At 37.2% G+C, this 72089-nt stretch overlaps 2 protein-coding genes across 4 annotated transcripts; one reads left to right on the forward strand and one right to left on the reverse strand.

Annotated features, from left to right (window-relative positions):
* The first annotated feature begins 23246 nt into the window (after nucleotides 1-23246).
* Nucleotides 23247-52800, forward strand: LOC145119935 (uncharacterized). Of its 2 annotated transcripts, none has more exons than XR_013714051.1 (7): nucleotides 23247-24232; nucleotides 24379-24525; nucleotides 24810-24919; nucleotides 49568-49913; nucleotides 50036-50216; nucleotides 51429-51529; nucleotides 52238-52367. XR_013714051.1 is itself a non-coding variant. In XM_079055703.1 (7 exons), exons 1-7 carry the CDS (start codon nucleotides 23324-23326, stop codon nucleotides 52689-52691), a joined length of 2256 nt encoding a protein of 751 aa, XP_078911829.1. In that variant the 5' UTR covers nucleotides 23255-23323; the 3' UTR covers nucleotides 52692-52800. The 2 variants fall into 2 exon arrangements, 1 of the variants encoding a protein (XP_078911829.1); XM_079055703.1 differs by having other exon boundaries at nucleotides 23255-24232; nucleotides 50036-50224; nucleotides 52238-52800.
* A 946-nt stretch (nucleotides 52801-53746) lies between these two features.
* LOC145120778 (Myb/SANT-like DNA-binding domain protein) lies at nucleotides 53747-59086 on the reverse strand. 2 transcript variants are annotated; one of them, XM_079056571.1, is made up of 8 exons: nucleotides 58960-59086; nucleotides 58043-58408; nucleotides 57806-57956; nucleotides 57281-57621; nucleotides 57064-57193; nucleotides 56568-56878; nucleotides 56342-56468; nucleotides 53747-54738 (listed from the first exon to the last, which is right to left on the reverse strand). In XM_079056571.1, the coding sequence occupies exons 2-8, from the start codon at nucleotides 58373-58375 to the stop codon at nucleotides 54332-54334; spliced, it is 1800 nt and encodes a 599-aa protein (XP_078912697.1). In that variant the 5' UTR covers nucleotides 58376-58408; nucleotides 58960-59086; the 3' UTR covers nucleotides 53747-54331. The 2 variants fall into 2 exon arrangements, with proteins under 2 accessions (XP_078912697.1, XP_078912698.1); XM_079056572.1 differs by lacking the exon at nucleotides 58960-59086 and adding an exon at nucleotides 58753-58928.
* Between the last annotated feature and the right edge of the window lie 13003 nt (nucleotides 59087-72089).

Consider the following 72089-nt stretch of genomic DNA (forward strand, 5'->3'; position numbering starts at 1 on the left):
AGCGATCTCCTGGGGAGTTGCAGTGGTCTCATCAATCTCCTTAAGCTCCTTGTCAAGGACATATTCTTTGTCCTCGTAGCGGGTAATCATCCTGATGTTTCTGATCCATTCATTGAAGTTGGATCCATCAAAAATGACTTTACCACACAAGTTCATAAGGGTAAAGGAGCCATTAGGATTAGAGCCAGAAGCAGCATTGTTTGAAGACATCTGAAAGAAGAGAACAAGATGAGTTTAGATATTAAGAGAGTCCTTAATAAAACACCCAAATGAAATATTAAGGCTAGGATCCAATCACAATATATTATAACTTAGAAGAGGTATGCCGTAATCCAAGCTATAACATATTTGAAAGGTAGGTGAATGACGATTCACCAATTTCCACCATGAAAAACGAAATATAGATATTAGGTTTTTAATTGGTTCTTAGAAATTCCTAGATTCTTTTGAGATTCAATGAATTTTTTTTTTCAAAGGCATGTTTCAATCTTGAGTGTGCCCTCCAAGTTTTGTGACTGGGATACCGAGGATCACAAAACGAGGTGTGAAGTAACCATGCAAATCACTTGGTACGCTTAAAGTTTATCACTCAATCGATGTGCCGGTAAACCACACACGCTCCACCGATACTATGATAAACCTTAAGTCACCCTTTACCTACCTTGTTAAGTCCAAGTTAGTGTGCCGGTTAACCACACACGCTCCACCAACGACTTAAACAAAGTGTAAAGTGTAATTTCATGGATTAGCACCTTATTCACAATTTCTTAAAGTAACTAAGATTGGGAATTTAATAAAAGCATTTAGTTACTTTATAATATTCATCATACTTGTAATGAGAATTTTTAAGTCCTTGTCTTACCCGTTCGGCTAACGACCCTCCACCGATCAAGGAAGCGGTGGGTGAGAGTGGACACCCATTAAGTTGCCATTTTATAGGCAACAACCTTATACCCCCCTTATAGACCGGCTTCGTGAATGAGGCGTACTAGCGGTAAGACGACTTGATCTTATACATATATATTAGTAACTTATAATATTATAAAGTATAAGGGTTGAATTTTAACTTTTTAAAATTCTAAGGGTTGGAACTAAAGTTTTAATCAAGACTTTACTTGTTCCAAAACTTAAGGGCAAGTTTTGTAAACTTCAAAAACTTTTTCATTTATTATAACTTATGAATTAATTGAGTAATAAAAATAAAGACTCTTCATTTTTATAACTCTTGTGTTCTTTTAATGGCTTTAATAAAAGTGAGACTTTTGGTTTTCCATAACTTGAGAACAAGTTATGGACTCCATTAAAACACATTATGATCATGAATTAAACTACCATGAAGGTTACAAACAATTCTTATGATCATCTAATCTTCATAAGTTCAAGAACATGAATATGAACACTTTCAAGAATCAAAAATTACACTTAAAAAAACTTGTAATTTTAATAATTGCCATTGTAAATGGATTAGCATAAACATTACACCATCTAAAACAAGCTTTAAAACATCAAAACAGTTTAGGGTAATGTTTCTAGTCCATTTCCAGCAACAAAAGTGCAAACTTTCATACGAGCAGAAAACAGAAAAACTATTTTTTTTCAAGCTGTTTGCACACAAAAAAAACAACAAACAAACCTAGGCTCTGATACCACTGATGGGTTTTGAGCATTCTAACACTTCCTAAGTGTACATGCAACCCTAATAACCTTGGATCTATGTTTGTCTAATTATCATGCAAAGTTGAATTCCAAGGTTATATTCCTATCTAGCATACATGGGGAACAAATTTTAACTTGCATGAAAGATAGAATAACTTACCTTGTTGTTGCTTATTATCCTTGAAACCTTGTGAGCCTAGCACCCCAAGTGTGATGCCTCAAATGCTTCACACAACACCAAATGCTTTTGGAGTAAACTTTTGAGAGAATATTACACTTGCAAAATCGGCTCTAGCCCTCTTGATTCTTGTGTGCAACCGATTTTGGTGGAGCATGGGTTCTTTATATAGTGTTGACACATCTAGGGTTACACCATGTAAACCCTAATGTGTCATGACTCTTCATTTCCATGACCCATGGGTTTGTAACTCTCATGGAGCATCCTATGGGTTTAACCCAACTTGATAATCCATGGAGCCTCTTAGCTCACTATACAAGTTATGCATAATTTACATAATCAACCCATATATTTAATTAGTTATCTTTTGATCACTTAATTAATTCTAAATTAATTCTTGATCAAACTAATTAAATAATATTATTAATATATTAGAACTTATAATATATTAATAATCCACAAGTGTTATTTCTCTCATTTAGTCTATCCAAATGCATGGTGCCATGCAACCCAAATGGACCATGCCGGGTCGGGTCAAGTACGTACCAGAAATAGTTATGGACTTAGACACCTTATCCAACAGTCTCCCACTTGGATAAGTCTAATAACTATAACTGCAATACTTCAGGAACCGATCGGCAATCGTAGCTCTTTCAAGGTCTCTCGGAACTGAGAAGATGATGATACGCCATTTAAGATAAGTGATCATATAATCCTCTGTTCGAGATATCAGCCGGACAAATACGTGGAACAATGTCTTACTTATTGTCCAGCAGTTTGTTTCCCGATTTCCGATTTGTTTGACAAAGAACTTAATTGAACACATCAACTTAGTTCTGACCGGGCCCGGTACATAGGTCAAAACAAAATCATCGAGGGGCCCAGATATCAGCTTCTAATCCAAGAAGGAACAGATAAACTTCGACTCATATGTTTGTTCTACCACTCATTGAATTATACACAAGAGCACGTTTTATAACATCGAGTTACCAATGCGTTTTCGTACAATCAATGCATAACCAACTCATAAGTAACAAATCATATCTCTAGGTTTAAAGACTCATATGATATTACAGTCTCACGATCACTCGAGATAAATTCCATGAAGTGATTCCAGTGAGCGTGGGTTGAGTCCAATGCTCAGAACTTATGAGCACTCATGATTGTTGTAGCCATGTCCAACACTTTAGACCTCTGCAATCAATCATGACAGTCTTGATTCATACCTACTTCCGACATATGACCGACTGTGGAGGTTCGAATAATATGATATACCAAACATAATTATTCTGGAAGTCAAAACATGCAAAAGAAATATAGTAAACGATCGACAAGAGATAGCAACACTTTACTCATAAATAAAACACCTTTTATTCATCATCTAATGTCAATTACACTTTACAAATTTCGAGGTTATCTAACTACTAAATCTAATATCATCCTTCAGCCCTATGCTCCGAGCATGCTGGAGATGCTTAACCCGAGTCAGTCCCTTCGTAAGGGGATCTGCTGGGTTCTCATCCGATGATACCCTCTTTGCCACGAGGAGTCCTTCTTCTATTCGATGTCTGATGAAATGGTATTTTCTATCGATGTTTCTGGATCTCCCGTGATCCCTTGGTTCCTTGGCTAAGGCAACTGCACTTTCACTATCACAGAAAATTTCCATTGGCTCTTTAATAGCTGGTACAACTCCAAGGTCTCCAATGAAGTTCTTCAGCCATATCGCCTCCTTTGCTGCCTCGCTAGCTGCTATATACTCTGATTCGCAAGTTGAATCAGCCACTGTCTCTTGCTTGGAACTCTTCCAAGAAATTGCTCCTCCGTTTAAGGTAAAGACCCAGCCTGACTGAGAGCGGAAATTATCCCTATCAGTCTGAAAGCTAGCATCACTATACCCTACAACTCTCAAGTCTTCACTCCCACCGAGGGTAAGGACCCAGTCCTTAGTCCTCCGTAGGTACTTGAGGATATTCTTTACCGCAGTCCAGTGTGCCTTGCCAGGGTTCCCCTGATACCTGCTAACCATGCTCAAAGAAAAAGCTACATCAGGTCGAGTACACGTTATAGCATACATGATCGATCCTACAGCCGAAGCATAAGGTATTCGACTCATTTCTGCTATCTCAGCCTCAGTACTAGGGCTTTGTGTCTTACTCAATCTGGCGTTACTCTGGATGGGTAACTCTCCTTTCTTGGAGTCCTGCATGCCGAATCTCTTCAGCACCTTATCCAAGTAGGTACTCTGACTAAGTCCAATTAGTCTTTTACTCCGGCCTCTCAAGATCCTTATCCCTACAATATAGGCAGCTTCTCCTAGGTCCTTCATAGAGAAACACTTCCCAAGCCAGGACTTAACTTCCTGCAGAGTTGGGATGTCATTTCCTATGAGTAGTATGTCATCCACATATAATACCAAAAAACTAACTATACTCCCACTAGCCTTGACATATACACAAGATTCATCTTCACTCCTAGAAAAGCCAAATTCCTTGACTTTCTCATCAAAGCAAAGATTCCATCTGCGAGGTGCTTGCTTTAACCCATAAATGGATTTCTCAAGCTTACACACTCTATTAGGGTACTCTGTGTTGACAAAACCCTCTGGCTGACTCATGTAAACATCCTCAGCCAACTTTCCATTAAGGAAAGCGGTTTTGACATCCATTTGCCATATTTCATAGTCATGAAATGCGGCTATGGCTAACAGAACCCTAATAGACTTAATCTTGGCCATTGGAGAAAAGGTCTCATCATAATCAACTCCCGGAGTTTGTAAGAAACCCTTTGCAACCAGTCGTGCCTTATAAGTGTGTACATTACCATCCATGTCGGTCTTCTTCTTGAAGATCCATTTGCACCCTACAGTCTTACGACCTGGTACATTCTCAACCAAGTTCCAAACTTGATTGTCATACATGGACTGTATCTCGCTGTCCATTGCCTCTTTCCACTTGGCTGACTCAGGGCCTGCCATGGCTTCCGCGTAACTGTTAGGTTCATCCAGACCTATCAGTGTCTCATCACTGATAAGTGTATCACCTTCCGCAGTAATATGGAATCCATAGTAATGCTCAGGTGCATTCCTAACCCTTGTGGAACGCCTCAGAGGTACAGACTTGTCAATTGGCTCAACAGGAGTTTCCTCCTCAAGTTGAGTGCTAGGGTTTGAAGTTCCTTCACCACTTGACTCTTGAATTTCTTCAAGGTCAACTTGCCTCCCACTGTCTCCTTGGCTTATGAACTCTCTCTCTCAAAAGAAAGCCCTCCTAGCTACAAAGACCACATTCTCACTAGGTCTGTAGAAGAGGTAACCAAAGGATTTCTGTGGGTAGCCGATGAAAATACACCTCTCACTTCGAGGTTCGAGCTTATCATGAGTCTCGCGTCTCACGAAAGCCTCGCAACCCCAAATCTTAATGTGGTCTAGTTTGGGTACTTTACCAGTCCACATCTCATGAGGAGTTTTGGCAACTTTCTTTGTGGGAACTAGATTAAGGATATGGGCGGCAGTCTCTAAGGCATACCCCCAAAATGAGATTGGTAACGAAGCTCGACTCATCATGGAACGAACCATATCCAACAAGGTTCGATTATGCCTCTCAGCTACACCGTTCAACTGCGGTGTCCTGGGAGGTGTCAATTGTGAGACAATCCCACATTCCCTAAGATAGTCGAGGAACTCTGAACTAAGATACTCACCACCTCGATCGGATCGAAGCATCTTAATGTTCCTGCCCAATTGATTATCGACTTCCTGTTTAAATTCTTTAAACCTTTCAAAAGTCTCTGACTTATGCTTGATTAAGTAGACATATCCATATCTACTGTAATCATCAGTAAAAGTCAAATAATAACGATTAGCATCCCTTGTGGCATGTTTGAAGGGTCCACACACATCCGTGTGTATAAGATCCAACAAACCTTCACCCCTCTCACAAGAACCTGTGAAGGGTGACTTTGTCATTTTTCCAAGTAAGCATGATTCGCAACTATCATCTGACTTTAGGTCAAATGACTCCAAGACTCCATCCTTTTGGAGTTGGCCTATCCGTTTCTTGCTTATATGTCCAAGACGACAATGCCATAATGATGCTTTATCCAAGTTATTATTATTAACATAATCAATACACAATACATTATTTCCTAAGTTATCAACCACAGATACAGTTTCATACACGCCATCACAAGGTAATGCTTTAAAATAAAGAACATTATTAAAGAAAGCATTAATCGAACCAACTTCATTATCAAATGAAAAGGTGAAACCTTGTTTATACAATGCATGAAAGGAAATAATGTTTCTTGCCATTTCTGGCGAATAACAACACTTATTCAAATCTAAACTAAACCCACTACTTAGCGATAAAGTATAAACTCCAATCTTGGTGACAGGTAAAGCTTTCCTATTCCCCATGATTAAGTTTATTCTTCCATGCTCCACATTCTCACTTCTTCTTAGTCCCTGCAAATCAGAACAGATATGAATACCACAACCGGTATCAAGGACCCAAGAGTTAGAATGGGGTGAGTTATTAGATAAGATAGTGTAAATACCTGCATGTTTGGGTTTAACTTTCCCATCCTTCACATCTTGCTGGTACTTTGGGCAGTTCCGCTTCCAATGTGATTCTTCATGGCAATAGAAGCATTCAGCCTCTTTTGGGTCAGAAGAAGGAGTGACGAAACCTTTCTTGGTTCCACTTAAAGAAGAGCCATCAAGGGTCCTAGCCTTGGTACCCTTCGAAGAGCCCTTCCTCTTCTTCCCTCGACTTTTCCCGATTGCCAAAACCGGGGCGGAGTTTGGAGTAGGAGTGTTAACAACTGACTTACCCTTAAGACCTGTTTCTACGGTCTTGAGGAGTCCCTGAAGTTTGCTGAGTGTGACCTCTTCCTTATTCATGTGATATGTCGTGCGGAATTGATCATAGCACGATGGTAAGGAGTGCAAAATGATATCTATTGCAAGCTCCTCAGGGAAGTTCACATTAAGCTTCAGCAACCGATCCACATACCTTTGCATTTTCTGCATGTGGCTCGTGACGGATTCCACGTCCTTCATCATGGTTGTTATGATAGAGCATATGATTTCATACCTCTCTTGTCGTGCACTTTGATGGTATCTTTCCATCAGATCTTGGTGCATTTCAAAAGGATAGAAGTCCTCATAGGACTTTTGGAGTTCCGCTGTCATGGTGGCCAACATGATGCATGCCACTTTTGTAGCATCCTTTTCATGTGCCCGGAAGTCAGCGATCTCCTGGGGAGTTTCAGTGGTCTCATCAATCTCCTTAAGCTCCTTGTCAATGACATATTCTTTGTCCTCGTAGCGGGTAATCATCCTGATGTTTCTGATCCATTCATTGAAGTTGGATCCATCAAAAATGACTTTACCACACAAGTTCATAAGGGTAAAGGAGCCATTAGGATTAGAGCCAGAAGCAGCATTGTTTGAAGACATCTGAAAGAAGAGAACAAGATGAGTTTAGATATTAAGAGAGTCCTTAATAAAACACCCAAATGAAATATTAAGGCTAGGATCCAATCACAATATATTATAACTTAGAAGAGGTATGCCGTAATCCAAGCTATAACATATTTGAAAGGTAGGTGAATGACGATTCACCAATTTCCACCATGAAAAACGAAATATAGATATTAGGTTTTTAATTGGTTCTTAGAAATTCCTAGATTCTTTTGAGATTCAATGAATTTTTTTTTTCAAAGGCATGTTTCAATCTTGAGTGTGCCCTCCAAGTTTTGTGACTGGGATACCGAGGATCACAAAACGAGGTGTGAAGTAACCATGCAAATCACTTGGTACGCTTAAAGTTTATCACTCAATCGATGTGCCGGTAAACCACACACGCTCCACCGATACTATGATAAACCTTAAGTCACCCTTTACCTACCTTCTTAAGTCCAAGTTAGTGTGCCGGTTAACCACACACGCTCCACCAACGACTTAAACAAAGTGTAAAGTGTAATTTCATGGATTAGCACCTTATTCACAATTTCTTAAAGTAACTAAGATTGGGAATTTAATAAAAGCATTTAGTTACTTTATAATATTCATCATACTTTTAATGAGAATTTATAAGTCCTTGTCTTACCCGTTCGGCTAACGACCCTCCACCGATCAAGGAAGCGGTGGGTGAGAGTGGACACCCATTAAGTTGTCATTTTATAGGCAACAACCTTATACCCCCCTTATAGACCGGCTTCGTGAATGAGGCGTACTAGCGGTAAGACGACTTGATCTTATACATATATATATTAGTAACTTATAATATTATAAAGTATAAGGGTTGAATTTTAACTTTTTAAAATTCTAAGGGTTGGAACTAAAGTTTTAATCAAGACTTTACTTGTTCCAAAACTTGAGGGCAAGTTTTGTAAACTTCAAAAACTTTTTCATTTCTTATAACTTATGAATTAATTGAGTAATAAAAATGAAGACTCTTCATTTTTATAACTCTTGTGTTCTTTTAATGGCTTTAATAAAAGTGAGACTTTTGGTTTTCCATAACTTGAGAACAAGTTATGGACTCCATTAAAACACATTATGATCATGAATTAAACTACCATGAAGGTTACAAACAATTCTTATGATCATCTAATCTTCATAAGTTCAAGAACATGAATATGAACACTTTCAAGAATCAAAAATTACACTTAAAAAAACTTGTAATTTTAATAATTGCCATTGTAAATGGATTAGCATAAACATTACACCATCTAAAACAAGCTTTAAAACATCAAAACAGTTTAGGGTAATGTTTCTAGTCCATTTCCAGCAACAAAAGTGCAAACTTTCATACGAGCAGAAAACAGAAAAACTATTTTTTTTCAAGCTGTTTGCACACAAAAAAAAAAAAACAACAAACAAACCTAGGCTCTGATACCACTGATGGGTTTTGAGCATTCTAACACTTCCTAAGTGTACATGCAACCCTAATAACCTTGGATCTATGTTTGTCTAATTATCATGCAAAGTTGAATTCCAAGGTTATATTCCTATCTAGCATACATGGGGAACAAAATTTAACTTGCATGAAAGATAGAATAACTTACCTTGTTGTTGCTTATTATCCTTGAAACCTTGTGATCCTAGCACCCCAAGTGTGAGGCCTCAAATGCTTCACACAACACCAAATGCTTTTGGAGTAAACTTTTGAGAGAATATTACACTTGCAAAATCGGCTCTAGCCCTCTTGATTCTTGTGTGCAACCGATTTTGGTGGAGCATGGGTTCTTTATATAGTGTTGACACATCTAGGGTTACACCATGTAAACCCTAATGTGTCATGACTCTTCATTTCCATGACCCATGGGCTTGTAACTCCCATGGAGCATCCTATGGGTTTAACCCAACTTGATAATCCATGGAGCCTCTTAGCTCACTATACAAGTTATGCATAATTTACATAATCAACCCATATATTTAATTAGTTATCTTTTGATCACTTAATTAATTCTAAATTAATTATTGATCAAACTAATTAAATAATATTATTAATATATTAGAACTTATAATATATTAATAATCCACAAGTGTTATTTCTCTCATTTAGTCTATCCAATTGCATGGTGCCATGCAACCCAAATGGACCATGCCGGGTCGGGTCAAGTACATACCAGAAATAGTTATGGACTTAGACACCTTATCCAACAGTTACAGACCGTTAGGAGAACAGCTTTTGTATTTAGCAGGCAGAGGTGAGTCTTCTCACCATACCCATGGGTCGAAGGCACCAAGGCCGGCCCATTATGTGATTATGATTTATGTATTAGTCATTCTGTGATTTGATATGATATGTGATGGTGTGTTTTGGATGTAAGACCATGTGGGGTAGCCCATGGCAGTCCTAGGTAAAGACCATGTGCGGTAGCCCATGACATTGGATGTAAGACCATGTGGGGTAGCCCATGGCAGTCCTAGGTAAAGACCATGTGGGGTAGCCCATGGCATTGGATGTAAGACCATGCGGGGTAGCCCATGGCAGTCCTAGGTAAAGGCCATGTAGGGTAGCCCATGGCATTCTTACATGTTTTATGTATGCATGGCTTATGTGATATATGTCTAGCTTAAATTAGCTAACAGGATATGTGTATATGTATTTTGTGTGGTATGCTCTGGGGAACTCACTAAGCATTTCGCTTACAGGTTGTTGATTTGTTTCAGGTACATCTCAGCCCAAGGGCAAGGGCAAGGCATGATGGCGCGGCGTGCACTCTATCTCTCTTTCACTGATATGTTTTTAGGGACACTCTGATGATTTAAATAAGTTGTAATGAATACTGATTTGAAAACAATTATGTTGGGATTTCATGGTTTAGGCAAATGTGTTTTATTAATTAAAATGAAAACTTCTTTGAAAAAATTGGGTCGTTACACAAAATACCGATAAACTGCACATAACACATATACAAATAACAACATGTACTGGGTCCACAGCTTTACAGACTGGATTACCCCTGGGCCCACAGTGTGAGTCTGGATTGCCTTCCGGGCCCACAACTCACATCTGGATTGCCACCGAGCCCACAGTACGAGTCTGCCTCAGCTCGTATCTGGAATGCTCCTGAGCCCACAGTACGAGTCTGGCATGCCCCACCTGGACCTCAGCTCGTATCTGGAATGCTCCCGGGTTTGTTGGTTACCGCACGGAGCAGTATCACCTCAACCCATCCCACATAATATGTCGACATATAACACAACTAATACACATACAGATGATCACATAATACTACATGTAGTCCTACAGATCTACCTAACTGGCTACTCAACATACTACCACTGCTAGGATATCATATCCAATGGGCTGGCCTTGGTTCCTTAGACCCCTTAGTATAGTGAGGTAACTCACGTCACAAGTAGTGCCGAAGTACCGCAAGTCTCTGACTGTTGTCTCACCGGGAATCCCGAACTATCACATAATAAATACTAAGTTAGTTCCCGAAATAACCTCCTTGACTAAGTGTACACACCACTCATTAAGTCCATTCTCTTAATTGGGCCAAGGCCCAATTACCAAGTCCTTAACTTGAAGGTCCATATATAAGGCCCATTATTGGCCCAATTTACTAAATTGGGCCCAACCTCCTAATTGGGCCTAACCCCATGATCCACTACCACTAACTGGCCCAAAACATCTTATTTACAAAGTCCAGCAAAGGCCCAAATCCATTTAGTCCATAAACAGCCCAAAACACGAAGCTCATTTGACAAAGGCCCAACAGAGGACGTACGCGGGGCATACTCCTCTGGTACGCGGGGCGTACTCGTCCAGATGTTGACCACCATCGGGGTGGTTGACCCAGTACGCTGGGCGTACTCAACTGTTTGCCAAAACCTTATTAAGTGCTTAACGGCTTAAGAACTTAAGCCCAAACTTCAGATCCAGAGACCTATCATGCCTAGGATCCATAAAGTCATGAACTTTATCGCTTTGGACGTCCATAAAGTTCTTAATGCTTGGTCTTAATCCATTAAGACCTTATTTCTCCATGCATGGGACACATCCAGCTAATGGGACCTCATTTTTATCACTCAAGGTCCCTTCAAGAGTCTAGAAGGACAGTCCTTTTTTTCCAAATCTCAATATACACCACCTTGTGGTTTTTGGGACAAGAAATGCTTCTAATAAAGCAAAATGATGAGATATATGCATATCTGCATAAAGTTTAGAACTTTATACCTTCTGGAGCTTCTTGAGCACAAGCTAACTTCAGATCCACAAGCTAGATCTCCTTCTCCAACTATTTGATGCAATAATTTTCTTCTTTAAGCACTCAAGAACACAACAAGTAAGCTTAAACACACAAAGAAGAGGCTAGGGTTTGGGGAGGACGAATGTAAACTATGGAGGCTGAGGTAAGGGGTGTCTAGTGCTCATAATGTTGTTTATATAGGCCCCAAACCCTAAATATTAGGGTTTCACCCATACATTAGTACGCCCAGCGTACTAAGGCGGACATTAATACGCTTAGCGTACTCTTATGTACGCGCAGCGTACTCCCTTTTGGCCCAAGTTTGCAAACTTGGTCCCTAAACTTATCTTGGCTCTTCACTTCCAACCCCCAAGGAACATAAATGACAAGGTAATGATAGAAGAGGGTACGGAAATACCAGCCAAATTTCGGGATGTTACATAGTTATGGACCGCCATTGATGCTGTGAATATCCATACTTGGTGCTCGTATGTGTAATTAACACGTATATCTATATATAGATTCATAAAAAAATAATACAATATGGAAGCTGAAATTATGAAGCAACAAGACATACATTAACCAGGTAAAGTATCATCAGTGGCGGACCTTAGTGGAGCCCGGGGGGTCTCGGGCCACTGCTCCGATTCCGGCACGTAGTGTAAAAAAAATTATGTTTTTTTTTGTTTTTTCTATTAAGTGCACCGGCTTAAAATACGAGTGCCACTACTAATTTAGATTTATTCCAAAAAAAATTAGTGTCACCCCTACTAAAACGTTTTGCGTCCACTACTGACTATCATATTCAAAACAGCTCTAAAATCAAAAATCATGACAATAAGATGCAAATACCCATTGAAACAGTGAAACCGGTGGACAATCTTAAAAATCAGAAATCATTACCAATCAATATGCAAAATAAGATTTAAAATCGCATTGAACAATCAATCATATGTATGCAAATCAGAAAACAGAAATCCGATTCAACAATCCATAAGAAGGAAAGTAAAATAAATAAATTGTGACATCCCCATTTTCACGGCCAGAAAAGACCGATTTTGTTTATGCTTGTTTGAAAATCAGAGTAACATTTTAAATAAAAGTGTTGCGGAATTTGTCCCAATACAAAATATGATAAAGATTTATCAAAAGCATTTCCAAGCAAATGTATTTCATTAAAAGACTCGGGATGTCATGTTCGATACAAATCAAAAGCATAAATAGTACAACATAAGCCTTACTACATTATTTCGTATCTACAGGCCTATATCCGTAATCCCTCATCCAAAACATCACATCTATGCTCGAGCGCCACTACCTGTAATACATGAAACTGAGTGGGTCAGGCTTGAGAGCCTGGTGAGCACATAGGGTTTTCAACCCACAATAAATAAGTTTATTAATTTCATCAATCAACAATAACCCGATTACCCATTCCCGTTATCCTCACTTTACGTCCCTAAACACCTATCATAAGGGACCTAGCCTAAGGATCATCATCGGGATGGACACTACTGCTAAGGGGGTTCCTCAGCATTAAATGTCCTAAAGGCAACCATGAGGGGGATGGAGTACACCGGTGAACACATCGTTCACAAACACCTACAGCTTGCGAGCCTGCTAGCGTTCCACTGGACTGTCTAGAATGGTCCGTGGTTGTCATCCATACTCCGCTAGATGACAGAATCAACAACAACAACATCGAGGCCTCTCATCATTTTATCACACATCGTCTATTACATCTACCCATGTTATACCCCAACATTTTGTAGATATAAAATACATATACAGTTTAAATCATTTAAAACATGTATAAAAATCTTTTATCAGCATAGACAGCAAGTATTCAGACAATATGCACACATAGCACGTAATTTATATTAAATACTTCATATCTATGTGTAAGATGAAAGTGACTATGCACTCACCTGATTAGGTGGTGACTCGGTACTTGAACAGCACTTCGTTATCTCAAAACAATTTTTCCTTGACCAAAACCTAGTATTAATACCACTAGAGTTTAGTTTAACGTTAACCGTGACTAATTTATAGTCTAGCTATTATTATTATTATATAAGCGTTAAATAACACTCAATATAACTCATAATAATAGCCCAAATAATTATTTTAAGGACCTAATAACATTACTATAATTATTTAAAAGTTATATTAAAAATTGCGTAGGCGTAGCTCACTTACAGCGGATTTTAAAGAAAACCGGGCTTTGCTCGGAGCAGCGTTTCCGAACCGAAAGACCCTTTTTCTCGGGACTCCGGGAGCCTCGGGGCTTCCTTTGGGTGCTAGGGGTTTTTCCTGGGGTTTAGGGGGGTTTGGGGCTTTAGAGAGAGAAAGTAGTAAGAGAAGGAGTGGTGAATTTGTGAAGAGAAGAGGCTGCCTTCAACCTCTATTTATAGCCCCAGCCTCGGACGTACGCTGGGCGTACTCCTTGGCTACGCAGGGCGCTCTTCGGATAAGAGCTCCGTGTGGCGACGTCTCGGTGGTGCAACGTGGGCGAAGCTGGACCGAGAAGACCAGTTGTACGCGGGGCGTAGCGAGGGGTGGCGTGTCACTTATCCGAAGCGAGCCTTGATCATCATCGGATGGCCCAGATGTCGCCACGTCGTCAATCTCGCATCAGGCTTCGCAAATCCGATTCCAAACTTTAAAAATTAGTAACTTTCACATGTGAGCTCCGTTTTCGACGTTCTTTATATCGACGTGTAGGTGGGAACGTACTCTACAACTTTCGTTTAGACTCCGTCGGCTAATTTTGATTTATTTTAAAATTTATATTTTTAATAGGCCGGGACAGGATTGGTCCGTTAAAAATTCATAACTTCTTCATCCGACGTCCGTTTTCGTCTGTCTTTTTATTGATACGCTACTACTAACGAGACCTTTGATTCTCGTTTAGGTTGCGTCGGCTAAAAACTGCTCGATCTAATATTCGAACTTCGGGCTCTACACTGCTAAGCCGAAACTTCGAAAAATCATAACTTCCTCATACAAAGTCAGATTTGGGCGTTCTTTTTATGGACGCTCTCGGTTTAACGTTTTCTATGACTTTCGTTTAGATCGCTAAGGCTAAAAGTTGCTTTATCGTAAATTCACTATTTACGCTTCCCGGTGTCGTGTCGGTTTCGTCGCGAAACTTCGACGGGTCATAACTTCTTCGTTATAATTCGGATTTCGGCGTTCTTTATATCTCCGGAATCCTTGTTTCGACCACTACAACTTTATGTAAAGATATCGGGTTTATCTCGTACTTTAATTTTGACGTTTATTTTTATCCTTTATTTATTATACATTTATAAATAACTAATAAGCACATAAATGCAAATAATTCACATAATACTCAAATATTTCATCTTTATTACTTCAAAAGAATTACAATAGTTGACCTAGACTATTACATCGTCAAAAAATGCTTAGCCCCGAAACCCGGGCGTTACAATTTTCTCCCACTTAGGGTGATTCCGTCCCGGAATCATGCATCAGCAAACAGATGCGGATAGCGACTCATCATGTCATCCTCTGTTTCCCAAGTGAGATTCGGCCCATTCGAATGTTTCCATTGGACTAGCACTAAGTCGGCCATCTTGCGTCGTAACTTCTTAGTCTTACGGTCAACAATTGTCTCGGGCTCTTCAATCAGCCTCTTGTTTTCATCCATTCTTAACTCTGAGATCGGAATTATGTCGGGAACTTCTCCCGTGAATTTCCTCAGATAACACACATGGAAGGTGTTATGAATACTATCGAGTTCTTCGGGCAATTCCAGCTTGTAAGCTTGGTTCCCAATCTTCTGAAGAACTTTGAACGGTCCAATAAACCTTGGACTCAACTTTCCTCGTTTTCTGAATCTTATAAGTCCCTTCCACGGTGAGACTTTAAGCAAAACCGAATCTCCAACTTCGAAGGTCATCGGTCGTCTTTTCTTGTCAGCATAGCTCTTCTGACGACCCTGAGCTGCTGACATCCTTTCCCTGATCACCTTTAACTTCTCAGCAGTCTCATGGACTATCTCGGGGCCCATAAACTGCTTTTCTCTAGCCTCAAGCCAACAAGACGGCGTACGACACTTTTGCCCGTACAAAGCTTGATAGGGTGCCATCTTGATGCTCGAGTGGAAACTTTTGTTGTAGGAAAATTCTACCAAAGGTAAGTGCTCATCCCAGTTACCTTGGAACTCGAGGGTACATGCTCTCAACATATCTTCAAGCGTTTGAATCGTTCTTTCGCTCTGACCATCAGTCTGCGGATGGTAAGCCGTACTCAAACACAACTTCGTACCCAATTCCTCTTGTAGACTTCTCTAAAATCGTGACGTGAAACGACTATCACGGTCCGATACAATCGTTAGAGGAACACCGTGAAGTCTTACTATCTCCTTCACGTAAGCATTTGCGAGCTTATCCATAGACCACCTTTCATTGGCTGCTATGAAGTGTGCACTCTTAGTGAAACGATCCACGACCACCCAAATCATGTCGTGTCTGTTCTTCGTCCTGGGAAGTTTAGTCACAAAATCCATGGTGATATCTTCCCATTTACCCATGGGTACAGGTAAAGGTTCTAAATTCCCGTATGGTTTCTGATGTTGTGCCCTAACTCTCGCACATGTTACACACTCGGCCACATACTTCACAACATCGAGCTTCATCGTCGGCCACCAGTAGTAGGGTTTTAGGTCCCTATACATTTTAGTGCTACCGGGATGAATCGAGTACATGGTCTTGTGAGCTTCTTCCATCAGAAGATCTCTTATTCCTCCCGTCTTAGGTACCCAAATCCGATCTTGGAATACCTTCAGTCCTTGACGGTTTGTACCGAATACCAAAGTCCTTCCCAAACGCTCTTCCTTTCGGTCATTCTTTTCTGGAGCTTCTTCTTGAGCTTTCTTGATACTTTCCACAATTATCGAGACAACTTCAATTCTCAACGCTCTTGGCCTTTTTCTTTCAAGATTGACTTTCCGACTGAGAGCATCAACAACAACATTTGCTTTATCGGGGTGGTAAAGTATCTCACAGTCGTAGTCCTTGAGTAATTCTAGCCAGCGTCGTTGCCTCATGTTCAATTCTTTCTGATTAAAGAGATATTGGAGACTCTTATGATCAGTGAAAAGTTTGCACTTCGTTCCATAGAGGTAATGCCTCCATATCTTTAGAGCAAAAACTACCGCTGCCAACTCCAAATTGTGAGTGGGGTAGTTCTTTTCGTGCTCCTTTAATTGTCGAGATGCGTATGCTATCACCTTTTCTCTTTGGGTCAGAACACAACCCAACCCAACTCCACATGCGTCACTATAGACCGCGAAGTCTTCAACTTCATCGGGTAGAGAAAGAATCGGTGCTTCACATAACTTCTTCTTTAGCTTCTCGAATGCTTCTTCGTGCTTCTCACTCCATGTATAAGTAGCTCCTTTGTGGGTCAAAGCTGTCAACGGAGCAGCTATCGAAGAAAAGCCTTGGATAAATCGTCGGTAGTATCCGGCTAATCCTAGAAAGCTTCGAATCTCCATGGGACTTTTTGGTCATTCCCACTTCATCACAGCTTCGATCTTTGCTGGGTCAACCATTATCCCCTCCTGGTTAACCACATGACCCAAGAATTGGACTTCTCGGATCCAAAAATCACACTTGGAGAACTTTGCATACAGTTTCTCCCTCTTCAAGACTTCCAACACTTCTCGTAGATGCTGGCCATGCTCCTCCTGGCTTTTCGAGTAGATGAGAATGTCATCTATGAACACTATCACGGATTTATCGAGGAATGGTTTACAAACCCTATTCATCAAATCCATGAATGCTGCTGGAGCATTGGTTAGTCCAAACGACATAACCAAGAACTCGTAGTGTCCATATCTTGTTCTGAATGCAGTCTTCTCGATATCCTGCTCTCTCACTTTCACCTGATGATATCCTGACCTAAGATCGATCTTTGAGAAATAGCTCGAACCTTGCAGCTGGTCGAATAGGTCATCAATCCTTGGCAATGGATACTTGTTTTTCACCATTGCCTTGTTCAGCTCTCGGTAGTCTATACACATTCTCATGCTTCCGTCTTTCTTCTTCACGAATAGCATCGGGGCTCCCCAGGGTGATGAACTAGGTCTGATAAAACCGTTGTCCAACAACTCCTGAAGTTGCGTCATGAGCTCCTTCATCTCCGTCGGTGCTAATCGGTATGGTGCTTTCGCTATCGGTGTTGTTCCTGGTAACAAGTCTATTCTGAACTCCACTTGTCTATCAGGCGGTAATCCGGGAAGATCTTCGGGAAAGACTTCCGGATAAAAACACACACAACCGGTATATTCTGCACCTCTTTCTTTTCCTTCTTAGCATCGATTACGAATGCCAAGTATGATGCACATCCCTTGGACAAACATTTTCTGGCTTTCATCAGGGAGATGATTCCAGAATTTACTCGGCGTTTGTCCCCGTACACCATAAATGACTCTTTTCCGGGTGGGTTTACCCTTACTATCTTCTTTCGGCATTGAATCTCAGCATCGTTGGCGCTAAGCCAATAAATTCCCGGAACGATGTCGAAACCGTTCAATTCTATGGGTAACAGCTCCTCGTGGAATTCGTTTCCGTTTAGGTCAATGACGATGTTCTTAATACGATTACTAACAGGTACGAACTTGCCACTGGCAACTTCCACAATTAGGGCATTATCAAGTTTTTCTACAGGTAATGCTAATTTTCCTCCAAATCTATGCGATACAAAGGAATAGTTTGCTCCCGAATCAAATAGTATATTGGCAGGCAATCCATTTACAAGAAAGGTACCTGAAGTGATGTCTGTTGCCTCCTTTGCAGCCTCGAGCGTCATCTGGAAGGCTCTTGCCTTCGGCTTCGGTGGAATGTTGGGTCTTCCTGCCTCCTTCTTCTTTGGACAGTCCCTCGAAATGTGCCCTTCCTCGTTGCACTTATAACAGACCTTCTTGGTGAACGTGCACTCGTTGGCATAGTGCCCAGGCTTCCCACATTTGAAACAAGTGACTCCTCCGTCACATTTCCCCTGGTGCTTTTTCTTGCACTTGTCACACCATTTGGCTTCACCTCCTCCAGACTTCTGCATACCAGACCTTGAGAACTTGCTTTTCTTGCTGAATTTCGATGACCCATCAAATTTCCTTTTCTCTCCCACCTCCGCTCTCTCCAGACCCTTCTCTCGTATCTGGGTCTCCACATTCTTAGCAGCCCAGATGGCGGCTTTCAGAGTGGTTGTTTGCTTGACCATTGGACCGAAGTCCGCTGGTAATCCGAGGGAAAACTTGTTAACCTTGGAGAGTTCAGTTGGGACGAGGTGAGGAACAAGCTTCATTTTCTCTGTAAAGCTTGCAGCGTATTCAGTAACGCTCATTCTTCCCTTCTTCAGATTCTGGAATTCGTTGTTGATCTCCAGAAGATCCTGCTCGGAGCAGTATTGCATTTTTAACTGCACCAGAAAATCCTCCCACGACATCTTGCTCGCTTCTCCTTTGGGCATTGAATCAGCTAGTAGCTTCCACCAGCTTAGTATTCCAGATTTCAACAGAGGAACCGCGAGAGCGGTCTTCTGCCTGTTACTACACTCGCAACTCTCAAACATCGTTTCCATCTCGGAGATCCAGTTCCTGACTTCCACCGGCGTCGGGCTTCCAGATAGACACGGTGGTTTAGATGCCATGAAATCCTTGTATTTGCATCCACGTCTGTCATTTCCTCCATCCTGGTGGTTTTGCCTAACTATCGGTGGGTTGGCTTGACCAACAGTCCCACTGTAGTTTCCTCCTTCAGACAGCCCATCATTCAGCTCGGGCTCTACGATTGGTATGGTAGCTTCCTCGCGATTTTGTTGGAGCAAACGCCTGGTTTCCTCCATTTGACGATCCAACATCATCTAGATCATCGCTTGCACTCCGGCCATCGTGATTGGCTCAGGAACATCCGCTACAACAGGTATTTGCTGAATCGCTGGGGGTTGATTCCTATTCCCATTTGCATTCCCAGCTCCATTGCGGGTTCTTGCCATTTTGATCTATACACCGAATAAGGTGAATTTAGATCTTTATTCAAGATAGACGTTTAAATCATCATTATCTCTCCGAAACGTTCACATGCTAGTTCTAATATCGTAGTCGTACGTTTAGAATCCTAAACATATAAGGTTTCCAGATCCGGTCGGCAACAGACCATAGATCCGAACAAATAACAGCATATCAGGCACAAAGCATTTAGCACATAAAAGCATTTTAGGCATAATTCCTAAAATAAGCTAGTGCTCACACCTCACAATCATCGCTTAGCATTTTAAGTTTAAGTCTAGAAATCCTACGAATTCCTAGTTCTCTTAAACTAATGCTCTGATACCAACTGTCACATCCCCATTTTCACGGCCAGAAAAGACCGATTTTGTTTATGCTTGTTTGAAAATCAGAGTAACATTTTAAATAAAAGTGTTGCGGAATTTGTCCCAAAACAAAATATGATAAATATTTATCAAAAGCATTTCCAAGGAAATATATTTCATTAAAAGACTCGGGATGTCATGTTCGATATAGATCAAAAGCATAAACAGTACAACATAAGCCTTACTACATTATTTCATATCTACAGGCCTATATCCATAATCCCTCATCCAAAACATCACATCTATGCTCGAGCGCCACTACCTGTAATACATGAAACTGAGTGGGTCAGGCTTGGGAGTCTGGTGAGCACATAGGGTTTTCAACCCACAATAAATAAGTTTATTAATTTCATCAATCAACAATAACCCGATTACCCATTCCCGTTATCCTCACTTTACGTCCCTAAACACCTATCATAAGGGACCTAGCCTAAGGATCATCATCGGGATGGACACTACTGCTAAGGGGGTTCCTCAGCAATAAATGTCCTAAAGGCAACCATGAGGGGGATGGAGTACACCGGTGAACACATCGTTCACAAACACCTACAGGTTGCGAGCCTGCTAGCTTTCCACTGGACTGTCTAGAATGGTCCGTGGTTGTCATCCATACTCCGCTAGATGACAGAATCAACAACAACAACATCGAGGCCTCTCATCATTTTATCACACATCGTCTATTACATCTACCCATGTTATACCCCAACATTTTGTAGATATAAAATACATATACAGTTTAAATCATTTAAAACATGTATAAAAATCTTTTATCGGCATAGACAGCAAGTATTCAGACAATATGCACACATAGCACGTAATTTATAGTAAATACTTCATATCTATGTGTAAGATGAAAGTGATCATGCACTCACCTGATTAGGTGGTGACTCGGTACTTGAACAGCACTTCGTTATCTCAAAACAATTTTTCCTTGACCAAAACCTAGTATTAATACCACTAGAGTTTAGTTTAACGTTAACCGTGACTAATTAATAGTCTAGCTATTATTATTATTATATAAGCGTTAAATAACACTCAATATAACTCATAATAATAGCCCAAATAATTATTTTAAGGACCTAATAACATTACTATAATTATTTAAAAGTTATATTAAAAATTGCGTAGGAGTAACTCACTTACAGCGGATTTTAAAGAAAACCGGGTTTTGCTCGGAGCAACGTTTCCGAACCGAAAGACCCTTTTTCTCGGGACTCCGGGAGCCTCGGGGCTTCCTTTGGGTGCTAGGGGTTTTTCCTAGGGTTTAGGGGGGGTTTGGGGCTTTAGAGAGAGAAAGTAGTAAGAGAAGGAGTGGTGAATTTGTGAAGAGAAGAGGCTGCCTTCAACCTCTATTTATAGCCCCAGCCTCGGACGTACGCTGGGCGTACTCCTTGGCTACGCGGGGCGCTCTTCGGATAAGAGCTCCATGTGGCGACGTCTCGGTGGTGCAACGTGGGCGAAGCTGGACCGAGAAGACCAGCTGTACGCGGGGCGTAACCTACTTCGGACGCGGGGCGTAGCGAGGGGTGGCGTGTCACTCATCCGAAGCGAGCCTTGATCATCATCGGATGGCCCAGATGTCGCCACGTCGTCAATCTCGCATCAGGCTTCGCAAATCCGATTCCAAACTTTAAAAATTCGTAACTTTCACATGCGAGCTCCGTTTTCGACGTTCTTTATATCGACGCGTAGGCGGGAACGTACTCTACAACTTTCGTTTAGACTCCGTCGGCTAATTTTGATTTATTTTAAAATTTATATTTTTAACAGGCCGGGACAGGATTGGTCCGTTAAAAATTCATAACTTCTTCATCCGACGTCCGTTTTCGTCTGTCTTTTTATCGATACGCTACTACTAACGAGACCTTTGATTCTCGTTTAGGTTGCGTCGGCTAAAAACTGCTCGATCTAATATTCGAACTTCGGGTTGTACACTGCTAAGCCGAAACTTCGAAAAATCATAACTTCCTCATACGAAGTCAGATTTGGGCGTTCTTTTTATGGACGCTCTCGGTTTAACGTTTTCTACGACTTTTGTTTAGATCGCTAAGGCTAAAAGTCGCTTTATCGTAAATTCACTATTTACGCTTCCCGGTGTCGTGTCGGTTTCGTCGCGAAACTTCGACGGGTCATAACTTCTTCGTTATAACTCGGATTTCGGCATTCTTTATATCTCCGGAATCCTTGTTTCGACCACTACAACTTTATGTAAAGATATCGGGTTTATCTCGTACTTTAATTTTGACGCTTATTTTTATCCTTTATTTATTATACATTTATAAATAACTAATAAGCACATAAATGCAAATAATTCACATAATACTCAAATATTTCATCTTTATTACTTCAAAAGAGTTACAATATTTGACATAGACTATTACATCGTCTAAAAATGCTTAGCCCCGAAACCCGAGCGTTACATAAATAATCGATATTATTACAATACGTGAGCTAACTTTCGGAATTAATCACAGAATCATGTGCAATGATGAAATCGATCAGATAGTGCAGCATAAGAAGATGGAATCGATGTATTGACAACAATAAGAAAAGAAGATTGCAGATTCGAGCTATCTACACAATAGGAGGCGACGTACATTGAGGGAGGATGTGGGTATTGGAGGCTGTCATGATGGTTAAGGGAAAGTTAAGGGATTTCTATAAACCTGCTTTTCAAAGACTATATAAAAAATTGTTTTAAAAAATCTTTTTTAATACTTAAAATTTTTTTTAATTTATTGACTTTTTAAAAAGTTAAGAAGTTAAAAAGTCATTTTCAAATGAATATCCAAACACTAAACTCTTGTTTGTTATTAAAAAAAAAAAGGTCTGAAACATTTGGTTCAAAATTCAGCACAATTTATCAAACAGCCCTTCAAAATAATAATACTTAAAATTCATTTAAGTCACCATTAAAATGAATTTAATTTTAAAGGGTAAATTCATTTCAAGACACCCCTAAGATGAATTTCGTTTTAAGACATCCCTTAAAATGAATTTTATTTTAAAACACCCCTTAAAATAATCATCCTTAAAATTCATTTTAAGACATCTCTTAAAATGAATTTATCCCCTTAAAATAATCATCCTTAAAATTCATTTATCATAAAGTTAAAATTAAGTTAAAATTCATTTTAAGGCACCCAAAAAATTATTTTTCAATTGCCAGTTGCCACCCCCATAAAAAAATAATATCATCCACTTACAGAAGCTCCAAACGAAGTCGACAACATAACGTGATAACGCCATCAAATAGCAAAAGAGTAAAGTTGAAAAACAGTGTCATACACTTACTTTAGGACCCACTTCAACATTAAATGTTCATGTTAATCGATTTTAGTTGCTTCCTGGACTTTCTCTAACCTCGAAACAATGTCCTTCATGGACGATTTTGAACACCTAAAAATTCAACTGGAAGATATTAAATTAGCTACCAACAACTTTGGTCGTGACAAATTGATTGGAAGAGGTGGGTTCGGACAGGTATACAAAGGAGAACTCTCTCTTGATGGAAGACAAACCATGGTCGCTTTCAAGTGTCTAGATCGTAAACATGGGCAAGGAGATACAGAGTTTTGGAAGGAGGTCTTGATGCTTTCCCGTTATAGACACGAAAATCTGGTCTCTCTCATGCACTTTTGTAGTGAGGGTGAACAAAAGATCCTAGTTTATGAGTACGCATCTCATGGAAGCCTTGATGTGTATCTTGCTAACACAGGTCTCACATGGACTCAACGTCTCAAGATTTGTATAGGAGCTGCACGTGGACTAAATTACCTTCATGATCCTTTGGGAACACAACAAAGAGTTCTTCATCGCGACATAAAAAGTTCAAACATACTTTTGGATGAGAACTGGAATGCTAAATTGTCTGATTTTGGTTTGTCAAAACTAGGTCCGGCTAATCAGCAACATACATATCTTATTTCGAATGTTGTAGGTACCCCAGGGTATTGTGATCCGTTGTATTGGGAGATGGGGTTTCTATCTAAAGAGTCTGATGTTTATTCTTTTGGGGTGGTTTTATTTGAAGTAATGTGTGGAAGATTATGCTTTGAATATAGTAATGGCCAGCTTCGAATTTTAGTGCGTATGTGGCAAAAGTTATATGATGAGAAGAGACTTGATGAGATTATACTTCAAGATCTAAAGGAAAACATGGATTCAGATTCGTTGAATACATTTTCATCCATCGCATATAAGTGTTTGAAGAGAGAGCGTGAAGAACGACCAACCATGGCTGAGATTGTGAAAGAACTTGAGATTGCACTTGATCAACAAGTAAGTTTTTTTTTTTCTTTGTATTTACAGGTCAGTAAAAAAAATCGATCACTATACATTAAGTTATGTTTATGTTTAAGAGAATATCAATTTAAATATTATAAATACGCAAAAAGAATTCAAGTAAATCAAAAATGTTTATACAGGAGTTTTCTGAAGATGTGAGAAAGAGAATGGACTTTGAAGCAATAATTAAGATTATAGATCTTGCAGTACCTCCTGTGTCGTATAGGTCGCAAAAGGAACTCTTCTTGCTTCTCTCCAAAGGAATTCTTCTTTCTGGCGGTAAATCGGTAATTTACTTTGTTAATTATGTTTTCTTTTTCGGAAGGGCCATATATTTATTAAAGTAGGGCTGCATATTTATTATGGAAGCGACAAACAATAAGATGATAAAAAAATGGTGTTGGTAATCCTCGAACGAATTTCGTGATAGCCAGACATATAGGGTCAAAACATGGGTTACGTAAAGTGTCTAACACGATAGTCTCAAAATCCAAGTTTGATTATATTCTGGTGGGCGCCCCCACATTGTAACATTTTTTTGATATTCTAAATTGAATTTGTTTATTCGCAGTGGCTTTCGATAAATAAGAATGGTGAACAGTGTGAAATGGTTTCTGCAGCAGAATCTATTTTCGAATATACAAGCGGATACGATTTATCTAAAAATTATGAAAAATCAAGGTCAGTTTAAATATCTATATCTCTTTTGTTATCCTTCTATCTACTCCAAATAATATGACTATTTAAAAGGTGTTTCTTTTATGAAAAGAAAATTACAGAGCATGTCCCTATAGTTTACAAAATTATGTAGTTTTCATCCCTAGAACTTTCTTTAATGATTGAGCACTTAAGTATGGGATTTATTGCGAGTTTGAGCTCTTAACACTACAACAAATCTTGTCATTACCGGCAACCCCTTTAGCGGCGACACAGGGCAATAGCGGCGACATGTAATTGACGCGTTACATGTCGCCGCTATTGCCCAGTGTCGCCGCTAAAGGGGTCGCCGATAATGCTCGCAAACGGCGATCCGCGTCAAATTACCCTCATCCGTCCAATTTGTTTTCAATCCAATGGTTGTAGAGGAAAGCGAAAACGCGCTAATTTTTTCCTCCAAGGTGTCGCCGCTTATAAGTATTGAATTTGTTGCGATTTTAAGCTCTTAAGTGTGGGATTTGTTGCGGTTTTTTGTCCATGTAGTCAGTGGCGGAGCTTCAATCTTTCATTTGGGGGGGGGGGGGCGAAAATATAATTTGTATAAAAATTGGTGAACAGGAGCTCTGATACCAAATCTTTATAAACATGCTCTGATACCAAATCGAACAACATGGCGGTATTAATAAAATTAAGATAGAATATACCTGAATGATGCGTCGTAATGATCTGATGATGGATTGATTGTCTGGGTTTGATATGTTTATATGAATATATGGATATGTTTGGATAGGGTTCTGCTATTCAGAAATAGAAAATCTATTTCAACAGAAGAAGATTGAGAACAACTCAAATCTTATAATCTCAAATCACTCTGCTTTATTCACTAAGGGCAAAGCCCTTTATATAGGCTCCAAAGAGCCGTTTACACACGGTATCTTTACATTATTGCAATCGTATGATTGCAAGAAGACAAACTACTTTACATAAGACTTTATGTCACATATATAATAATGCTACACACTTATTAATCTTACCGACACTTTACATAATTATAAAAGACAAAATAGAATTATTATTGTCTATAATGCATCGTTATCTTCAAAGATGTGTTCTCTTTAATAATATGATTTCTTACGTCATTCCTCCCGCCTCCAAAAAGACATAATTTTGAAAATGTTTGCTTGTATCATTGCTGAAGTTAATCTTCCATAAATGGTGTTTCTTCTGTGTTTTCTGAACAGTGACTGCAATTGTGTCTTGGATAATATGTTTGCAAAGTTGTTTCTTGATATCATCGGGTAATTCAGCCAGTTGATGAGAAAATTTTTCGAAAGGTTGTTCGAATGTTTCAATTGCTTTCATTGCTTCCGGAGTGATTTCATTGTCTGTTAAAGAGTAGATAATGAAAGTTTTACTAGCATAATTTACTCTGATTCTTGACCTTTGATCTTTACCGTTGCCAATGCGTGATGATGCTAAATAAACACCGGCAAGTGCAAAGATTAGATGCTCTTGTGTTGGGGATTCACGGGGTAGATCATCTTTTGTTGGTTTTGAGCCGTTGCTTATTCCCATGTTTGAAAAAGTAATACTTGGGACAATTAGTTGAGATTCTTCATCAAAAATTGGGTAGCTAGAATGCATTTTGATGAATAATCCTCTTTCTTGTTTTGCAAAGCGTATTTTATAATTTCTGATGATAGTTTGCACAGCAGAAGGGAATTCGCTGATGCAGTGTAAATTGGTGCCTTCTAGATAGATAGTGTCGATGAATCCATGAACAAAATAATCCCATAAAGTCATAGGATCTGATAAATCGGCTAGGAAAACTGCTTTAGGGCCTGGGCGCCTGGCTACTGGGTAAAAGCCCATTAAAGAATGGACCTCGGTGTAGGAAACGAGGCTATCCCATAATTCAGCGAATTTTTTGGCAGATGGTTTTTTCATGGCTTCCTTTTCTTTGGTTGATAGAATGGATTCAAGGGCAATTTTTGCATTTAATTGGTTAAGGGATCTTGGGATGGATACAGGTTTTTGTGGTGTGAAGTTGGTCATAGGTTTTTGTGGTGTTAGGAGAACTGTTTTTGAACATTCTACGTTATCTTTTATTACTACTTTGTATGCTTCGTTGTATGCGGCTTCTGCTTCATTTTTCGTTTTGTAGCTTTTGTGAATGATATTTTTTCCAAGAATATATGAACTGGCAATTCCCCATTCGTCATATATTCCTTTGTTTTCTCCGTTGAAAATCACGTATCATTTCTTTATATTTTTATGATCTGCTTGAAGTGGTGGATATTCTTCTGGATTTTGTGTTATAGGTTGTTTTTCTGACTTGAGCATTGTTTGTGGCTGACTATCATCGGATGAAATTTCTTGAATGTCTTCTTTTGGTTGCTTCGTTGTTGAACTGCTAGCTGCTTCTTCTTTAGGTACTGATTGAGATGATAGAATTTGTATTGTTTGTCGTAGTTGTTCTTTTTCTCGTCTGACTGCTTCGAGTTGTTTGACTAATGATGCTTCTTGGTCTTCTTTCTGTTTGAACTGGTGTTTGATTTGCTTCCATTTCAATATATTTATGGACTGAATGCTTGCGTTTCTTGAGTACCTGAATAATTGCTGAATGTTGTATGTTTTTAATATTTCAAATGGTATGAGAATTTTCATATCAATGTATGTTTTTGGTGATATATTCATATCACTGTATGCTTTTGGTGATATATTCATATCACTGTATGCTTTTGGTGATATATTCATATCACTGTATACTTTATCATTGTTTACTTCAGATAGGTTAGATATGAGGTTTCCTTTGCTATCTAATCCCAGTAATACTTTTTCCATAGGACTTATTTACCTGCATCTGAATCAGAATCAGTTGTATATGCATAAATATCTATCTCTGAATCTTCTATGGGTTCGTATCCAAGGTCGTATGCAATTTTTAATATATTTGTTTCTTTTTCTTTTTTAGTCTTTTTTGGGCATTCATAGGCTTTGTGTCCTTCTTCTTGACATATCCAACATTTACAGTCTTTTTTATTTGATGGACAATAATTTGTTTTGGATTGATATTTTTGTTTATATTGTTTTCTATTCCGGAAATATTTTCTTTCCCCTTGTTTATAATATTCTTTGTATTTAGGTTTATATGTTTGTTTTTTCCAAATTTTCTTTTTACTTTGTTGTTTTTCTCTACAACCATATTGATTTACTTTGTTAGAAAGGATGTCACAACATAAATCAATTTTTGCATCTTGTGCTGTTTTTTGTTCTAAACATTTTTTCTGCATCCATGCTTTTAATATGCTTATTCGTGCTCCTAAGGTGTCTGCAACTTTATTTTGTTGTAATGCTTCTTGGAAATCTTTTATTACACTTTGGCTTACTAATGATGGTAATTTTTGATAGAACATATCTAATGCTGCCTTTTTTCTAGTGGAATCTAAATTATAATAATGTTCAGAATATTCACATATAAATGGTTCTAAATAATACATATTACAAATTCGTAAATTAGTTAAATGCCATAGTGATTCTAATTGAAAAGCTTCTTTTGATATTTTATCTTCAATTTGTTTTCCTATGAATTCCTGAATAAGACGGCTTAATACATTTTTAAATGTTTCCATAGCATCAGTGGTGGCTATCATCATTGTTTCGTTTTCATCAAGAGATGAAAGAAAACGATATGCGTTACCTTGTGTTTTATGAATGATATAATTAAGAAAATGTTTTGGGTGTAAATTTCTTAATTCTTCGGTTAACTGAATTTGTACTCCCATTTTATTACTCCATTCTTGAATTTTTGCTTCAGGATTTTGGTCACAATCTATAAAAAGAATATCTGAATTTGTTGGAAATGTAAATAACTTAGGTATGTATTGAGGAGGTATTTTTTCCCATTTATTTTGTTTATTTTTAACCATTCCTTGTCTGTATAAAAAATTTTCTTCTAATGAAGGTGGTCCATAGATATATTGACTTTGAATCATCTTCAACATATGATTGTTTTCGTTTTAATCCAAAATTGTTTTGTGAATCTCTATATGGATTTGAATAAGGGTTTTCATCATCTGAAGAAAAATCATATATTACTTCTGCGTCATTATCATCTGAATTATTTTCTATTTCTATATTATTTTCTTGAGTTTCAGATGGAATTTCTAATGCTGCAAATAATTTAGTTAGTGTTTCTACTTTTTCTTGTAAAGTTTCCATATATATTGTGTGTAATAAAAATTTTAGTTTCTTTTTTCTAGTGAGGTAGTTATTATTAACGTTTTTTCTATCATATTTAACAAATTAATTTTGTTATTTTATCTTCAAGGTTTTTTATTTGTTCTTGTTTCCAATTTATACTATTATTTATTATATGTATTGCTTCAATATTAGATATACAATTTATCATTGATATGTCAGAATCTATTTTTAAATCTAAAAGAAATTTTTTAGATTGTTTCAATGTTTTACGAAAAAATTTTAATTCTTGTTTATTTGTATCTAGGCTTGAAAAACTCATGATTATAATTTTATAATAATAATGGTTTAGTTTCGTTTTGAATTTAAAGTTACGGTTAAAATTTATTTAAAAATAGTAGTGGTAATTATGATAATAGGTTATAATGATTATTATAATGATGTCTATGATGACAAATGATGATGGACATATCAAAGATAGAAAATAATAGTAATAGTATAAATGAATGTTTAAAATACAAATAATTTTGTTTTTAGACGACGTATTTGCTTGTAACGGATTTTAATACTAGTTCTTATGAAATATCTAACATCATGAATATGGTTATTGTTTAAAATTGTACCTTGATTATTAGGTTTGTAAAAATCTTTGAGATTTTGCTTAGAATTATTTATAGATTCTTGGATTTGTTGTATTCTTAAAAGAATATTTCTATTAGGAATACAATTCATCAAGATTTTGTTAGACATAAATATATATTTCAAGCATGAATTTGATTATTAAAAATGAGTGCTATTTTAACGAAAATTTCAAATTTTGTAGAATTAATAGTTAGAATAACTCGGAATGAGATTATCATGGAGAAATGAAAATAATATAACAATTGAATAGAATATCTTGAGACATATTTATGATATTAAATCTTCTTTCGATAATTTTTTAATTGTTTTAATAACGATGATTTTTTGAATATGGGTACTTAAAAATAATGATTATTTATTTTCATGTTTATGATGTTTATTATTTTTATGATGTTGCATATGTATGTATTCTTATTAACGATAGATTGAATATATTCAATCTATCGTTAATAAGAATACGAATACATACTTATGCAACATCATAAAAATAATAAACATCATAAACATGAAAATAAATAATCATTATTTTTAAGTACCCATATTCAAAAAATCATCGTTATTAAAACAATTAAAAAATTATCGAAAGAAGATTTAATATCATAAATATGTCTCAAGATATTCTATTCAATTGTTATATTATTTTCATTTCTCCATGATAATCTCATTCCGAGTTATTCTAACTATTAATTCTACAAAATTTGAAATTTTCGTTAAAATAGCACTCATTTTTAATAATCAAATTCATGCTTGAAATATATATTTATGTCTAACAAAATCTTGATGAATTGTATTCCTAATAGAAATATTCTTTTAAGAATACAACAAATCCAATAATCTATAAATAATTCTAAGCAAAATCTCAAAGATTCTTACAAACCTAATAATCAAGGTACAATTTTAAACAATAACCATATTCATGATGTTAGATATTTCATAAGAACTAGTATTAAAATCCGTTACAAGCAAATACGTCGTCTAAAAACAAAATTATTTGTATTTTAAACATTCATTTATACTATTACTATTATTTTCTATCTTTGATATGTCCATCATCATTTGTCATCATAGACATCATTATAATAATCATTATAACCTATTATCATAATTACCACTATTATTTTTAAATAAATTTTAACCGTAACTTTAAATTCAAAACGAAACTAAACCATTATTATTATAAAATTATAATCATGAGTTTTTCAAGCCTAGATACAAATAACAATAATTAAAATTTTTTCGTAAAACATTGAAACAATCTAAAAAATTTCTTTTAGATTTAAAAATAGATTCTGACATATCAATGATAAATTGTATATCTAATATTGAAGCAATACATATAATAAATAATAGTATAAATTGGAAACAAGAACAAATAAAAAACCTTGAAGATAAAATAACAAAATTAATTTGTTAAATATGATAGAAAAAACGTTAATAATAACTACCTCACTAGAAAAAAGAAACTAAAATTTTTATTACACACAATATATATGGAAACTTTACAAGAAAAAGTAGAAACACTAACTAAATTATTTGCAGCATTAGAAATTCCATCTGAAACTCAAGAAAATAATATAGAAATAGAAAATAATTCAGATGATAATGACGCAGAAGTAATATATGATTTTTCTTCAGATGATGAAAACCCTTATTCAAATCCATATAGAGATTCACAAAACAATTTTGGATTAAAACGAAAACAATCATATGTTGAAGATGATTATCAAAGTCAATATATCTATGGACCACCTTCATTAGAAGAAAATTTTTTATACAGACAAGGAATGGTTAAAAATAAACAAAATAAATGGGAAAAAATACCTCCTCAATACATACCTAAGTTATTTACATTTCCAACAAATTCAGATATTCTTTTTATAGATTGTGACCAAAATCCTGAAGCAAAAATTCAAGAATGGAGTAATAAAATGGGAGTACAAATTCAGTTAACCGAAGAATTAAGAAATTTACACCCAAAACATTTTCTTAATTATATCATTCATAAAACACAAGGTAACGCATATCGTTTTCTTTCATCTCTTGATGAAAACGAAACAATGATGATAGCCACCACTGATGCTATGGAAACATTTAAAAATGTATTAAGCCGTCTTATTCAGGAATTCATAGGAAAACAAATTGAAGATAAAATATCAAAAGAAGCTTTTCAATTAGAATCACTATGGCATTTAACTAATTTACGAATTTGTAATATGTGTTATTTAGAACCATTTATATGTGAATATTCTGAACATTATTATAATTTAGATTCCACTAGAAAAAAGGCAGCATTAGATATGTTCTATCAAAAATTACAATCATTAGTAAGCCAAAGTGTAATAAAAGATTTTCAAGAAGCATTACAACAAAATAAAGTTGCAGACACCTTAGGAGCACGAATAAGCATATTAAAAGCATGGATGCAGAAAAAATGTTTAGAACAAAAAACAGCACAAGATGCAAAAATTGATTTATGTTGTGACATCCTTTCTAACAAAGTAAATCAATATGGTTGTAAAGAAAAACAACAAAGTAAAAAGAAAATTTGGAAAAAACAAACATATAAACCTAAATACAAAGAATATTATAAACAAGGGGAAAGAAAATATTTCCGGAATAGAAAACAATATAAACAAAAATATCAATCGAAAACAAATTATTGTCCATCAAATAAAAAATACTGTAAATGTTGGATATGTCAAGAAGAAGGACACAAAGCCTATGAATGCCCAAAAAAGACTAAAAAAGAAAAAGAAACAAATATATTAAAAATTGCATACGACCTTGGATACGAACCCATAGAAGATTCAGAGATAGATATTTATGCATATACAACTGATTCTGATTCAGATGCAGGTAAATAAGTCCTATGGAAAAAGTATTACTGGGATTAGATAGCAAAGGAAACCTCATATCTAACCTATCTGAAGTAAACAATGATAAAGTATACAGTGATATGAATATATCACCAAAAGCATACAGTGATATGAATATATCACCAAAAGCATACATTGATATGAAAATTCTCATACCATTTGAAATATTAAAAACATACAACATTCAGCAATTATTCAGGTACTCAAGAAACGCAAGCATTCAGTCCATAAATATATTGAAATGGAAGCAAATCAAACACCAGTTCAAACAGAAAGAAGACCAAGAAGCATCATTAGTCAAACAACTCGAAGCAGTCAGACGAGAAAAAGAACAACTACGACAAACAATACAAATTCTATCATCTCAATCAGTACCTAAAATAGAAGCAGCTAGCAGTTCAACAACGAAGCAACCAAAAGAAGACATTCAAGAAATTTCATCCGATGATAGTCAGCCACAAACAATGCTCAAGTCAGAAAAACAACCTATAACACAAAATCCAGAAGAATATCCACCACTTCAAGCAGATCATAAAAATATAAAGAAATGATACGTGATTTTCAACGGAGAAAACAAAGGAATATATGACGAATGGGGAATCGCCAGTTCATATATTCTTGGAAAAAATATCATTCACAAAAGCTACAAAACGAAAAATGAAGCAGAAGCCGCATACAACGAAGCATACAAAGTAGTAATAAAAGATAACGTAGAATGTTCAAAAACAGTTCTCCTAACACCACAAAAACCTATGACCAACTTCACACCACAAAAACCTGTATCCATCCCAAGATCCCTTAACCAATTAAATGCAAAAATTGCCCTTGAATCCATTCTATCAACCAAAGAAAAGGAAGCCATGAAAAAACCATCTGCCAAAAAATTCGCTGAATTATGGGATAGCCTCGTTTCCTACACCGAGGTCCATTCTTTAATGGGCTTTTACCCAGTAGCCAGGCGCCCAGGCCCTAAAGCAGTTTTCCTAGCCGATTTATCAGATCCTATGACTTTATGGGATTATTTTGTTCATGGATTCATCGACACTATCTATCTAGAAGGCACCAATTTACACTGCATCAGCGAATTCCCTTCTGCTGTGCAAACTATCATCAAAAATTATAAAATACGCTTTGCAAAACAAGAAAGAGGATTATTCATCAAAATGCATTCTAGCTACCCAATTTTTGATGAAGAATCTCAACTAATTGTCCCAAGTATTACTTTTGCAAACATGGGAATAAGCAACGGCTCAAAACCAACAAAAGATGATCTACCCCGTGAATCCCCAACACAAGAGCATCTAATCTTTGCACTTGCCGGTGTTTATTTAGCATCATCACGCATTGGCAACGGTAAAGATCAAAGGTCAAGAATCAGAGTAAATTATGCTAGTAAAACTTTCATTATCTACTCTTTAACAGACAATGAAATCACTCCGGAAGCAATGAAAGCAATTGAAACATTCGAACAACCTTTCGAAAAATTTTCTCATCAACTGGCTGAATTACCCGATGATATCAAGAAACAACTTTGCAAACATATTATCCAAGACACAATTGCAGTCACTGTTCAGAAAACACAGAAGAAACACCATTTATGGAAGATTAACTTCAGCAATGATACAAGCAAACATTTTCAAAATTATGTCTTTTTGGAGGCGGGAGGAATGACGTAAGAAATCATATTATTAAAGAGAACACATCTTTGAAGATAACGATGCATTATAGAAAATAATAATTCTATTTTGTATAATTATGTAAAGTGTCGGTAAGATTAATAAGTGTATAGCATTATTATATATGTGACATAAAGTCTTATGTAAAGTAGTTTGTCTTCTTGCAATCATACGATTGCAATAATGTAAAGATATCGTGTGTAAACGGCTCTTTGGAGCCTATATAAAGGGCTTTGCCCTTAGTGAATAAAGCAGAGTGATTTGAGATTATAAGATTTGAGTTGTTCTCAATCTTCTTCTGTTGAAATAGATTTTCTATTTCTGAATAGCAGAACCCTATCCAAACATATCCATATATTCATATAAACATATCAAACCCAGACAATCAATCCATCATCAGATCATTAAGATTTTTCCGTCCAAGGTGTCGCCGCTTATAAGTATTGAATTTGTTGCGATTTTAAGCTCTTAAGTCTGGGATTTGTTGCGGTTTTTTGTCCATGTAGTCAGTGGCGGAGCTTCAATCTTTCATTTGGGGGGGGGGGCGAAAATATAATTTGTATAAAAATTGGTGAACAGGACGGGTCATAGTCAAAATTTTATATTTTTGAGCCTAATATGTATAAAACTAAAGTATATCATATCTCCTCATGCATAAACGTTCCATTTATATCCTTATCTTTGTCAAATAACTTCGATCGAGTGAAAAATATGAAAATCATGGTGGTGGGAAAGACTTGAATCTTCCTACTCTTTTGAACATCTCCACCTTTGTAAAAATAAAGGTTTCTCATACATCTCCCTTAAGTGGCTGTGTGGTTTTTGAGTACTCATCGACTGCAAATCCTCCCATGTTTCGTTTCTCTTCAAAAAAAAACCCTCATATTAGGTATATCTTCCCCCTGGAGCTCTAATTTATGTGTTGAGGACCATATAGTTTGGTTAAGAACTAAAGGTGTTACTCTAAAGGAAAGATCCCCAAAATATTTTATTCTGATAGGAAGGAGGTAGGGAGAAATGATATCTATTGATCCCTATACTAAAGAGGATTTGATTCTTTGTAAAAGTATTGTTTGTGTTTGTTCAAGAGATCCTCATTTCATCTTCCATGCTGAATTGATTCTTATGGATGGGGTGATTACCATATTGAGCATCAAGGAAGTTAAAGGAAATCGCATCTTCACGATTATTCTTAAACTCGATTCAATCAAATCTTAATTCACTCTCTGATTCCAACGTATATTCTTGTTCTTAAGTATTGGTTCGATTTAGTTCATTCATTCGATTTGGGATCGAATTTAATCCTAAGGATTTTGGATGAAGAACAATTACAATTGATGATAGATTCTGTTCAAACTTGTTTATCGATAAATGGTTTTAGCGTTAAACAAACAAAAAGTCAAAATTGTTGTTCTTGACAATTGGAAACGAAGAAGGCTCGATTTGTTCAGAAAATTGGATGGTTTGATCAATTTTATTTGATTTTGAATTCTTGTGGAATCAATTCGATAGTCGCAGATGATTTGATAGTTACGGAGGATTCGATTGTCAAAACTTTAGGAATGAAGGTTAAAATCGAATTTTTGTAGGTGCTTCAATGAACGAAAGTTTGGCTGTGAGGGGCGAAACTGAAGACGAAAGTAAATGATATAACAATCAAAAGTGTTTTTGATTGATGATAATCGAAATTTTTAAATGTCAAATGCAACTGTGGAATCGAAAGTTGAAGGATTGTGTTGATGTCGAAAGTTGGGATTTCAATTTTGGAATCGAAAGTTAGGAATGGATTTGAATGATTGAGTTCGAAGTTGAAAGTCTAGATTCAAAGATCAAAATTGTTGGAAACGAAAGTAAAATCAAGGTTGCAATTGAAAGTTTTGGTATCGAATTTTGATCAGGAGAACTTGGATTTGAATCGAAAGGGATTTGTTTTCGATTTTGATTAACTGGATATGGACTCGACTTTCAAGTTTGATAATCGAAATTGGATGTATGATTCAAGTAAGGAACGAAAGTCAATCTGTGAAGGGTCGAATTGATTTTTCGATTGTGAATTGTTGAACTCGAGCTTTACAGTCGAAAGATTGGATTCGAGTCGAGACTGAGTCTTTCGACTGTTGATAAAATCGAACCAAGTATGGAATCGAAAGTGATTTCGATTTAGATTAGTGTTTGCTTGAGTCGAAAGTATTTAGAGATCAATAGTCAAGAGCCAAAAGATTTACACCCCGCTCCCGAGTTCAACTTAAGGAGAGAAAAGAAAGGAAATGGACGGAAATGAGAGGAAAGTAAGAGAGATTGATGCTCCCGAGTTTCATTAAAGGAATGAAGTGGAAGGAAATGGAAGGATCACTTTCCCTCCTAAATTTCCTTTCAATTTGGGAGGATTTGAAAAGAAAGAATAAAATGTTTAACTTTCCTTCCATTTCTCTCCAACGCGGGAGCACAAAAGACAAATTTGTTTTCCTTTCTTTTCTCTTCTTTTCTCTCCTTACTTTCTTTTCCCTTCTCTTCTTTTCTTTGCTTCAACTCGGGAGCGGGGTGTTAGGGAATCAAAAGTGAACTGAGGTCGATTCAAAGGTGAAATTTCAAATCGAGAGTTGTGGTCTCGATTTTGTGGTGTTGGTAGTTCGACTATTATGGAAACTTGCTTGGAGTTGAAAGTGATTTCGACTGATGACATGTGCTCTTTCGCGTCCAAGAACAACTTGGGGAAGAAGAGATTTGATTTTTGTATATGGTCCCTCATCTTTCAACATTTTGACAGTTTATACCCAGTTTCGAATCATGGGTATATTTCTGTGAAGTGGGAAGATATTTCGTTATTGGTACCTGAAGTTTATGCGAAAATGCACTTTATATCCACTTTCGCAAATGGGTAAAGTTTCGCATCTGGTCTAAATTTGAAGCTGATTTTTCGCAATTGGTCCCTGAAGTACTTGCGAAAATGGTTGTGTGTACCCAATTTTCGAAATTCTTGCAACTCTCACCAAAAGTCGAAATCTTCACAACATTTAAAGATTTTATTCTCGTCTTTTTGTGATTGTTTTTGGTGCAAGATTTTTCGTAGTATATGAACAATGTGTGTTCATTTTCAAGTTCAGGAAGTCAAAGATTGGAAGACATTGGCGTACTTTTTGGATTTTCTAGATTGAAAAGTTTCATTTTTGTCACACATCGAGGGGGAGTTTGTATGGTTTATTCCTCGAGTGTTTCTCATACCTTTTTGGATTTTATAATCATTTTTTGATTATAAAAATGGGGAGAAATTTGAAATGGGTATTCGAAGTTTTTTGGATATTCTTTTCCAAATCGGATTTGCAAACTGGTGTTACTTCGAGGGGAAGTTGGTATTGATCGCTTGGTGCTCGTTTGGATATTGAATCCGGGACATCCAATCCTAAATTTTGATGGGAATAATGTTAGGGTGCAAAGTTCTCCTTGGATGTGATGTAGGCTTACCCTCCTAGATTGTGTAATGTGTTGATCTTTTCCTATAAATATAAAGTGAATAGCTCCCATTTATGTAAGAACCCATATGAGAGATTAGTCTAGTGAGAGAAATATTTCATGACCCACTTTGTAATACTTGCTAGACTAATGAGAGCTAAAATTGTTTATTTACATCTTGTGTTCTAGATATTGTTTGATTCACATAATCATTACATTTCCGCATTCTTCGTCATAATTGGGTCACTACAGCATGTATCGTGGCATACCAATATCTACTCCTCCGAAGGATGACAAAATTGAGTTGTCATCGAAGTAGCATATCTATTTTTGCTTTATCTTCTAAAATTGTATTACCTAATATAATGCACGCATACATTATGCTTTGTAATCTTCTAGGATCACATGAACATGTCGGGAGTTTGAGTATTTGCCAACACCCCTTAAGGATACCAAACGCTCATTCCATATCATTCATAGTTGCATCTTAGATCCTCTTAAACCCTAATCGTTTATCGTCATTTGGGATGGCAACGATTTAACAAATATAGATAACTCATGATATATAACATTCGTAAGATAGTACCCCACACATGTATGATACTTCATTCACTTGCAACGACACATCATACGCATTTCCAAAATATATGTAGTTGAATACTACCGACTAATCAAAAACATTGATGTCGTTGTTGGAACCCATGACACCAAAGAATGCATGTCTTGTCCAAAGATCATAGAACATGATCGCTTCTAGAATTATCCTCGTCTCATTATGATCACCTCGCATGTATTGATCGTGATATGCATTAGGGCACATTACTCACGCCCAATGCATACAATCAATGCTACCTAGAATTCCAGGGAACCCATGCTTATATTCATGTGACATGTACAATTGGTGGATGTCAAAAATAGTAGGTTTGTGAAAATATCGTTTCACGTAAACCATAACCATAGCTTTAGAAAACTTGTAAGCAATCTCTTGTGTGGTTTGCTCATGAATCCTCAAATACTTATCCCATGAATATGCTCTCATTCCGTATGTTAACTAACAAACTATGGTGGTGTATTTATGTATTGAAGATAAACCTTTCCTATGTCTTGCTTCCCATTTTAATTGAAAAAATATGAAATTCAACCCTTTAAGTCATCAACTATATGTAGGAATAATTCTTTCCTTATCTTGAACACTCATCTAAACATTCCAGTGTACACAACAAAATCGACAAAGCAATTTTCTATGAGATAATTGTGATCAGCTTTACGATTTCTTCTTAAAGGACTTTTTCTCGTTCTCGAACAGAGACAAGATTTTTGACTATTTTATTCGAGATAAGTACATTATTTAAGGCTAAGCGATTGTGAGAATGTGGAAAAAAGTTTGACCAATGTAAGTGACGCGAAGTATAGCACCATTACAAACCATAATATATTTAGAGTTACACTGTGTTAGAGAAATTATGTTACCTGAGTTGAAGGACATGTGAGAGCTAGCACCGGAATCCATGTAGTAGTTGTTGTTTGTCGGCGGTTGAACAGGCATGGCTTGAAATACTGAGGCTAAGTCAGTAAGCTGTTGTAGGGTGGACTGAGCATGACCGCCGAAGGATGTTCCTCCGGTGTTAAACTGCTGCAGGTAAGTATGCGTAGGTTCTGAAGAGTAGTGGGGGCTGAAATAGTTGCTAAGGTGTGGATCCGAAGCTACCAGTTGCTGATGGAGAGTAAGCAACGGGCATAGGCTGCTGCTGAGGGATCGGTTATTGAAGACACAGCAGTTGCGGATGCAGCGAAGACGGATGTTGAAGTTGTTGTTGTGAAGTTGTCTGCTGCTACTGATACACACCGAGAGGCTACTGATTATAAGGGTACTAATGCGAGGGTTGTTGTCCAACAGGTGTGAAGCCAGTAGGTCCAAAGGCAGCAGGTTGCTGTTGAGTCAGTGCATTTCCCAAGATGCCAGCAAAAGTTTATTGTTGTTCCATAGAGTTTCCATGAGCACCATTTTTTGAAGAGTTTCTTCCATTATTTCGGTGTTGGTCCAATGATTTTTGGATTTCCCGGTGGTGTTGGATGAGGAGTAGAGTGAAACATCCTAAAATATAGTCCAAAAATTTCGTTTTCAAATCATTATTAAAATCATAAACCATCCAAAATCATAAGTAAAAACATAAATCATGTATCATAAAACATCATAGTATCTGTCTCAATCAAAATCTCATATCAAATCATCAGAGTGAACTCCCAGGCTGTGACTGTGGTGTGTGCCATGCGATCAACCTGAGCCCTTCCCTTTGCTAGTGGAAGTACCTGAAACCAAAACTGAAAACTGTAAGCACAAAGCTTAGTGAGCTCCCCCAAACTACCTCATACCATACAATAACACATATAACATATACTGGGCCTTGCCCACTGCATCGGGCCCCGCCCGGCATCGGACCAAAGTCCGGCATGAGTTGGGCCCCGCCCGGCATCGGACCGAAGTCCAAAATAACTTGGGCCCCGCCCACTGCATCTGGCCCCGCCCAGCATCGGACCGAAGTCCGGAATGAACTGCATGTAACATAAACATATAACATAATCACACATATACTGCATCGGGCTTTCCCGGCATCGGACCGAAGTCCGGAACATATAACACACATCATAAACATGCATGAATCACGAAGACATCAAGCATACATACTACTTCTCGGTACTACCCCGGCATCGGACTGAAGTCCGGAACTACTACCATCTAAACGGGTCGGCATTGTGGCCGTAGACCCGTTCCTACTGGAAGGAAACTCACCTCGTATGGCTGACTGCTGAAAAACTGGGCGAGGGATCCCTATCTGTTGCTCCGGCGACTCTCCGGCTATAATTCCACAACAACACTTAATCATAAACTGATGATCCCTCTTAGGGTAAAATGACCATTTTACCTTCCTGGCCAAAGTCAACGCCAAGGTCAATGTCAACTCTCAGTCAACCCAACTCGCCGAGTCCCTCTACCGACTCGTCGAGTTCAAACGGTCATAACATCGGTACATCTCGATTCTACTCGTCGAGTCTCACGTTGGGCTCGTCAAGTTCTTTTGTTTCCGAGTCTTACTCATGTCCAACACACTGAGTCATCTCCTTAACTCAGTGGTTTCACTCATAATCAAAGAAGGGTTTGGGGACATCGATCCGACTCGTCGAGTCCCAAGAACAACTCGGCGAGTCCATTGCATGCTCAGACTATACAGTTGTTCCTAGGTGATTCCACTGCCTCTAATTCATAGATCTGGACTCCTTAGGCTAGAATAACACGTAAAGTTGCTAACTTTACATGCATGCATGATGCTATGAAGCTAAATCACCCAAAACAAGCTAGAAATGAGAGTCTAGGGCATAGAATGGGATCTTGGCTGAATAAAGGTGGTAACTTTGAGCTTCTGGAGCTCAAGAGTGCCTAGAACTAAAGTCCTTATAGTCCTAAAAGCTCTCTACCCGAAATTAGCTTGGAAAGGACCCAAAAGTGGCAACAAACAAGCTTTCAAGAAGATCAAAGAGAAAATAAGCCAAGGTATAAACTTTATACCTTCAAGAGCTCTGAAATGCAACTAAAACTCTGGATCTCCTACCTCTTCTTGAATCACCAATAGATCTCTTCCTTCTCCTAACTTCAAATCACACAAAAATGGCAAGAAAGGCTTTAAGACACTCAATGGTTGCTAGGGTTTCGAGAATGGACTGTGGAGGTGATGGAGGCTGGGGTGAAGAATCATAATGATGCTTAAATAGGGTGCAAACCCTAAGGATTAGGGTTTCCTCCTAATGGACCTACTCGCCGAGTCCATTTCTGACTCGTCGAGTAGTCCACTTAAACCCCGCGGTCCAGCTCGCACCTACTCGACGAGTTAGGGCTACCAACTCATCGAGTAGCTCTTATAAAATGAACATTTAGAGAATTACTTTCGTACCAGGAATGGGGCTTTACAATTCTCCCCCACTTGTCTTAGACTTCGTCCTCGAAGTCTGCTAAATCTGGAAACAACTCCGGGTAGTGCTCCCTCATCTCCTCCTTGGGCTCCCATGTCCACTCTGAACCCTTCCGGTGCTGCCACTGCACCTTCACTAACTCTACTCTCTTGTTCCTCAACTCTTTCACCTTGCGATCTAAAATCGCCACTGGTCTCTCGATATAGTTCAGGCTATCGTCAACCTGAATGTCCTCCAGGGGTACCACTGTTGAATCATCCACTAAGCACTTCCGCAACTGAGAAACATGGAACGTGTTGTGGATCTGGCTGAGCTCTGCTGGAAGATCTAACCGATAAGCAACCCGACCCACCCGGGCCAAAACCCTAAACGGACCAATGAACCTGGGGCCCAGCTTTCCCCGCTTCGAAAACCTGATAACACCCTTCTAGGGTGACACTTTCAGGAGGACCATATCGCCCACCTGAAACTCCAAGTCCGAACGCCGCTTGTCGGCGTAACTCTTTTGCCGACTCTGAGCAGTCTGGAGCCTGCTCCGGACTTGCTGAATTCGCTCCGTGGTCTTAAGTACTACCTTCGTACTCCCCATGACTCTCTGACCGACCTCACCCCAACAGATTGGGATCCTGCACTTCCTCCCATAGAGCATCTCGAAGGGAGGTCGGTCTATACTGGAATGATAGTTGTTGTTATACGAAAATTCCGCTAACGGAAGATACGTATCCCAACTGCCACCGAAATCTAGCACACATGCCCGAAGCATGTCCTCGAGAGTCTGAATCGTCCTCTCGCTCTGTCCATCCGTTTGAGGGTGGAAAGCGGTGCTGAAATGGAGACGAGTACCCATCTCGTCATGAAACCGCTTCCAAAATCTGGAAGTAAACCGGACATCTCGGTCCGACACCACTGATACAGGCACTCCATGACGTGCCACTATTTCTCGCACATAAATCTCAGCCAACTTCTCGGCCGAGATGCTCTCCTGGATCGGTATAAAATGGGCGCTCTTGGTCAACCGATCCACGATAACCCATATCGAATCCACCCCACGTGTGGTCCTGGGAAGCTTCGTAATGAAGTCCATAGTGATATCCTCCCATTTCCACACGGGAATGTCTAACGGCTGCATCTTGCCATGTGGCCTCTGGTGCTCTGCCTTAACCTTCCTGCAGGTCAGGCACCTCTCCACGTACCAAGCTACGTCCCGCTTCATGCAGGGCCACCAGTAATCGGGTCGAAGATCTCTGTACATCTTCGTCGCCCATGGATGGATGGAGAATCGAGACTTGTGGGCCTCATCCATACACACCTGCCGTACTCCTCCCCAGTACGGTACCCAGACCCTCCCATGCAGGGTCAACAATCTTCGACTGTCGTAATCAAACGAAGCCACTCAGCCAACTATCCTTTCGCACTTCTGGCGTTCCTCCTTCAGGCCCTCAACTTGTGCCTCCCTAATCTTCTCCAACAGTGGAGTAACTACTGTCATCCTCAAGTAGATATCTCGAATCGGAGCCGCTACCGCCTTGCGGCTCAGGGCGTCGGCCACTACGTTGGCCTTGCTCGGGTGGTAGAGAATCTCACAATCGTAATCCTTTAACACATCTAACCACCGACGCTGCCTCATGTTCAGATTCGGTTGATCCATGAGGTACCTCAAACTCTTGTGGTCCCTGGAAATAGTACACCGGACCCCATAGAGGTAATGCCGCCAAATCTTGAGGGCGAACACTACAGCCCCCAACTCCAAATCATGCGTTGGGTAGTTAGCCTCGTGAGGCTTCAACTGTCTCGAGGCATAAGCTATCACATGTCCCCGCTGTATCAACACTGCTCCCATACATGTGATCGAAGCGTCACAGTAGCCTACGAATTCATCTACTCCCTCTGGCAGGGTAAGAATCGGCGTCTCGCACAGTCGCTGCCTGAGCGTCTCAAAGGCTGTCTGATGCTCAGGACCCCAGCGAAACACTACCGACTTCTTGGTCAGTCGGGTCAATGGTACTGCTATCTTGGAGAAATCCTGGATGAATCTCCTGTAGTACCCTGCCAATCCCAGGAAGCTCCGAATCTCGGATGGAGACCTCGGGACCTCCCACTACATCACGGCCTCAATTTTGGCCGGATCTACTAATATACCCTTCTGGTTGACAAGGTGCCCCAGAAACTGCACCTCGTGCAACCAGAATTCGCACTTGGAGAACTTTGTGAAAAGCCTCTCCCTCCTCAAGGTCTCAAGCACCTTCCTCAGGTGTTCCTCGTGTTGCTCCTCTGTCTTGGAATAGACCAAGATGTCATCAATGAATACTATCACAGACCGATCCAGCATCGGCCTACACACGCGGTTCATGAGGTCCATGAACGCGGCTGGAGCATTGGTGAGCCCAAACGGCATCACCACAAACTCATAATGACCATAGCGGGTCCTAAAAGCGGTCTTCTGCACATCATCATCTCTGACCCACATCTGGTGATATCCGGACCGTAGATCAATCTTGGAAAACCAAGATGCTCCCTGCAGCTGATCGAACAAATAATCTATCCTCGGGAGTGGGTAACGGTTCTTCACTGTTACCTTATTCAGCTCCCGGTAATCAATGCACATACGATGCGACCCGTCCTTGTTCTTCACAAACAGGATCGGGGCTCCCCATGGTGAACTGCTCGGCCTGATAAAACCCTTGTCTAGCAGCTCATGCAGCTGCGTAGACAACTCCTACATCTCGGGAGGAGCCAACCGATACGGTGCCTTGGCTATCGGAGCCGCACCAAGAACCAGGTCAATCCGAAACTCAACCTGTCTCTCAGGAGGTATCCCGGGAAAATCCTCCAGGAATACATCCGGGTACTCTCGTACCACCGGTACATCATCAACTGTCACCTTACCATTATCCCGGGTATCCATAACATAGACGACGTACCCCGCGCAACCCTGCTGGAAATAGCGTCTCGCTCTCGCTGCTGAACAAAGAATCGATCTGCGTTGTGGCCTCTCACCCTGAATCACTAGCTCTCCCCCTCTAGGAGTGCGAACCCTCACTAGCTGCTGCTCACAATCTATCACCGCCTCATTGGGGCTCAACCAATCCATACCTACTATAACCTTATTCCCTCGCAAGGGAATAGGAACCAAGTCCACTAAAAACTGCTCATTAAATAACCGAAGTGAACACCCTCTATGAACTCTCGCGACCCTGACGGTCCTATCATCTGCTATCTCAACGTCAAGTGGGCAATCCAGCTCCCCCAGAGCTCTACTAAATCGCTTGCTAAGTGCAAGCGATACAAACGATCGGCTAGCCCCCGAATCAAACAATACCATGGCTGAAATGCCATTCACTAGGAACGACCCTATAAACAACACATAAACATGAGTAATAATCAAGAGTAATAGAGAGAAAATGGAGAAAATACGTACCAGCAACCAAATCAGGAGTCGCTCGCGCCTCCTCTGCTGTCAACTGGAAAGCTCTACTCTTCGCCACTGGCGCCTCAGCACGACCTTGCCGGCCGTCTGTAATCCTCAGTGTGGTAGGAGCGGGTACCACCACCTGTCCTATAGGTGCTAAACTCGGACACTGGGACTTCTTGTGTCCCCTCTGATTGCAATGGAAGCAAATCAGATCAAATGTTGTGGTGGTAGTGGTAGTAGCTGTACAATCCCTACTCATATGCCCAGTCCGACCGCAATTGAAGCAGCCGAAACTCCCCGCCTTGCACACCCCATCGTGCAACCTGCTACACTTGCCACACCGACTGTGGCTCTGTTGTCCCCTAGACCTGTGATCAGACACCTTGGGCTTTTTCCCCGAACCTGTTGCGCCAGACGTCACCTCTGGCTTCCTCTTCCTCTCCATCTCTAGATCAATCTCCCTCTCACGAGCCCTCGCAATCATGTCCTCCAGCGTCTTGCAGCTGGAGCGGCTCACAAACTGGCGGATATCACTCCGCAACATCTCATGATATCGGGCCTTCTTCATTTCCTCGTCCGCCACATACTGCGGAACGAGGAGGGCCCTCTCCCTAATCTTGGCGGTAATCTCCGCCACAGTCTTTGTCCTCTGCTGGAGGTCCTGAAACTCCCTAGCAAGCTGTTGCACCTCAATAACAGGTGCGAACTCGACTCTGAACCTGGTCGTGAAATCACTCCAGGTCATAGCATCCAACAAAGAGTCATCTCCAATAGCTCTCCCGACCTCCTCCCACCAATCTCGTGCTCTGTCCTTCAGAAGACAGGATGCTAATCTGACCTTGTCCCCCTCGGGACATCTGCTGGTGCAGAACGCGTTGGCGACATCCGCCAACCATCTGGTACTCGCAATGGGGTCTCGAGCCCCATGGTAGTCGGGAGCCCCACAAGCTCTGAACTCCCTGAACGTCAATGTGCGCGATCCCATCATGGCCGCCATCTCAGTACGGAATGCGCCCAACTTCTCATCCAGAAGCTTTAGGATACCCTCCTTGACCGATCCAAAAATTACAGCAGTCTGGTCTAGTATGCTGTGTGTGACCTCCGAGGAGATGAACTCCCTGGTCTGCTCATCTAACTGCCCGGCTCCAGAGCCTGAGCCCGATCCCTCTCCTGCACCTGAACTACCAACTGGTGGTCTAGGGCGTAAAACCACCATTCTGAAAACACATCATAACAAGCGTCAGAATACTAATATAACTGGAGGAATCACACATACTACAAGTTCCCTGGTCTTATCTTATCCTTCCTTGATTCGAGTACGGATCCTCTGCTTTCAGTAGTTAGGGCCCATACTACCTTCCACATCTATCTGTACTTTCCTCAAGAACTGCCTCGACTCCACCAAGTCCTTTCTATTGCCACTGCTCTCTGCTACTCTCATCCTAGGCTTGCCCTAGGGTAATCACCAACCTACTCTCCGCCATCAGCTGCATAAGAAGTCCCTGCTTTCTTCCCCTAACTAGCTCGCGAATACTATTACATATTACTCAGACTAAATAATTCTTCGAATGAGAGATCCTACCCTACAACGGTTGGACTCAAACAAGAGCTGCGCAATAGAGCTAGACCTAACCTTCTGAAATTATTTAATCCTTGCAATATGCAACGTAACATATTCATTTACTAGTTAGTAAAAGATAACTAAGACTCCTAAAAGCACAAAGCAAGCAGCATTCGAGCATCGAGTACACAAAATCAAACACCTACTACTCTGGCTATCATACTGACTAATCTGTACTAGCATGCAGTTCAAACGGTCATAACATCAGTACATCTCGATTCTACTCGTCGAGTCTCACCTTGGGCTCTTCGAGTTCTTTTGTTTCCGAGTCTTACTCATGTCCAACACGCTGAGTCATCTCCTTAACTCAGTGGTTTCACTCATAATCAAATAAGGGTTTGGGGACATCGATCCGACTCGTCGAGTCCCAAGAACAACTCGGCGAGTCCATTGCATGCTCAGACTATACAGTTGTTCCTAGGTGATTCCACTGCCTCTAATTCATAGATTTGGACTCCTTAGGCTAGAATAACACGTAAAGTTGCTAACTTTATGTGCATGCATGATGCTATGAAGCTAAATCACCCAAAACAAGCTAGAAATGAGAGTCTAGGGCATAGAATGGGATCTTGGCTGAATAAAGGTGGTAACTTTGAGCTTCTGGAGCTCAAGAGTGCCTAGATCTAAAGTCCTTATAGTCCTAAAAGCTCTCTACCCGAAATTAGCTTGGAAAGGACCCAAAAGTGGCAACAAACAAGCTTTCAAGAAGATCAAAGTGAAAATAAGCCAAGGTATAAACTTTATACCTTCAAGAGCTCTGAAATGCAACTAAAACTCTGGATCTCCTGCCTCTTCTTGAATCACCAATAGATCTCTTCCTTCTCCTAACTTCAAATCACACAAAAATGGCAAGAAAGGCTTTAAGACACTCAATGGTTGCTAGGGTTTCGAGAATGGACTGTGGAGGTGATGGAGGTTGGGGTGAAGACTCATAATGATGCTTAAATAGGGTGAAAACCCTAAGGATTAGGGTTACCTCCTGATTAACCTACTCGCCGAGTCCATTTCTGACTCGTCGAGTAGTCCACTTAAACCCCGCGGTCCAGCTCGCACCTACTCGACGAGTTAGGGCTACCAACTCGTCGAGTAGCTCTTATAAAATGAACATTTAGAGAATTACTTTCGTACCGGGAATGGGGCGTTACATAGAGAGCCGAACTTTGAGAGATGGAAGGGTCATGAATGGTGTCGATGGCAGCCTCACGAGATTCATGTAGTAATAACATATTTTTGGCTTCTAGAAACAAGGGAAAAGGCTTCGTGTTGGTGATGACATCAACGATGCTATGATATGAATATGGCAATTGTCTCAAGATTTGCATTACCATTTCAATTTCTATGATGGGAGAATCAACATCTTTGAGATCATCAGCAACATTCTTTAGTGTATGGCAGAATTCAATGATGGAACTAGCACCCTTTTTGGTGTTGCGAAATTGATCCTGGAGTTGCAACATGCGAGACATTTTGTTCCAGAAAAAATCATCCAACTTATCCCAAAGATTTTTAACATTACAGTCATCACTACAAATTATATGAAGCAAGCTTGGGTCACGAGTGCTACAAAACCAAAAGTTGATGCGAGCATCAACAAAATACCATTCTCGTCCTCATCCCCGTTCGAACAGATTTGACCCCATAGTTTATACCGAGACCCATCAACATTCAATTTGAAACTAAATTGATTGTACATGTTGGTGAGAGTGCACACGAGACTTAACTTAGATTGAGATCGGTTAGATGTTGAAGTTGGTATAGACATGGTAACAGTACCTTAGGTGTTGCAACAATGGTGGATTTTCACAGGAGAGCAGCAGCTGTAGAAACTGAACAGTAGAGCAACAGTTTGCGAGACCCAAAAGTGAAAGGAAAAGCTTCCTCAAGCAGCGATTTGGGCAAAAGGTTTAAGAGGCAGAAGTGTTCGATAGGACAGTTATCACCAGAGAACAAGGGACAACCAGGGCAGGAGGACAATCAATGAAGATCGATGAGTTAAGGATTGAAGCAGAAGAAGGCAACGTAGAATCCCCAAAAAAATCGACTAGGAGCGAAAAAAATTTGAGTCGTACTTAGCATGAGAGAAGTGTGTAAACCCTAGCTTGATATCATGTTAATTTTGAAAATAGCATGTGTAAACCCTAGCTTGATACCATGTTAATTATGAAAATAGTCTCCTTGATTAGGGTCGTTGTATTGCAGAATATATATATATATATATATATATATATATATATATATATATATATATATATATATATATATATATATATATATATATATATATATATGGAAAAGTTCAATATAGAACCATAATTATTAGTTCTCCAAGGAATCAAATTTTTTTTTCAAGTTTTAGAGCTTATTCTTTATCGAAAAAAAAATTAAATATATCTAAATTTATAACATAACATTGTGAATGTTAAATATATTTTTCGGATTCACCATGTGAATTTACATTCACACTGTGAATTTTCAAAGATTCACATTGTGAATTTGACGAAATTATTTTTTTTTTTTTCGAATTTGATATCATTGAAAAAAAGATAAAAAGTTATGAATTTCTGTATTATTAGTTTTTTTTTTTTTTGATAAAAAATAAGTTCTAAAAGTTGAAAAAAAATTGGTTCATTGGTTAATTATGGTTTTCTATTGAACCTCACCATATATATATATATATATATATATATATATATATATATATATATATATATATATATATATATATATATATATATATATATATATATAAACTCTAAAACCAGGGAGTCCCCTCTTAGGGTCCGTCACTGGTTGGTTGTACCTCAACCACATATATTGTGATATATGCAGATTTCCAAGTGTCGTATTTCATATGATAGATGGTGATTTTGGAGTAGAAGCAGATACAAAATTTTTGTCCACCCATATCACATATACTATCAACCTTGTCTTTAAGCATCATCTTTGGGATAATGGGCCATATGTACCCTTTAAGTACAAACTGGAAGAGGAAGCACAATATTCCACATCATGTGTTGCACATCTCAGAGAAGATGGGTGGCTGATGACAGAATTATACCAATTCACTAGCTACCAGAAGGAAAATAAATTTAGGATTCGGTTTGTGCGCCCATCCTATTATTCCCTACATCGTAACCTGGTTCTTGAAGGAATTGAATTTCGACCCGTAGAGCATGTAAGTTCACAATATGAATTTACCGTTTGCAACTATATAGTATGAAAATTGTGTATTTGTTAAATTGCATATATCAACCATGAAAATTATGTAATATAATACCATATTGATATGCTTTGTAGGAGAAGCATCAAAATTTGAAGGATGAATATAATGTGGATATCAAACCCATCTCATATTCTGAAATAGAAAAAATGTCAAGTGATCATCCAGAAATAACCAAGTGGTTGGAAGATAGAGTGCACTCCACAAGTAATAAGGAACTCTTCTGTCTTCTTCGTAAAGGGTTCTCCATTAATAATGGTGAGAAGGTAATTAACTCTCATTCAATCTTTGTTACGATATATCTATTTAGAATATACCTCACCAGTTTAAGTTATAATAACATCAAGCCTATTATCACTTGCTTTATAAGCTACTACTTTACATTATTATCAGTTAAAATGATTCCTACCATAAATCATCGATTGATTGTTTAAAGTGTCATGTGTATAGGGCATGCGAATTTGAGATATTACAGTAACTATCATTTGAATATATAGATCCTAAAAAAAATATCTTTGACATTAAAGTTAGCCAACATTTTGATTTCTTGATTTCTTTGCGTTCCTCATCAAGTACAAAAAAACATTCATGAGTCTAAAAAATATGGACCACAATATATAGTACGACTATTGCAACTAGGGGTGAGCGCAGTGCGGTTCGTTGCGGTTATTAGCTAAAACCTCACCACTAACCGCAAATGCGGTTAATCCGTTTTCAAAACCGTTTGGTGCGGTTATTTTTGCGGTGCGGTTAGGCGGTTATTTTTGTGGTGCGGTTTTGTTTTTTCTGTGTTGAGGTTATTAACCGCATGGATTTTGGTGCGATTATTTTGTGTGGTTTTTAACCACAGGTTAGAGCTCAAACGGTTTTAAGAGTTCAAACATATTACTTGTAATAATAAAAAAAACCATAAGGTATAAAACAATTAACTTAAATCACAAACAACTAATATCTTAAAAACGTCAAATCAATAGTAATTAATAAGAAATATCTTAAAATTGTTTAATTTCACTATTTTTCAAAGTTAAACATAACAAAAAATCAATATTTTTTTCTTCTAGTATTTTATCCATCTTTCATCCATGAAACTTGTCTTATTTTTAATATTTAATATATTAATAATTAATTAAAAAATTTGTATATGATATATGCGGTGCGGTGCGGTTTTTGAAAACTAATAACCGCACCGCACCGCAAATTTGCGGTTTTTGAAAAACAAAAAACCTCACCATCGGTTTTTATTGCGGTTGCGGTTTATCGGTTGCGGTTTTTACGGTTAATTTTAGTTGCGGTGCGGTTTTTGCTCACCTCTAATTGCAACTAAGAGCACACAATTTATCTCATCAGTTGTCATAACTTTACAAATGATTATGTTTAGTTAATTCTCATGAATTAATACTTTAGAGTTCGAATAATTTCAAATGATAACGCAACAGGTTTACTAATAATCTACACTTTATTGATGATCAGTGGTTTTCTGTTGACGAAAATATGAAGAAATGTCATATGCTACCTGCAAGAGCAATCTTGCAAGAAGAAAAGTGGACATGGAAGTCCCTACAGGAATCAAGGTTATTTGTTTTTTTCTCAATTCATATGGTTGCTAATATGATCTCTAACCCATAAAGACTATTTTATGCACCAAAATTGTGAAAAAAAAAAAGATAAGGAATGATTCATCTCCAACATATAACACTATTTATGCACAAAATGGTGCAAAAATAGTGCAAAGATTGATTCATCTTCAACCCATTACATCATTTTTTACATCAAAAAATATGTCCATGTTATATTCCATTTTTTTGCTTATATAGTTGTCAAAACTCTCGTTCATTAATAACAATTTAATATAAAACATACTATTATAAGTAATAATCGTGTAAAATACAACTCTACAATCAAATAAATTAAAAATGTATAAACATAAATTTTGAAGAACCAAAACTGACACATGAAAGTTTAACACAATCTTGGTGTTATACTATTTATTTTCCACAAAATGGTGCAAAAATGATGTTGGATTCGAACAAAATTGTGTAAGAAGTTATGCAAAAAATAGGATTGGGTGTTTGAGATGCCCTAACATAACTATGATAGTCTCTATCGGCTACACTAGGTTACATTCATCTCTATATAATATATGTTGAAGCCTCCTATTTCTTCTCAAGGAATCTTTTGGACATAAAATCTAAGATTCCATGTATCCTATACTATTAACTACAATCAGTTTTTACAAGTCTGTAGATTTGGATGAAACGTATTCTTTTCCTACTTTGCAGATTTGACATGATGGCAGAGTCTCGTGACACAAACTCTTTTTCTATTGCTTGTGTAATCGAATCCCAACTACTATCACCTCAAACAACTTATGCAAGTTACCTCTTGTACAAACTTCCTAAAAATCACCACTCAGTGTTTGAGGGACCAATAGAAGTAGAAAACATAGATCTCAAGATTGACTTTATAACACATAAACGGCTTATTTATTTAATTACTCCACCTCATGTTCCTATTATTAGACCCCAGCTTGATCATTTGTCTCAATCCCCATTAAGTACTCGCAAAATAAAAGGCCATCCAAGACTAAGGGAGGATGGTTGGATGGAGCTTAAAGTGTGGGAATTCCCGGGAGATTTTGCAACAACTATTTCAATGCGTACGTGTTTCAAAAGTTGTGATAAATGGAACTTTACGGGTCTTTCTGTTCAAGGGATCGAATTTAGACCGTTGTAAGTTTTGTTAAGATTTAAATTTTGGTGGATGATCTATGTGTCAAATATTACTATAATAATGCATTATATAATAATAATTGAGTTTGTAATAAAGCTATTTTTTGTGGTTATATGTTTTTTCATCCCATAGAGCCCCTCCCCTGTTTGGAAATCAGGGTTAAGAATGCTTGGATTACTATGAGTCGTAAATTACACTTTCAGATTAAAGCATGTCGATGGTACACTCGAAATCTCTAATCGGGTAAAACTCGATATAAGATCAAGAACAGACTAGAAAAAAATTTGTATTTTCTCGAACTTCCAACCTATTTGCAAAGACTAGGAAAAAAAAGGAACAATACAATCATCATGTAATTTGCGACTTGAGGGTTTGTCTTCATACACACCACCTTTGTACCCATGCACGAATTTAATAACACCAACCCATAGAGCTTCACTTTCGTTCACGAACCACCACCTCCATTTTTTGCAACAAATCATAAGTAATTAAAAGAACCAAGACTACCTATACTAATACATCCATTATTCTTAGAGGCAAGAACCAAGTTCCATTTTATCCAAGGAATTATTCTAACATGGTCCGTCCCTACCAAAAACTTTGACCTAAACAATTCAAGAATGTTTTTTCACTTGTACTAGACATGGTAATTGTTCCTTCGATGTTACAAATTTTTTTAAAGCATATATTTTCCAATTAGAATTTTCTATAATAGCATGGTGGTCAACCTTCACATGCTTTGTTCAATTGTGTACAAGATTATGTACAATCTAAATAGCAATTGTGTTATCACATCATAGATCCATATATCTTTTGAAACTCAAAACACATTCCTTCAGGATTTTTTAGGTCTACAATCACACTCCATGAGTCATACATCAAAAGTTCAGCTTATTAGCTTTAGGCAGGCGCCATGTTTAGATACTTAAAGATAGAAAAGGTTGCATTCACATGTTATTCACAAGCATAATATATATATACACATTACGAGCATCACTTGGGTTACACTTCATGCCAAGGAATATTCATGCATACCATCTCCTAGTGGCTAGTGTTCATTATAGAATGCATTCTTCAATCTTCACATTAAGGGACAAAATATCCATAGTATAGTCTAATTCAAGCATACTCTATCAACAACTCCTCCTTGGTATGTTCTTCTATGACTATAAATTGAAGAGAAGACAATGGCTTACAAGTATTATATAATGTAATCTCACTAAAAAAAAGCTTAGCTTCCTACTTCTCATCCAATGAATGTTGGAACTCTTTTTGTCACCATGCAAAACTCCTTGATATATTCTTCAAATGATTATGAAAAGAATCCAATCCATCAACAATCCCAATGAATATCTCGAGTCATTACACCCCATGTGACACTTGTACAAGACAAATCATTGTCTGCACAAGTGTCACGTGGTTTTAATGTCTCAAGATATGCATCGAGCTTGTCAATGGATTGGATTACCTTCACAATCCCTTAAGGAACATAGCATAGAGTCTTAAATAGTAACATAAAGAGTTCCAACATTCTACTAGATGAAAATTAAGAAACCAAGATTTTTTTTAATCAAATCAAAAAGTGACTTGTAAAACTAGAATCTTGACAAAAATGGTCCAAAAAAAAGGTTAAAGACTCTATGCTAGCGCCCAAGCTTTCTCAACAACCATTTCTTCCGTAAAGACGCATCCAATGCCAAAAAAGTTTTTGCTTTTTTCTCATTTTCAAGAACATCACAACCATCTAACAAAAGTTCATCATCTAAATCGGGTATTGCTTGAAGTGCATCAACTGCTTTTTCTATTGCATTAAACTTGTTATCATCCGTCTTTTTATTTACCAAAGCTTCTTTTATATCATCTTTTTGGATTTTTTGCACTTTGCAAGCAGGTTGTAGAGTTAATGGCAACTTTGTTGGGCGCTTTTTGTTGATGGGTGTCACGATTTCTTGAGGATTTATTTGGATTGGATTTGTGTCTTCTATTTTTGTTGGAGTATTGGAATTTGTTGTTGAGTTGTTTGGTAATAAGATGATTCCATCACTTTCACCTAAAAACAAATTAAAAGTTAGAACACATAAAGAATTCATTAAAGAAATAATTTTTAAAAGGAAAAACTCCATAAAAGTCCTTATATTTTGGTCACATAATCAATTCAGTTCTTATATATTTTTTTATTCAATTAAGTCTCAAAAACCGACAACTGTATTCATTTTGACACTTTAACACGGTCAACAGGTCATCCCACTTTCAAAATTTACATTTTTGGCCCAAATTTAAAAATTTATTACGAATTTGGTCCATAGTTTACATTTTTTACCCAAATTTCAAAACTTTGTTACGAACTAATCCTAAATTTAGTTTTTTACATTTCAAAATTTGGTATCCAATATGTTTTTTCTTTTGCTTGTATAAAATCATATTTATACAAAAAATCATTAAAATCATGTTTTTTCCAACGAAGGATTTTTTAATATGAAAATATGTTTTTTATACGAAAAAACATTTTCACATTAAAACAACCCGGTCAACATGTTTATTTTGTATAAATTTCATTTTATACAGTAAAAAACAAATTTAAAAGAAAAAAAAAGATGTAAAAAAACTAAATTTAGATCGAATTCGTGACAAAATTTTGAAATTTGGGCCAAAAATGTAAATTTTAGACCAAATTTGTAATAAAATTTAAAATCTGGGCCAAAAGTATAAATTTTGAAAGTTGGAAGACCTGCTGATTAGGTAAAAATGTCAAAATGAATACAATAATCGGTTTTGGGGACTTAATTGAAGTAAAAATATATATAATGACTAAATCACTAATGAGGCTAAAATATAAGGACTTTTATGAAGTTTTCCCTTTTTAAAAAAGTAAAAATATAAATTAATGAATCATAATATAAGCTCATTAAAACCCAAATAAGATAATAGCAAGAAATATATGTTCGAGTTATTTTAGAAAATATAATTATAACTTATAAATAAACATGAAATTAAAATAAATTTTTGTAATTCCAACAAAATTTACCATTACATTTATTCTCTAAATCAATCATACCAAAAGCTACCTAAGAATAGGTATTATTTTAGGTTACAAGTGTAATTTAAGCCCATACTTTTCTTGAAATTATAAAATATATATATATATATATATATATATATATATATATATATATAAACAGAAATTTAACCCTTAAATTGATATAACACCAATAAAACAGAAACTAAAATGAAATTTAAGTCCATACTTTTCTTGAAATTATAAATATATATATATAAACAGAAATTTAACCCTTTAATTGATATAACACCAATAAAACAGAAACTAAAATGAAATTTAAGTCCATACTTTTCTTGAAATTATAAAAAAAAAAAATATAAACAGAAATTTAACCCTTAAATTGATATAACACCAATAAAACAGAAACTAAAATGAAATTTAAGTCCATACTTTTCTTGAAATTATAAAAAAAAAATATAAACAGAAATTTAACCCTTAAATTGATATAACACCAATAAAACAGAAACTAAAATGAAATTTAAGTCCATACTTTTCTTGAAATTATAAAAAAAAATATAAACAGAAATTTAACCCTTAAATTGATATAACACCAATAAAACAGAAACTAAAATAATTTCATACATAACATGCATACCTATAATTGAGACATCTCGAGCCAAACGACCATAACGCCCCTCAGAATTATCTTCACCATAAATAACACTCAGTTTATTGTAACTAGAGACCATTTTAACCCTATAACATCTTGCATCAGGATGTACCTGAATAAACTTTACTTGAATAAAAAAAACAAAAAACAAAAATAGCAAGAACTTTTTTAAAAAAAAAAAAAAAAAAAAAAAAGTCAAAAACTGTTTTACCTTAATGTAAGCATCCCAAATATGATCTTGAGCTACCACCATTTCTCGTGTATCATCCCAAGAAAAGCCTGTTTCCCCTAAAAGGGTATTTATGTCATTGTACTGTCTCTTTAAGTGTTTGTATCGATTCTTTAAAACATCTTTGTCATGATTTGAGTTGAAATTGGCATTGAATGATTTCACCATTTCAATCCAAGCTTGAGCAATAAATGTATGCCCAATTTTGTTGCCTTTGTTTACATGGTCAACCAATAAGTCAACCAAATATCGGTCCATTGGTGGGGTCCAGTATGTTCTAGAACGTTCATTTCCTGCATAATTTTTGGATTAGAAAAGTCCATAAATTAATAAATATCTAATAATTATTAATCTTAGTTAGAAACTTAGGTTTTGCAAAAGCCACTCATTTGCTTTTTTGTAGATAAGTGAACAAATATATGCAGGAAACAAAAATAAATAAATAAATAAATAAATCTGAGGAAATAAATTCACACACCAGTCTTTGATCCAATGTCTTCGTCAAGATCCTTTTGAGATCCATTAACAATATCACTTCCAAAAATCAATTCCAAATCTTTATAATTTGGCATTGATTTTGTTCTATATGTTCTTGCTTGTGGATGTGTCTGCAATTAACAATAACCACATTACAGATAAATGAAAAAAAAAAAAAAAAAAAAAAAAAACTGCCACATCATCATCAAAGCAAATACCTTTAAGTAGGCATCCCAAACATCATCATTAGCAACAACCTTTTGCTCCTTTGTGTCCCATAAAAAATCATCTTGTTTCAGCAATATCATTATATCTGAATGATATTTTGATAGTTTCTTGTATCGATGTCTTAACATGCGTTTTGTATGTTGAGGGCCAAATTTGGAATTGAATGAAGTGAGCATCTCAGTCCATGCTTCTCTGGTATATGAATTATCATGTTTATTACCTTTTTGCCCTTGATGTAACAGTAACTCTGTGAGAAAATTGTCCATTTCTGTTGTCCAATCGGTTCTTGATCTCTCAGTATTTGAAGGAATTACACTTTGTATCCCATCACCTAAACAACAAAAAAATAGAGTTAATTTTATAATAACATGCAAATACAAAGCAATTTGATGTGGTAGAATGTTATAATAGAAAGAAATGAAAGTAAGATGCAAAAAGACACATGTAAATGAAACAACATTTGTCATTTCTCACATTTATTAAAATATTGTAACAAATAGAATCCCAATTCTTACCTAAATTCACTCCATTGACTTCATCATCAATATCAACATCATGACTTGAACGACTGTATCTTCCATCAGCAGTTGTATGCTCATAAATCAAACATAAATCACTGAAATTCTGCACACTTTTTGTCCTATATTGTCTTGCATCAGGGTGAGCCTGAAACATTTACCATAGAAAGAATGTGATATGGTTTTTAACTTTTTTATGTTTTACTAGTAATAGGTTTTGGTTTTTAATCATACCTTGATGTAAGAATCCCAAATATAATCATCTGCAACCACCATGTTTCTTGTTTCATCCCATGAAAATCCACTTTGGGAAAGCATAATCTTGACATCATTAAACTGCTTCCATAAATTTGTGTAACGACTTTTGAGTACATCTTTATCATATTGTGATCCAAATTTTGCATTGAAGACAGCTAGCATGTCATTCCATGCTTGTTTATTGAATGTATGTCCAACCCTATTCCCTAAATTCATATGTTCAAGCATGAGATCTACAAAGTATCGCTCCATTGTTGGAGTCCAATAAGTTCTTGAACGATCTTTGTTAATGGGAGTTTGGCTACCCATTGTCCCAATTAACAACACAATCAAACCATATACCTGCAAAAGGCAATGATAATTAATTTCATTGCAGTTATATTTGAATGAAATCTGATGTATAAACTTAATGTCATTGTGATTAACGAAGTATGCAATTTCTGTAGAAAGCAAACGACATGGCCGTAGCAATCTTTCAATACAAAAGCTACGATGTTCTAAATTTGAATCCAACAAATCAAAGCAGTAAAAGGTATACATTAAATAAAAACGACAAATGCGTCAATGAGTAAGATAACAAATCAATTAGCTTAACAATAACATTAACTAACTAACAAATCAATGCAAGACCTGGCCCTCAGGCCACAAAGTTCTCATATTTACAGTTTCAGACACGAATAGCATACCCATTGCACTGTAGAAACAATTCTGCACCAGATTTAACAATCTCAGAATGCAATTATAAAAACTTCAACTGCAGACTCCGCAATAGATAACCACGATCGCATTATATTCCGAAAACCAAACGTATTCGAACATTGGAAAAATCAAAGGAATCGAGAAGTGGAAGAGAGTAGTTGACCTAGCAAGCGTAATAACTAATAAGTACTTACCGACTATGGTGTTTGTGGACAAGGAATAGAACTGTGATGAGAGGAGCGATTGGTAAACTGGTAGCCCTAGTCCGGAATAAGAGCAAAAGGGGAGCTTGTGTTTGGTTACGAAGCCAGAAAATGTGAGCGGCTGGATTATAAGATATTTAATTAGGGTTCCAATTTGGGCCAAAGTTTATGAGCCCAAAATCGTTAATAGAAATTTACCAATTAAAACATGTCATTTTAAAGATGTCATTGGTTAATTATTTCATTTCTATCATGTAGCATGTTGAGTGGTAGCCAATTAGCTAAGAATTTGTATTTGAGAGACCATCTCTAGCATTCAGTCATTCAGCTCAAGTTTCTTCGGGTTAGCCACTACAAAATGCAAGAAAATGATAGTTAATTTTCTGATGAGCGCATATATTTGGGTTAGTTTTCAAAAAAGACAAAAATAAAATGTTATATCGAGGTAAGTTTAAGAAAAAGAAAGTAGCATGCTATATTTGGATAGACTTTCCATAAAAATAAAAATGTAATACTTTATCTCCAAGTTTTAAAAAAAATGATAGTACAATGGTATATTTGGGTGGATTTTCAAAAAAAAATGAAAATGCACCTGTTGTATTTGTGTAGACTGTTAAAAAAACATGAAAGTGCAATGTTATATTTGGGTAGATTTTCAAAATACATTGTCAAAATAAGGAAAAAAATTAAAAGTACAACTTAGTAGGTTTGATTTGAAAGTATGATGTTATAACTTGTTATTGTATCAAAATGCCTTAATAGGGAAAAAGTTTGAAAATTTCAATGTTTTTGTTAGAAAGTAAAGCGAATAACTTGCAAAACTAAAAGCACACAAGATACATTATTTACGTGGTTCGGTAAAGGTGACCTACGTCCACAGGCAGGATGAGAGTATTCTCTATTTTAAAGCTCTCAAACAGAGGTTACAGGTACAATTCTCACAAAGATTTGTCTAACACTCTAAAATTCAAGATACAAAATGACTTAGCATGCATCCTTATTTATACTTGAAGGATCAAACCTAAAACTCTAATTGGCCAAGCGCATTGGCCCATAAGCCCATGAAAAGGTGTCAACCAATCACAATCCGTCATGCGGCATCTTCTGGAACATTCATCCTTGCATGAGCATCAGCAACACACATGATGGAGGATCATGATCTATAGTGGCATATCATGATGCAAGAGTGGCATATCAGGATCACCATGGCATATCAACTATCATGGTGACACATCAAGCAATACCTTGAGCATCTTCAACTTCTGAGCGTCCTTAAACAATCTTGAGCATCATAGGGGACTTCATAGCATACAACTCATCAAAGGATACCTTGGCATATCAAGGAACCAAGTTGCGCATCCTTGCATCAAGATGACGCGTCAGGCATGAGGATGGCGCATCTTGATCAAGGGATGACATGTCCTCTCCAAGTTTGGCATATCTAGACATACACCCCGCAATGGCGCATCTACCTCATGAATGGTATATCATGTCACTTTGTGGCATATCCTGTCACTTGATGGCATATCATGTCATTTGTTGGAATATCATGTCACTTGATGGCATATCATTTCACTTGGTGGCATATCAAGTCACTTTGTGGCATATCAAGTCACTTCATGGCATATCAAGTTCCAATAGTGGCACACCTTGACTTCTAAGTGGCACATCCAAGCATAGGATGCTCCGTTTGACTTACAAGTGCTCCATATTGTTGGATTAGGTATCTAAGTCCATAACTATAATTGGTATATACTTGAATTGATAGTAGCACAGTCCTTTTAGGTTGCCCTCAAAACTAGCAACTAGACAGGATGACTTTTTGGAAAGATAGATTAGATTTATTATTTGATTAATAAATTGAAATAAATAATTTGTTAATATATTATGAGAATAATATATTAATTAGAAATAGCTATATTTAATTAATATTTAATCAGAAATTAATTTGAATTAATTTTGGGATTAAAGGAATTAATTAAAAGTGTAGGGTTTAAAGTGTGATTGTTCAATAGTTAAACAAGAGGTCCCAGAACCTTCCTAGGGAAGGGTTGGACGGTTTTCATATGGATAGTCTAGGGTTTCTAGATTATCTCATGTGGATAAATAAGGAGCTGGATAATTACCAATTTGAAATATTATTATTATATTCAGATTAGGGTTATCCATGGCATCCTTGTTGGACTATAAATAGACCCTTGCCCCCTAGGATATTTGCCACCTGAAACCCTAGAGTGATAGTCGAAATTCTTAGCTCTCCTTCTCCTCTCTCCTCTCATGTCCTTTTGCTAGTGTTGGGTGTGATCTACTAGAGGCACGACATTTGTGGTGCTTGCTCTCTAAGCTTCAACAACACAAGGGTTTCTTGTTATTCATCAATAACAATCAAACGTATGTATTATAACCCTGGTTACTATTTTCAAAAATGGTATAGGTTTCCTAGGGTTTTCCATTTAATGTTCAAAAGTTGTATGTTCAATTAGAGAAAACATAGATCAAGAATTAGGGTTGCATGCACACATAGTTTTTTGTTTGTTATGCTCAAAATCTATTAGTGGTATCAGAGTCTTGGTTTGTTTTCTATTGAATGGATTACAATTATTGAATTTGATCAATTAGGGTTTATGGCAATTCAACCCTTTTGGACTAAGGGATTTTGATTTTAGGGTTTCTTGACCCCTAAGTTTCGAAAATTAAGAAAGGGTTTTAACCCTTTCTGTAACACCCAAAAATATGGTCCCAAAAATTTTGTTTTTATAATAAGTAAAATAGTATTTTTCCCAATGTCATCCATACATCTCAACAAAACCAATGTATCAAATGTTATCAAAATCAGAGTAAATATCAAGTGTGGAATCCCATTGGTATGTGCAATGCAGTCAACTCGAGCTCTTCCCCTTGGAACCAGAAGTACCTGAAACACAAACTAAAATCCATAAGCTAAAAGCTTAGTGAGTTCCCCAAAACACCATATACCATACATATCATATAACGGGCCCCGCCCAATTAAGATACGGGCCCCGCCCACACTCAAATAGCGGGCCTCGCCCAATGAGATACGGGCCCCGCCCACACTCGGATAATAATGAGATACGGGCCCCTCCCACACTCAGGTAATAGTGAGATACGGGACCTGCCCACACTCACATAACGGGCCTCACCCAATAAACATACATATACAGGTACATACAAGTATCACACAGAAAACAAGTATAATAACATAACCAAACGAGGGTCGGCCTTAGTGCCTTAAACCCGCTAAACCGGTAAGGAAACTCACCTCGAATGTTGGATGATAGTTGAATAGGTCCCGACTCTGAATATCAGCTCTACCCAACCCCTAATGGACAACAATAATCATTACTTAGCTACCACTCAGATTGCCTCAAGTACCCCTTAGGTCATACTTGGTCAAAGATAAAAGTCAAAGGTCAAAAAGTCAAGGTCAACAGTCCTTGTAGGCCCAACACGCCGTGTTATCCTTCAACACACCATGTTTCTTTACCAACTTCAGATCGGGGAAAACCAAGCCATCACGCCATGTTTGCCAACAAACATGTCGTGTTCGCTTAAAGTCCAACATCTTAATGCATTAAGCTGTTTTCAACGAATCCAGGAGTTCCAAAACTTAGATCTTGACCAAAATGAAATCTAGAAGGGTAAAGTTTCTGACTTTACCCCTAGGGACCACCGAAATGGGTCCAAAACCCAAACCCTAGGCTTAAAAGAGTGAGTACTTAATCATTTAAGCACTTAATCATCAAAGACATAGCCCTAAAATGCAGATCTGATCCCTTAAAGCTAAAAGGCCATGTAAGGTTTCCAACTTTACGCTCATGCATGGCTAGGAGAAGCTCAAATGCTCAAAAGGGGCTAAATAAAGGACTTAATGAATACATGAAGCCCTTAAGTCCATAAAGTTTGCATCTTTATGCCAAAAGAGTTCATGTAGACCTTAGATCTGAAAGAATAAGCACTGGGACGTCCTAATACCCAACATCCACCCAACCATGGTTAAAAGCATACAATCTATCCCAAGAAGAGATCTAAGCAACTAACAAGCACGGTGATAACTTGATACCTCAAAAACTTGGCAAATAAGATGGTGGTTTTGGATCCAAGACCTCTTCTTCAAGCCAAGCAACTCCTAGCTTCTTTAGCTCCTTCAAAATGCACCAAAAATGAACACCCAAGGTTCTCCACAAGCTCACACACTCAACAAAGAAAGATGATACTAGATTTTAGGGTTTCTGAACAGAGGGATTGGCAAGGAGGCCAGCTAAGGGACTTAAGGCCTTTAAATAGGGTGCAACATCCTAAAAATTAGGGTTTCCTTCCCAGCTGACAACACGCCGTGTTGAGGCACCTCGACACGCCGTGTTGGTTCATTAATCTTTGCGGCCAAAGTCATCTTGACACGCCATGGTGAGGCTTCCAACGCGCCGTGTCCCAAATAAAATATAAACAATTGAAAAATAAGTTCATACCGGAAACCAAGCGTTACAATTCTCCCCCGCTTGAATCAGACTTCGTCCTCGAAGTCTACTGCCCCGAACAATTCTAGATAATGCTCCCTCATTTCCTCCTCGATCAAGGGGGCGCCACTGCACCTTCACCAGCTCCACAACCTTGTTCCTCAAGGTTTTCGTCTTTTGATCCAAAATTGCTTCCGATTTCTTGATAAAATCCAGAAGATCATCCACCTGAATATCCTCCATGGGCACGACTGCAGAATCACCCACTAAACACTTCCGCAGCTGAGAGACATGAAATGTGCTATGAATCTGACTGAGCTCGGCTGGAAGATCAAGGCGATATGCTACCCGGCCCACCCGAGACAAAACCCTGAAGTGATCGATATACCTAGGGCCCAACTTTCCCCATTTCCTGAACTGGATGACACCTTTCCAAGGTGACACCTTCAGGAGAACCATATCACCCACCTAGAACTCCAAGTCTGATCGGCGCTTGTCGGCATAATTCTTCTGCCGACTCTGAGTTGTCTGGAGCCTGCTCCGAACCTACTGAATCAGCTCAGTAGTCTTGAGTACCATGAAGGGTTTTAGTATACTACAACATCCTATGGTGCACATACAACCCTAAATGCTTTGGATCTATGTTTTCTCTAATTATTCATGCAATATTGTTTCCAAAGCATTAAGCCTACAACTAGCATTCAATTGACATAAACAACATAAAATACTAGTTAGGAGTTTACCTCTTTATGTAGCTTGTAGAACTTGTTGTATTTGGCCTTTAAGAAGTTAGTGCCCCAAATGTGACACCTCAAATGGTTCACAACACACCTTAGACAAAGGATGACATTTGAGAGAGTTTATGCACACTAAAAATCGGTTATGGTCTTCCAAAGATAACTAGGTGTCGATTTTAGTTGCCTAGGGTCTTCTTATATAGTGTGGCTAGGATTAGGGATACATCCATGTAAACCCTAATGTGAATGACTTTTCATCTTACTTAGGATCCATGGGTTAAAACCTCCATGGACTATCCATGGACTACCATATTGGTTTAGCCCATCCTAAATAACCATAAGCCCACACCATAAGAATGATTGATTTACCAAATCAATCCCCTTACATTTAGTTAGTCCCCTTCGATCACTAAATTAATTCCAAATTAATTCTTGATCAATACTAATTAAAGAATATGATTTCATATTAATATATTAGAACTTATAATATATTAATAAATCATAAATAACCTCTTCTCAAAAGTCCATCCTATCAAATTATCGTGGTGATATGCAACCCAAATGGACCATGCTACTCTCAGGTCAAGTACATACCAATTATAGTTATGGGCTTAGACACCTAATCCAACAGTCTCCCACTTGGATAAGTCTAATAACTATTATTGCAAGTATGACTCCAAAATCCTGACTAGCAATCGTAGCTCTTAAAAGTCGTTGTCGAACTCTGACCTAATCAATGACGCGTCCATTAGATAAGAGATCATATATTCCTCTATTCTAGATATCATATGGACCGAGACATAGATTATAATCAATCTCTCTGTCCGTCTGTTGTTTCCCGATTTCCGATTTATGACGACCGACTAATTGAACAAATCAAATCAGTTCAGGCTTGGCCAAACACTTAGGGGTGTCATCACTAAATCATTGAAGGGCCCACATATATCGTTTTTAACCACATGGGGTAAAAGGAACGGATAAACTTCGACTCAAATGCTTGCTTGTACTTACTCATCAAATCACACACAACAATATGTTTATAACACCAAGTTACTTGTGTGTTTACATATGTCAATGTGCAACTGACTTGTAAACTACAACTCACATGTCTTGGTTTCAAGAATATAAGATATTATCGTCTCACAATCACTCGTGATAAAATCCATGAAGTGATTCATATGAGCGTAGGTTGAATCCAATACTCGAATCTTATTCCAGGAGTACTCATGAACACTGCAGCAAACTTGTGTTATGTCTAAAACACCTAGACAAACTACAGACCCATTCATGACAGTCTTGCCTCAATACCTACTTCCAAAGTATGATCGACTATGGATGGTTTGAATAACCTAGTTATTCGGGAAGTCAAAACATGCAAAGTGAAACACAAGAATAATACTAATCCTATATGGCCCCAAAACTTATGAGTGCCATATTGATTACTCATTATTCATTGTATAATGTTTCGTATAATCAACTTAATACTTGAATTAAAACAATAGTTGTCTCATGCTCCAAGCATACACATTATGTTTATCTATGATCCTTACTTTGTGAAATAGATCAATTGACAACATTTCAATGATTCTCATTTCACAATTCCAAATCCTTACCGTAAATGTAAGAATATCATATTCTTTCCATTTATTGTAATCTGTTAGATTCTAAACTTATTGATAGCTTGATTTTTTGTATATATTTTAGCATGTGTTTTATTTTAGTTTTAACATTTTTAATATTCATTTTGCATTAAATCGTTAGATTTATTGTTTTGAATATTTTTACTCGTTTAAGTTAATTTTGTGTAGATTTGTTTGAGCAAGATGGTATTTTGTAGCATTGTTAAAGCCACATTGAATGTCTTGCAACCACAATTGAAATCTTGTAGCAAAATCCGGGAGCGAAAAGAAAAACAAAGCGATATAAATTAATTTTTCGGATTTTGACAGCATTGCACGACCTTTTTCAAGCGATCAGACGAGGGGCAAACGTTGTCCGATTGAGCTGAAAATTTACAGACATCTTCCCAACTCATCCATCTTCGACCTCACCAAAAAAAAAGGATTCGGACTAGTTTTGATATAGTTTTCGGCATTGTGGACATCAGGACAGAAAGCTGCTAGCATCAAATTTTGGCAGCCCAATAGAGCAAATTTATTAGCCCATATTTGAATTTCCAGCAGCCCATTATCTTTATTAATTCAGCAGCCCAAGAAAATAACTGCAACCTATTTTAAGAATGAAACCCACTTTGGAACTCCTTGTGCTGGGAATTAAAACGTAGCCATAAAAAGAAACAGTAAGGCACTTCATCATGGTATTCTTAATTCCGCCGGCAGAAAGAAAGAAGTGGACGACGCCTCTTTCTCTTTGTTTTATTTTTGGAATCAAATAATATTGGCATTGATATATTTATCATTGATTTTATTATCTTGTAATCAGTTATTTATATTAGATTAGGTTAGGTTAATTTTTGTATTAATATTTGGATTATAAATGGAGTTTTTTGGAGCAACAAGAAGTGACGATTTCAAGGAGCTTTATCATCTTCATTTCGTAATCGGTATTGGTATAATTTCTATCTTTTTTATTGTTATTATTATTTTGTCTAGTTAGTTTTTATTTTCAACATTGGGTGAATCTATGGAACAATTAATTGATTAGGAATAGTTTTGTGTGGTTTTGATGGCATGCTATGAAAATATTTTCTACTAAAACATTTATCTATGTTCATATGTCTTTAATCATGAGTTTAGATATGTGAATGTTTAATTAGTTAGTTAATTTCTTGATTACGTAATAGATCCTCAAATTAACAAGCGACAAATGGTTCTTGTGATTGTTTTCCTTTCACACAATCATGAAAGTATTTTCTCCAACATGGTAGTGAAAACATTTTGACTCATCTTGGATTTGGTGACTTTTAAATCTTAATGCTAGTTAATTTTCATTAATCACATGCTTCATGGAAATTATGACTTTAACTAAGAAAATGTGTTATGAGCTTCTCTAACCATTGTATTAACTAAGAAAGGTCTAGGTGATCTCAAGCTTCTTAGATTGCTATAACCAAATTATTATCCATTAAACTCATTGCACCACAAAATTATGATGATTAGTCAAATAATTGAACTCGCGATTTATCCCGATATTGAAACGTTTTGTCTTATAGCTTTTATATTTTGTTATTTTAGCTTTTTATAAATTAGTTTTTATCGTATTTAATATTTCAAGAAACCCCCATATTTCATTTTTTTTATTTCGTAGAAACTGAATGCATAGATTTGATTCGAACCAATCCCTATGGATTCGATCCTTATTATCGCTACTACAATTCATATTTGTATGTCGTGTTTCGGTTTTTTTTATTTTGTGGTCTCGACGCCCACCACTTATATGCAATGATCCTCTTGTAATGACTATGCACAAAAGTCACAGAGACTTGGCAACAAACATTACAAAGTATTCCAATGGAGAGCAATTTCATGGAAATAAAGTCTAAAATTCAAAGTACATTCCTTTGAACATCCTTCTTGCGTTAAGTTTCCTAATCTTACACAGATGTAAAGAATAACTTCCACTTATGGAAACATTTCCATGTTCCCATTTTGACTATCACTTCTGAACAAGAGTTACCTCTTCTCAGAGTGTGTCAATATGGTCCATCCATTTTTATACTTCCAACTACAAGCGACCAATACTTTGCGAACCTTAGATTGTCCTTAACAGTTGTTAACCACTTTAGTCATATCCGGTTCTAGTCCTTTTTCCCTCTTAATGCTCTAAGCATTTGGAAAATTTAGAACTGATGAATATTATAGCACATGTAATCGATCCTATACATGAAGCATATTGGACACGATTCATAAAGACATGATACTTGACCAGTCTTTTGCTACAATATTTCTACTTGCCATGTTCTCATAATTCGAATTATGAAGAGGGATGTCGTAATCATAATCAAATTTTGAGAACGCAATTAACATTTCCATATATAGAATTTCCTTATGTTAAACCATTCCAACATAACATTCATATATATTTGACTAAATTTGATTAAAAACTCAATCTAAGCTTTTAGATTTTGAAATGAGGTATAATTTCTTCTCCCTTAATTATAGCAAAACAACTTTTCAAACCCTGCAACTTTGCGATTTGAAACCTTTTGTTTTTCTATAATTAACATTGCTAACTTGCAACACTTAGCATAATAATTATGCTCCCACTAGCATAATAATTATTATGTTACTAGAATAACACTTATGCTCCCACTAGCTTTGACATGTATTCAGAAATCAGCTGGACTTCTAGAAATCAATACTTATTGACTTCCTTTCCAAAGTTCAGATTTTTGATACGGGATGCTTCGATAAGACTTTATCTAGGCTTCTCAAACTCATACACCTTTCCTTAGATAGCTCACATGTGCGTCTAAACAATTTTAGAACTTACAACAATAAGTATCAAATGTTTAGACCTTCGCGCATTTCTTACAATTCGAACTATGAAAAGGGATGCCATAACCATAATCGAATTTGAGAATGCAAACATCACAATTCCTAACTATTAAAATCTACTTAGTGAAAGCGTTTCCTCACAATTATTTTTATAAATTGGAGAGAAACCTTATGACACTTAGATTTTATGGTGTATGTGTTCCTATCCATGTGAATTTGTCAAACCATAATCATAAGACAAGGTTAGTGACAAATCCAAACTCTTATGGACTGAACTTGTTCAATCTTAATTTCTTGCCACCTTGTAGCACAAGGGCCTACCATATCTTCCAAGTTGTTAAGCAGCTCACCCATACTGACCAATGAAACTTTCATTGATCCATGTGCTTTACTTTATGCAAACAACTGAGAACTCATAGAACTCACATGCATAGTCAACTTTTAACTGGAATGAGCATAAGATATGTCATCACGATAGGTTACAACCTCAAGTCGTGTGCTAGTGATTAACAATAGGTTTATTCTTGATTAGTTCTTGAAAGCTGTCAAGATCTTTAAGACTCCCAATGACCTCTTGACATATAAGATTTCTTGTCATGAACCATTACTTGACAAACAAATATTCAAGAGTTAGTGCGGATTCTTATCAAGATAAACACTTCACACAATTGGTCTTAGTTGGTCTTTGTCCTTACGAAGACATCACAACTTACCAATTTCAAATGTACAAGAGTAAGAAACATTTTATTCTACATTTGACAAGTGTTATAAAAATTTCTTAAGATTGTATCACTCAAGTTACAATCTTAGAGTATGACTCTAAGACTTGTTCTTGGAACGAAGTATGATTCACCTTTTGATTTAACCATTTCAACAATTCACGATTCCTCTTCTTAGCCATACAAGTGCATTAAGGTGTCCTTAGAGGATCAATTGTGATATGGTTTTCCATAATCATTAAGATGATCATAAAACACGATACTAAAGTACTCTCCCATCTTTTCAGATTGAAGAAACTTTTTGTTGGATTAGGTGTCTAAGTTCATAACTATTTCTGGGATGTACTTGACCCGGTTGGCATGGTCCATTTGGGTTGCATGGCATTGCAACACTTGGATAGACTAAATGAGAGAAAGGACACTTCAGGATTATTAATATATTCTAAGTTCTAATATATTAATAATATTATTTAATTAGTATTGATCAAAGAATTAATTTGAAATTAATTAAGTGATCAAAAAGAGACTAATTAAATATATGGGGTTGATTGTGTAAATAATCTAGTCTTATATAATGGGCTAATGATCCATGGTTTGTATGGATTGGGTTAAAACTCATAAGGTGCTCCATGGATAATCTATGGAGGTTACAAACCCATGGATCATGGAATATGAAAAGCCATGACAATTAGGGTTTACATGGTGTAACCCTAATTTTGCCACAACTATATAAAGAACCCCATGCAAGCAAAATCGGCACTATTACTTGTACAAGATAGAGGGCTAGCCGATTTTGAGGTTAAGTGAACTTCTCTCAAGTCTATTCCAAGAGTTGTAGTGTTGTGTGAGACATTTGAGGCATCACACTTGAGGTGCTAGGCTCCCAAGGTTCTCAAGGAATCCAAACTACAAAAGGTATGTTCTTCTTCTAGCATTTATGTTTAAAAGTTCCCCATGGTATACTAGATAGGTTAAGAACCTTGGAAAATCAATTTTGCATGTATCATAGTAAAACATAGATCCAAGGTTTCTAGGTTTGCATGTACACCTTAGGAGTGTTAGAATGCTCAAAACCCAATAATGGTATCAGAGCCAGGTTTGTTTTCTTGATATTTGATGCAAACTTGCTGAAAAACTCGAAAAATTGGTTGTCTGGATAGTGGACTCGCCGAGTCCATGGGGGGACTCGACGAGTCCATGCCTATATTCAACCAACTCGACGAGTCAGTTCATGCACTCGGCGAGTTGGCTTGTCAGAGTGCAATTTTTCGACTTTTGCTGCTAGAAATGGACTAGAAACATTACCCTAAACTGTTTTGGTCTTATAAAACTTGTTTTAGATTGTGTAATGGTTATTCTAATCCATTTTCAATAGCTATTATCAAAATTTCAAGTTTTATATGGTTAATTTTATGATTCTTGAAATTGTTGATATGCATGTTCATGAACTTATGAGTTTAGAAGATCATAGGAATTATTTGTAACTTGCTTGTTAGTTTAAATCTTGATCATTATGTGTTTTAATGGAATCCATAATTTGTCCTCAAGTTATGGATTACCAAAAGTCATTCTTTTAAAGTCCATTATGAAACACATAGGTTACATACAATGAAAAGGCTCTCATTTTAATAAACCATTTAACTCATAAGTTATGAAAGATGAAAAGTTTTGAAAGTTACAAAACTTGCCTCAAGTTTTGGAACATGTAAAGTCACTCTAAAAACTTTAGTTCCAACCCCTAGAATTTTAAAAGTTAAAATTCAACCCTTATACTTTATAATATTATAAGTTCAATAATAATTATATATGTATAAGAAAAAGTCGTTTTACCGTTAGTAGGCCTCATTCATGAAGCCGGTCTATAAGGGGGTATAAGGTTGTTGCATATAAAATGGCAGCTTAATGGGTGTCCACTCTCACCCACCGCTTCCTTGATCGGTGGAGGGTCGTTAGCCGAACGGGTAAGACAAGGACTTAAAATCTTCATTAAAAGTATGATGAATATAAAGTAACTAAATGTTTTTATAAATTCTCAATCTTAGTTACTTTAGGAAAATGTGAATTTGGTGCTAACCCATGAAATTACACTTTGCACTTTGCTTAAGTCGGTTAGTAGAGTGCGTGTTGTTAACCGGCACACTAGCTTGATTTAACAAGGTAGGCAAAGGGTAACTTCATGTTTATCACAGTATCGGTAGAGCGCGTGTGGTTAACCGTCACATCGATTGAGGGGTAAATATTAAGGGTACCAAGTATATTTGCATGGTTATTCACACCTTGTTTTGTGATCCTCGGCATCCCAGTCACAAAACCTAAGAGGGCACAATCGAGATTGAAACATGTCATTTAAAAGTTCAATGAATCTCAAAAGAATCTAGGAGTTTCAAAACCAATTAAAACCTAATAATTTATTTCGTTTTTCGTGGTGGAAATTGGTGAATCGTCATTCGCCTACCTTCAAATATTCTATAGCTTGGATTACAGCATCTTAGTGCATTCTTATGGTTAAGAAGAGGAATCATGAATTTTTGAAGTGGTTAAATCAAGAAGATGAGTCATACTTCGTTTCAAAACAATTCTTAGAGTCATACTCCAAGATTGTAACTTGAGTGACATATCTTAAAGAAAGGTTTATAACACTTGTCAAATGTAAGAGTAAAATGTGTCCTACTCTTGTACATTTGAAATTGGTAAGTTGCGATGTTTTTTTGATAAAACAAAGACTAACTAAGG

The sequence above is a fragment of the Lactuca virosa genome, chromosome 6 (assembly GCF_052849685.1).
Source record: "Lactuca virosa cultivar CGN04683 chromosome 6, Lactuca_virosa_CGN04683_v6, whole genome shotgun sequence".
Lineage (NCBI taxonomy): Eukaryota > Viridiplantae > Streptophyta > Magnoliopsida > Asterales > Asteraceae > Lactuca > Lactuca virosa.

Excerpts from the sequence above, each read along its gene's own strand:
- LOC145119935 (XM_079055703.1), top strand. The coding sequence starts at position 23,324 with ATGTCCTTCATGGACGATTTTGAACACCTAAAAATTCAACTGGAAGAT. Across the intron at positions 24,233-24,378 it reads AGATTGCACTTGATCAACAA|GAGTTTTCTGAAGATGTGAG; the intron begins GTAAGTTTTTTT and ends ATGTTTATACAG. Across the intron at positions 50,225-51,428 it reads CCATTAATAATGGTGAGAAG|TGGTTTTCTGTTGACGAAAA; the intron begins GTAATTAACTCT and ends ATTGATGATCAG.
- LOC145120778 (XM_079056571.1), bottom strand. The coding sequence starts at position 58,375 with ATGGGTAGCCAAACTCCCATTAACAAAGATCGTTCAAGAACTTATTGG. Across the intron at positions 57,957-58,042 it reads TTTGGGATTCTTACATCAAG|GCTCACCCTGATGCAAGACA; the intron begins GTATGATTAAAA and ends TAAATGTTTCAG. Across the intron at positions 57,194-57,280 it reads TTTGGGATGCCTACTTAAAG|ACACATCCACAAGCAAGAAC; the intron begins GTATTTGCTTTG and ends TGTTAATTGCAG.